The sequence below is a fragment of the Lactuca saligna genome, chromosome 6 (assembly GCF_052625555.1).
Source record: "Lactuca saligna cultivar CGN05327 chromosome 6, ASM5262555v1, whole genome shotgun sequence".
NCBI classification, from domain to species: Eukaryota; Viridiplantae; Streptophyta; class Magnoliopsida; order Asterales; family Asteraceae; genus Lactuca; species Lactuca saligna.
The window spans coordinates 106017318-106089406 of NC_136422.1; the positions used below are offsets into that span (position 1 = coordinate 106017318).

General features: G+C 35.9%; 1 protein-coding gene and 1 long non-coding RNA gene across 7 annotated transcripts; both read right to left on the minus strand.

The window, feature by feature from the left end:
* Window positions 1–36971: 36971 nt before the first annotated feature.
* On the minus strand, window positions 36972–38176 carry LOC145002811 (uncharacterized). The gene is made up of 4 exons (XM_078962001.1): window positions 37934–38176; window positions 37491–37883; window positions 37172–37334; window positions 36972–37087 (listed from the first exon to the last, which is right to left on the minus strand). The coding sequence occupies exons 1-4, from the start codon at window positions 38174–38176 to the stop codon at window positions 36972–36974; spliced, it is 915 nt and encodes a 304-aa protein (XP_078818127.1).
* Window positions 38177–54102: 15926 nt separating this feature from the next.
* Window positions 54103–57449, minus strand: LOC145001216 (uncharacterized). 6 transcript variants are annotated; one of them, XR_013661526.1, is made up of 6 exons: window positions 57090–57449; window positions 56678–56999; window positions 56482–56608; window positions 56118–56383; window positions 54376–55916; window positions 54103–54244 (listed from the first exon to the last, which is right to left on the minus strand). It is a non-coding gene; the product is annotated as an uncharacterized LOC145001216 (long non-coding RNA). The 6 variants fall into 6 exon arrangements; XR_013661525.1 differs by having other exon boundaries at window positions 56678–57021; XR_013661527.1 differs by having other exon boundaries at window positions 56732–57449.
* Between the last annotated feature and the right edge of the window lie 14640 nt (window positions 57450–72089).

Here is a 72089-nt window from a genome sequence, read left to right on the forward strand (position 1 = left end):
TGGTCCCTATGTTTTCCTAGAATCTGAAGTTTAGTCCTCGCGGTTTAAAAATCTCATAAATGGTCCCTGTGCTTTCAAAACTTTTGACAGATGGTCCTTATTGCTAACTCCGTTAAGTTTTATCGGTTAACCGAATGACATTTTCATCATTTCACACCACAGGGGCCATTTATGAATTTTTTCTCTTATTTATAAAGGGGTCTCTCTCTCTCTCTCTCTCTCTCTTTCTCTCTCTTTCTCTCTCTCTCTCTCTCTCTCTCTCTCTCTCTCTCTCTATGACGCCCGCTTCCCCTCCTTTGTTTCCCTCACTTGAGGAAATAGTCAACCAAGCCACCTTCCTCTCCTATGGAAAATCCCAAATGGAGTTCTACGTCGACGTCTTGGTTCCATGGCTAGAAAATCAGACCTCGAACCTTGCCACCGGATCCGACAGCGCGTCAGTAACCATGGCCATGGACGCATTGGTGCTAAGCTCCAACACCCATCTGCAAACGCTGCGGTCAGCTGCTAATCGCTCCATCGTTCACCCAAATAAAAACTAGAAACCAAATTATGATACATAGTGACACTTACAGTTGGATTTTTTGGACATTTAATTTGACGCTCCCATTTAGGGTATTTTATGGTGTCATGGTGGAGAAGAAGTTTGACCGATCTCCTCCATCGATGTCATCAGGAAGCACTTACAATTTCTAGGGCTATTCGAATTCATCCGATTAGGATCTGCCTTCGATTTCATTATGAACAAGCACTCATTTGATTCTTGGATGAGAACATCTTCAGATTCGGGTACTTATAACTCCACTTCCTCCCATCTCGGTTTTTCGGTCACAACCAGAACATTCTGGTTCTTCTTCCTCAATATAAACTCAATGGAAATCATTTGTGATCTTTATTCTCAATGGTAACTTAAGAATCAGAATCCTAAATTCGAATAAAAAACTAAAATCATGTTTGTTTTTGTTTCCGTAAATCAATTTGAGTTAGTGTGTGGGTGTTCATCCTACCATAAATTGATTTGTACGTGGATGTTTATCTCTCATTGTTCATTTATTTGTCATTATATGTTGGGGGTCTTGGGATTCTGGTGCTCCGATGACTCCGCATATGAGTTTCGACTCTCCATGGGAGGTCAAATGAGGAAAAAGAAGTTGCAGAAGGTGTTTGGACTCAAATTTTGGTGTAAATTTGGTGTTTTTCAAGTTTAATTGTATTTATGTATGTGTAGTGTAAGTTGTAGGTCAAATAAGGAAAAAGAAGTTGCAAAAAGTGTGGAGGATGGTTGGGCTGTCGCAAAACAAGAGGAGCAGTCTCTCTTTTCCGACGACCCTTTGTGGGTCTTGTTCTAGTTGTTGGTAGATAAAGTGAAAGGAAGAAGAGCAGCAGTGGGTCGCAACAAGGAAATAGGGCTTAGGCTGCGTATTGCCGGAGGTATAAGGTGGGCAAATGGGTGTTGCCAGTGGTGTTTCGTGGTAGTTTACTGTGGTTGAGAGTGATTCTTCTGTAACGCCCTTAGATTCGGGCTAGTCAATTTAGAGGCAATAGGGGTTGAAAACGACTTTTCGACAAAATATTGTTTAGAATAAAAAATCTTAACCAATTTTTAGAATATGTCACAAGGTTTCCATACATATAAAGAATGTCGTAATCCGAGTTATAACGAAGAAGTTATGGCCCGTCGAAGTTTCGCGACGGAACCGACACGACACCGGGAAGCGTAAACAGTGAATTTATGATGAAGGACTTTTTAGCCTTAGTGATCTAAATGAAAGTCGTAGAATATGTTAAACCGAGAAAATCCATAAAAAGAACGCCCAAATCTGACTTCGTATGAAGAAGTTATGATTTTTCTAAGATTCGGCTTAATACTGCACGGCCTGAAACTCAAATTTTAGTTCGAGCGGTTTTTGGCTTACGCGACCTAAGTGATAGTTGAAGATCTCATTAATAGGAACTCAACGGTAAAAAGTTAGACAAAAACGGAGTCCGTATGAAGGAGTTACGAATTCTTCGCGGTCATTTAACAGTCTAAACGCCTCCTACTGTTAAATTTGAGATCGGTCGAGAATTAGCTGATGGAGTCTAAATGAAAGTTGTAGATTTTGATTTTACCTACGCGTTGAAAAAAAGAACGTCAAAAAGGGAACTCGTATGCGAAAGTTATGATTTTTCTAAGTTTGAAGGTTGATACGCGATAGAGGGTGACGTGGCAACACCAGAATTGGACACGTGGCACCACCAGAAGGCCACCACATGCACCAACTCAGCGAGTAGGTCCCCCTACTCGGTGATCCCATCAGATATTTTCACTATAAATAGTGGTGTCGGGCATTCAGTTCTCTTCACACCTCCCAAACTCACTTTCTCTCTCTAGTTTCTCTCTCTAGCCTCCCAACCCCCCCCCCCCCCCTAAAGCCTAGGTAAACCCCTTAGCACCCGAAGGAAGCCCCAAGGCTCCCGGAGTCCCGAGAAAAGAGCCTTTCAGCTCAGGAACGCTGCTCCAGCGAAGCCCTGTTTTCGAGAAAACCCGCTGTAAGTGAGCTACGCCTACCCTATCTTTAGCATAGCTTATGTTTCGATATAGTAATGTTATTAGGACCTTAAAATAATTATTTGGGCTATTATTATGATTTATATTGAGTGTTATTTAACGCTTATATAATAATAATATTAATAGCTAGACTATTAATTTGTTGCGGTTGTCATTAGACGAAACTCTAGTGGTAATGATACTAGGTTTTTTCCGAGGGAAATTGTTTTAACAGTAAAGAAGGGCTGTCCGAGTACCAAGTCATCACCTTATCAGGTGAGTGCATGGTCCCTTTCATCGTACACATAGATATGAAGTATTTTTATTATAAATTACGTGTTATGTGTGCATATTGTTTGAATACTTGCTGTCTGTGCTGGTGAAAGATTTTTATACATGTTTTAAATGATGTAAACTGTATAAAGTATTATATATATACAAAATATGTTGGGAAAAACATCGGTAGATGAATGATGAGGGATAAAAGCTGAAATGGAGGAACATTAGTAGCATAGACCTAGTGCCCTATAGGTATACACTGGCAGTAGTGGACCTAGTACCCTATAGAGGAGCACTGGCAGCTGCGCCACAACCCGTAGATGTTTTAGATCTACGGTAAACGACCTAGCAACTGCGCTCTAAGGACATTATCAGCAGCTGTGTCTAATAGGGAGCCTTATGACCATGATAGTAGCGTTTAAAGGTCAATACCGGCAGAAGCGCCTCATAGAAAATGTCCCAATTCTGGTAGCTGCACCTAAGTGACAAGATTAGCAGCTGCGCTTGACCAATGTGTCATTGGCAACAATGGACTTAATGTTGTTTCCTTAGGATGATCCTTAGGAATGAATGAATGAGAAATAGCTGACTCTTAGGGTAGATCCTTAAGAATAAAGAAGATAATAGGGATGGGTAATTGGGTTGATTGTTTAATTGTTTAAACATAATAATTATATTATTGTGGGCTGAAAACCCTATGTACTCACCAGGTTTCCCAACCTGACCCACTCAGTTTATGTATATCACAGGTGTTGATATGAAGTCACATTACACTAAGAGATTTAAAAGAGATGTGGATCACTAGAGTAAATGAATGTAAGTTCTGTTTATGCTTATGTTTCTGTATTGATGATGACATCCCAAATGTTTTCAAAGTGAATAAAAATATATTTCTTTAGAAATGCTTTGATAACGCGATTATCATGTTTTTCTGGGAACAAATTCCGAAACATTTTTATTAAAAGAGATACTATGATTTTTATAAAGCATAAACAAAATCGGTCTTTTCTGGCCGTAAAAATGGGAATGTCACAGTTGGTATCAGAGCATTAGTTTAAGCGAACTAGGAATGTGGATTTATTTCTAGACTTAAACTTAGAATGCTAAGCGATGATTGTGAGGTGTGAGCACTAGATTATTTTAGGGATTGTGCCTAAATTGCTTTTATGTGCTAAATGCTTGTGCCTGATATGCTGTTTTTTGTTCGGATCTATAGTCTATTGCCGACCGGATCTGGAAACCTTATGTGTTTAGGATTCTAAGCGTTTAACTACGATATTAGAACTAGCATATAAACGTTTTGTGGTATAACGCCTGGGTTTCAGGGCTAAGCATTTTTGTCAATGTAATAGTCTAGGTCAACTCTTGTAACTCTATTTGATGTAATAAAGATGAAATATTTTAATTCTATGTGAATTATGTGTATTTGTGTGATCATTACTTTATTATAAATATATATTTAATAAAGAATAAAAATAAGCATCAAAATTAAAGTGTGAGATAAGTCCAATATGTCTACATAAAGTCGTAGTGGTCGAAACAAGAATTCCGGGGATATAAAGAACACCAAAATCCGAGATATAACGAAGAAGTTATGGCCCGCCGAAGTTTTACGGCAAAACCTACACGGCACCGGGAGACGTAAATAGTGAATTTACGGTAGAAGACTTTTTAGACTTAGCAATCTAAACGAAAGTTGTAGCATATGTTAAACTGAGAAAATCCATAAAAAGAACGCCCAAATTTGACTTCGTATGAAGAAGTTATGATTTTTCTAAGATTCGGCTTAGCAGTGCACGACCCGAAACTCGAATTTTAGTTCGAGCGGTTTTTGGCTTACACGACCTAAATGAGAGTTAAAGATCTCATTGATAGGAACTCAACGGTAAAAACACAGACGAAAACGGAGTCCATATGAAGGAGTTATGAATTCTTCGCGGTCATTTAACATTCTAAATGCCTCCTACTGTTAAATTTGAGATCGGTCGAGAACTAGCCAGCGGAGTCTAAATGAAAGTTGTAGATCTTGATTTTACCTACGCGTGGATATAAAGAACGTCGAAAACAGAGCTCGTATGCAAAAGTTATGATTTTTCTAAGTTTGAAAGCTGATACGCAATAGGGGGTGATGTGGCATCACCAGAATTGGACACGTGGCACCACCAAAAGGTTGCCACATGCACCAACTCGGCGAGTCATGACTCAGACTCGGCGAGTTCATCAAATTTCTCCACTATAAATAGAGGTGCCGGGTCTAGCCTCTTCCTCACCCCTCAACCCTCTTCTTTCTCTCTCTAAACTCTCCCTCTCTAAGCTCCCTAACCCCACTAAAAGCCTAGGTAAACCCCCTAGCACCCGAAGGAAGCCCCGAGGCTCCCGGAGTCTGGAGAAAAGTGCCTTTCGGCTCGGGAACGCTGCTCCAGCGAAGCCCGGTTTTCGAGAAAAACCCGCTGTAAGTGAGTTGTACCTATCCTATCTTTAGTTTAGCTTATGTTTTAATATAGGAATGTTATTAGGTCCTTCAAATAATTATTTGGGCTATTATTATGAGTTATATTGAGTGTTATTAATGCTTATATAATAATAATAATAGTCAGACAATTAATTTGTCGCGGTTATCATTAGACTAAACCCTAGTGGTATCAATACTAGACTTTATCGAAGGAAAATCGTTGTGAGAGTATCGAAGCGCTGTCCGAGTGCTGAGTCACGACCTTTCAGGTGAGTGCATAGTTACTTTCAGCTTACACATAGATATGAAGTATTTTATATAAATTACGTGCTATGTGTGCATATTATCTGAATACTTGCTATCTATGCTGGATGAACGTTTTATACATGTTTTCAATGATTTAAACTGTATATGTATTTTATATCTACGAAATGTGTTGGGTAAAACATGGGTAGATGTAATAGTTGTTGTGTGACAAAATAAAATAATGAGAGGCCTCGTTATAGATGTTATTGATGATCCAGTCATCTAGCGGAGTATAGATGACAACCACGGACTATTCTAGACAGTCCAGTGGAACACTAGCAGTCTCGTAACCTGTAGGTGTTTATTCGAACTGTGTGTTTATTTGATCTGTGTGCTCACCAGATGTACTCCATCCCCTACATGGTTGCCTTAAGGACATTTGTAGCTGCGGAATCCCCTTAGCAGTAGTGTCCATCCCGATGATAATCCTTAGGATGGGTCCCTTATGATAGATGCTTAGGGACGTAATGTGAGGATAACGGGAACGGGTAATCGGGATTGTTTAATTTAATGAAGTTAATAAACATATTTATTGTGGGTTGAAAACCCTATGTGCTCACCAGGCTCCAAAGCCTGACCCACTCAGTTTTATGTATTACAGGTAGTGGAGCTTGAGCATAGATATGATGTTTGGACGACGGATTACGGATATAGGCCTGTAGATATGAAATAATGTAGTAAGACTTATATTGTACTGTTTATGCTTTTGATCTGTACAAACATGATATCCCGAGTCTTTTAATGAAATACATTTCTATGGAAATGCTTTTGATAAATCTTTATCATATTTTGTTTTGGGACAAATTCCGCAACACTTTTATTTAAAATGTTACTCTGATTTTTAAACAAAGCATAAACAAACCGGTCTTTTCTGGCCGTGATTTTGGGGATGTCACACGTGGTGATAAGGATGATTTAAACGTCAATCCTAAATAAAGATGTAGATTCACCTTATTCGGTGTATAGATCAAGATGGCAAGGACCCGTAGCGGAAACATGAATGCAAATGGGAACCGAGATCATCCCCCAGTGATTGAGCAAATACCGGTTGTGGTGCCCACTGTTGAGCTAATAACGATGGTCGAAGTGCAAGCAGTGATCCAGGAAATGTGGGATCGTCAAATGGAGGAAACCAGACGTTTGCTCCAACAAAATCGAGAGGAAGCGTCCATACAGATCGAATAGCCAAGTTGAACGAAGGGCAGACTGGAGGGAAACAACAGTGGAACCGTTGGTAAAGTCAACCCACCAATAGTTCGACAAAACAACCAAGGTGACGGAGTTGAGAGGAATGGATGCAAGTACAAGGATTTTCTGAATTGCAAGCCATCTACTTTCACTGGAAAGGAAGATCCGATTGGGGTTATGGATTGGATCTCCGAGATGGAGTTAGCTTTCATGACATGTGGTTGCAAAGGCAAACTACAAACCACATTTGCAGTACGCTAGTTCAGAGGAGGCTCGGTTCATTGGTGGAACAATCTGGGGAAGACTCTAAGCCCCAATGAGCCACTACAAATGACATGGGCAGAGTTTTTGGTGCAGTTCAAACGTAGGTACTGCTCAGCACAAAATCTGCTCAAGCTAGAAAACCAATTCCTTACCTTGAAGAAAGGAAGCATGTCTATTGATGAATACACCAACAACTTCACAGAGAAGATGGAGTTCGCCTTATGTCTTGTTCCGGATGAGCTGACAAAAATTGACAAGTATGCAAAAGGACTCCCATGGGAGTACGCGGTGCCAGTGCATCAAACACCTACTTTGGAGGCAGCTATCTGGGCTGCCAAGTCGGTTGAGAAGATAATCAAGGGAAGAGCCGCCAACAAGACCGAGGTTGGTGAAAAGAGGAAGTTTGAGGGGTCTTCGAAGTACGATGAGAGAAGCAAGTCCAGTAAAAGGAAGTTTAGAGGACGAGGGAGTGAAGAAAGATGGTGCGAGAAGTGCAAAAAGAAACACTCTGGAAAATGCGGTGATGAGGTGACTTATTTCAAGTGTGGGAAGCATGGGCATTATGCCAATAAGTGTAAATTCAACAAAAGGGTGTGTTACGAATGTAATGAGGAAGGGCACTTCAAGCAAGATTGCCCAAAGAGAGAAGGGGCAACAAAACCAAATGTGCCGCCAAAACCAAAGGCGAGAGCATTTCAAATGATCATTAACGAAGCAGATGACAATGCGAGGATTCAGGAGTGAAGGCTTGACATCCAAAGGTCGAGTTATGAAATAGCCATAGAATCATATGATGTAGCCTATTAGAGGCATAGTCTAGGGTGAACTTGAACATCTATGTAATTGTTTCAAGAAATAATAAAGCCTTCGTTTTGTTATCTGATGTGTTAAACTGTTATGTGAGTTTATTGAATGGTGACTTGGAAAACTGCGAGACAATACTTGGGACGAGTATGAGTAGGTGTGAATGGTAGTAGATGCATATACTATAGGAAGCACATGACTCACCCTTGGATTAGGGAAAGTCACAAGGTTACCAAGAAGCTAGTAAATGATTTCGTTTTATTCAAGCATGTAACAGCCCGAATCCAGGTATTCTTCTATTTTGGGTTATGTTGTTAATTTAGGGTTTCATGTTAGGCGAGTACGCTGGGCGTACAAGGCGTACGCCGCGCGTACTCGCGCGCCTCATTTGGATGTGTTCCCCTCAGGTACCCTGGGCGTACCCAAGGTTACGCATGGCGTAACTTGCCCAGATCTAAAAACCCTAATCTCTTTGGAGGGCTATAAAAGGAATGTGTAGCTGGACTTCTCAGCCACCATCCCTCAGAGTAAAACCCTAAATAGTGTGTGCCTTCGTTCTTAAGCCTTTGTGTGTGTATTCTAAGCTTGGTGGTGCCATTCCAAGGTTGCAAAGGAGAAGAAGAGCTCATTGGAAAGGCTAGAAGTGGTGCTCAAGTGTAGATCTGAGCTTTGCAAGGGTTAAAGCTTCATTATCAGGTAAAAAGTTTGGATCTTGTCACTTGGTTTATGTTGCATGCTTAAAGTATCATTTCTAGGGTTTAAGTCCCAAAGGTGGAGACTTTTTGTGCAAATGGCCTCCATAAGCTTAGATACTTCATATTTCTGATCTATTGGAGTTGTAGACTCATAAAAATTGCATCTTGGACGTGGGTATTGCACCATGCATGAGATCTAGGTCCTTGAGTTGGAAAATAATGTTGTTATGTGATGTTGGAGCCTTTACAGCCATGCCAAGGCTTAAAGGTCTCGACTTTATGGGTTTAGATACACTAAAAGAGTCGGATCTAGAAGTTCGAGTAATGTCTTAACCGATTAAGACCAGAAATGAAGAGTGGTTGATTCTGATGGTTACGCTGGGCGTAACTTCCAGTACGCGCAGCGTACTAGGTGGAGACCCCGATCCATGGGATTGGCGATGTACACCCCGTGTACATCTAGCAGTACGCCCCGCGTACTCTCAGGGTTGACTTTTGTTGACTTTTAGGGTTTTGGTCAACATGAGGACTTTAGGTCAAGGAAGGGTAAAATGGTCTTTTACCCTCTGAGGAATGATGATAAGGGGTAAAGTTTAGTGGTGGAAGTCTTTGTGTAATAAATGATATTTTTATGTTTAGGCGAGGTAGAGTCGTCGTTGGGATTCGGTGATAGCGAGGATGCGGGATCTTAGACTTTCCACGAGGTGAGTGTTCTCACTATACTGTACCCGGAAGGGTTTTACTATGTGACCGGAAGGTCGGATATGTTATCAGATATATGTATTATGTGTGATAAGTTATTCGTTATATGTGCCATGTATGATATGCTTGATATGGGCCGGAAGGCATTATATTATGGGTCGGAAGGCGAATATGTTATGGGCCGGAAGGCGTTGTGATGTGGACCGTAAGGTTGACGTGGGTAGGACCGGAAGGTTTACCTAGTCGGGACGGAAGTCCCCTGAGACACATGGACCGGAAGGTCAGGGCCTGGAAAGGCGTGTGTGCGTAAGTTGTATTTTGGGGAACTCACTAAGCATTTATGCTTACAGTTGTTATGTTATGTGTTTCAGGTACTAGCGAGGACCGTGGGAAGGCGCCGACGTGATCGTACAAATTGTTGGGGAAAACTATTTTATGATCTTTGGGATGTATTTTGTTGTGACAATATTGTTTACGTTTGAATTTGAAATGTTAATCGATGTTTTTGATGTTTACAAAAATGAAAAATTGGTTTTAAAATTTACGTCGTTACAAGTTGGTATTAGAGCCTTGGTTTGAGGGATTCGGATACACCTTCGGGCGTAACTGAACTCAAACCGGGGATTTGAGAAATTTTTAATTAATAAAATCAATAAAAAAAATTTGATAAGAGATTTTGAAACAACCAAAGAAGAAGAAGTGTGTACGGTCAGCCAGCGCTCGAACGGTAAACTCCCCAAAATACTCTTACAATATGTGTTATGAGATATGATATGATATGATACGCATGCTAGTAGACTAGGTATTCATATTAGGACTAGAGTGGTCTGATTTGTGATGCCTTAGTCTAGGGAAATCTGCTGCTATGAGGTGCTTTGAGAGCGAGTGGATAGCTAGTGCATGGCAAGAATAGAGTACTCATGATCCGGGGTTTAGGGAGGAGGACTTGGGGTGAATGCTGATGCGGTGTAGTTGGTAGTATTGGGCCCGTACTACTGAAGACACCGGGTCAGTGGGCAACCCAAGTAAGAATCCCTGGGTATCGGAGACTGAGTAGGGTTGCGTTATCGAGTGCGATTATGCTCGATAGAGTCTCTGATATTTCTATGTTGTATTTCAGAGGCATCATGGTTGGACCACGCCATAGACCTGGTACGAGCAGTGTGAGTGATGAGGAGCTTCGTCAGATGATTCATGAGGAGGTGGCTGCAGCGATCCGGGCTGAGATTCCGGAGATGTTTGGGTCTATTAAGACCACACTGATGGAGACTTTTGATGAGCGGTACGCCGCAGTGACTGAGGCCGCAGCCGCTGTAGCTACCGCAGCTGTGGCCGCTGCCAGACCATAGGGAGGTGACTCGTTGCTGTTCCGGGAGTTCAGCAACACGAAGCCACCCGAGTTTGACGGGACGCAGGATCCGATTGCTGCGATAAGATGGATTGCTGATATCGAGGGATGCTTCTACACTTGTTCATGTCCGGAGCATCTGAGGGTACGGTTCGCTTTGAACCAACTCCGCCTGGGAACAAAGGATTGGTGGAAGTTTGTGATGGCGAAGTTCACTCTGGCGGAGGTTTCAGTCGTGACTTGGGAGAGGTTTACTGCTATCTTCAGAGACGAGTATGTTCCCGCGTTGGAGAGGGAACGGTTGGTTCAAGAGTTCTTGACCCTCAAGCAGGGTAATGATTCTATCACGGTGATCACTCGGAAGTTTCAGGAGAGGGCGATGTTTTGCCCTGAGGAGGTATCCATGGAGTAGGATCGGATGAGCCGATATTTGGGTGTGTTGAGGAGGGATATCCAGGAGTTCGTATCGAACTCGTCATACTAGACTTTTGCTGAGCTCTAGGCAAATACCAGGAAGCGTGAGATCGAGTTGGAGACCCAGGCCAGGGAGGAGGCCAAGTCTCAACGGGTGGATCGGAGGCTGGCTCAGTCTCAGCCGGCAGCCAAGCGGACCAAGTCCGCCGATTCGAGGTCGAGAGGTCAGAAGGGCCGTACTTGCGGAACGTGCGGCAAGGGTCACGAGGGAGCGTGTTGATTGGGTGCTTGCTACAAGTGTGGCAAGTAGGGGTACATTGCTAGGGATTGCCCCAAGGGATTCATGCTTTGCTTTCATTGCAACCAGATCGGCCATCGGAAGGCTGAGTGCCCCCAGCTTCGCCAGGGATCTACGCCTGCTGCCAGGGTTACCGAGACTCGGCCGGTGAAAGCCGAGGCTTCGAAGGCTCGTGGGAGAGCTTTTCAGTTAACTGCGGAGGAAGTCCGCGCGGCGCCTGATGTCGTAGCTGGTATCTATTCTTTCGTGTATTTACTTTTTTGATAAGGTATTGTGCTTATATTATGATATGCGTAGGTACGTTTCTTGTGAATTCTGTAGTTGCCTTGGTATTATTTGACTCGGGTGCGAGTCTGTCTTTTGTATCGTTGACTTTTAGCCAGCACATCGGTATTGAGCGGGAAGTGATGAGTCGACCCCTGCGAGTTTCTATAGCGGATGAGAAAGCGGTATACGCCACTGATGTGATTCGAGGATGCGTGCTCGAGATCTTTGGGCTCAACTTCCCTATAGACTTGGTTCCTATAGCGATGGGGGATGTCTGCATCATCGTGGGCATGGATTGGTTGAGTAAAATTGGGGTAGTCATTGACTGCGAGAGACAGCTGGTGACAATTCGAGACCCTAGTGGGGGAGTACTTACTGTGTATGGCGAGGGGACCCGGTGTGGGTCGGCGTTTTGTTCAGCTGCCAGGGCGAAGCAGAGTTTGCAACAGGGTTGCAATGGATTCCTAGCCTACCTGATGGATACTCGAGTGGTCGCGGGGAGGCCCAATTCGGTTGACGACGTTCCTGTAGTATGCGACTTTCGGATGTGTTCCCCAAAGAGTTACCAGGTGTGCCTCCGGAAAGGAAAGTGGAGTTCCGTATCGATTTGGTTCCGGGAGCGGCACCCATCGCCAAGGCGCCTTATCACCTCGCTCCACCGGAAATGCAGGATTTATCCTCACAGCTTCAGGAGCTGTTGGGGAAGGGGTTTATTGGACCGAGTAGCTCACCTTGGGGAGCGCCGATTTTGTTTGTCAAGAAAAAGGACGGTTCACACCAAATGTGTATCGATTACCGGGAGTTGAACAAGTTGACGGTTAAGAACCGGTATCCGTTACCTAGGATCGACGATTTGTTCGATCAGTTGCAGGGGGCATCTTGGTTCTCCAAGATAGACTTGAGGTCGGGTTATCATCAGATGAGAGTTCGGGATAAAGATATTCAGAAGACTGCATTCAGAACTCGTTATGGACATTATGAGTTTGTGGTGATGCCTTTTGGGCCCATCAATGCCCCGCCCGCGTTCATGGATCTTATGAACCGGGTGTGCAGGCCGATGCTAGATCGGTCGGTGATCGTATTCATTGATGATATTTTGGTATATTCAAGGTCTGGGGAGCAGCATGAGGAGCATTTGAGGGAAACTCTTTGGGTATTGAGATCGGAGAGGCTGTATGCCAAATTCTCCAAGTGTGATTTCTGGTTACGAGAGGTCCAGTTCCTTGGGCACCTTGTTAACCAGAAAGGGATATTGTCGACCCTACCAAGATTGAGGCGGTGTTGAGATGGGAGGTGCCGAGATCGCCCACTGAGATCAGGAGTTTTCTGGGATTGGCCGGTTATTATCGAAGGTTTATCAAGGATTTCTCCAAGATCGTCATGCCACTTACTAGGATGACCCGGAAGGGTGTTGCATTTTCGTGGGGACCGGAGTAGCAGTCCTCATTCGAGACCCTTCGTCAGAAATTGTGCGAGGCCCTGGTGACTGCACTTCCGGAAGGGATGGAGGATTTTGTGGTGTACTGTGATGCATCTATATCGGGTTTAGGGGCGGTGCTTATGCAGAAGGGGCATGTAATAGCGTATACTTCGAGGCAGTTGAAGCCTCATGAGTCGAGATATCCCACCCACGACTTGGAATTGAGGGCTATGGTGTTTTCCCTCAAGATCTGGCGGCATTATCTTTATGGGGTTCGATGTACCATCTACACGGACCACAAGAGTCTGAAGTACTTGATGGATCAGCGAAATCTGAATATACGACAGAGGAGATGGTCGTACGTGGTGAAGGATTACGATTGTGAGATCCTGTACCACTCGGGCAAGTCTAATGTGGTGGCCGATGCGTTGAGCCGTAGGGCGAAAAGCGCCCCGATCCGAGATATTTGTATGTGGTTGACAGTGATGACCCCGATTTTGGATACCATTCGAGGAGCTCAGGCTGAGGCTGCGAAACCAGAAAACCAGAAGAGGGAGCGGTTTGTAGGTCAGGTATCAAGATTCGTTACGGATGGTCAAGGGCTTATGACTTTTCAGGGTCGAATTTGGGTACCGTTTGTGGGCGGTACATGTACTATTTTGATTGAGGAAGCGCATCGATCGAAATTCTCGATTCATCCCGGGGCTACGCAAATGTATTTGGACCTAAGGAAGGAGTATTGGTGGCCCTGTATGAAAAGGGATGTTGCATGGTTTGTTGAGAGATGCCTGACTTGTCGACAGGTTAAGGCCGAGCACCAGCGTTCGCACGGTAAATTACAGCCGCTAGAGATTCCCGGATGGAAGTGGGAACAGATTACCATGGATTTTATCACCAAATTTCCACGGATTGCGAGGGGAGTCGATGCGATTTGGGTGATCGTGGATAGATTGACGAAGAGCGCTCATTTTCTAGCCATCAGCAAGAGCTCTTCTGTGGAGAAGTTGGCAGAATTATACGTGAGGGAGGTGGTATCGCGGCATGGGGTTCCGATGTTGATTGTTTTAGATCAGGATGTGCGTTTTACTTCCAGGTTTTTGAAGAAGTTTCATGAGGAGTTGGGTACGAGACTGCATTTCAATACCGCATACCACCCGCAGACAGATGGACAGAGCGAGCGGACGATTCAGACGCTTGAGGATATGCTCCGAGCATGTGTTTTGGATTTTGGAGGGAGCTGGGACACCTATCTACCTTTAGCATAGTTTTCGTACAACAATATCCATCATTCGAGCATTGGTATGCCACCCTTTGAGTTGTTGTATGGTCGGAGGTGTTGCACCCCCATCTACTAGTGAGAGGTGGGGCAGCGGGTGATGGGTAGCACGGAGATTGTACTCCAGACGACCGAGCAGATTCAGCAGGTCAGGCAGAGGTTGTTGACTGCGCGGAGTCGCCAGAAGAGTTATGCGGACAGGCGGCGGTCCGAGCTCGAGTTTCAGGTTGGTGACCTTGTGCTCCTAAAGGTCTCTCCTTGGAAAGGAGTGATACGATTCAGGAAGAGGGGCAAGTTAGGACCCCAGTATATTGGACCCTTCAGGGTAATTGCTAGGGTAGGCCGGGTAGCCTACCGGTTGGATCTACCTGTTGAGTTGGGGTAGATCCATGATACCTTTCATGTCTCACAGTTGAGGAAATGTATTGCCGACGAGTCAGCAGTGGTGCCATTAGATGATATTCAGGTGGATGTAGGCCTGAACTATGTGGAGAGACCAGTAGCGATCAGGGATCGGAAAGTTAAGGTTATGAGGAACAAGGAAGTACCCATGGTACAAGTGCAGTGGCAACATCGGAAGCGGTCCGAGCTGACATGGGAGTCTGAGTCTGAGATCCGGGATCAGTATCCAAAGTTGTTTTCAGTATGAGACTTCGGGGGCGAAGTCTGGTTCTAGTGGGGGAGAATTGTAACAGCCCAAATCCAGGTATTCATCTATTTTGGGTTATGTTGTTAATTTAGGGTTTCATGTTAGGCGAGTACGCTGGGCGTATGTCGCGCGTACTCGCACGCCTCATTTGGACGCGTGCCCCCTCAGGTACGCTGGGCGTACCCAAGGTTACGCATGGCATAACTTGCCCAGATCTAAAAACCCTAATCTCTTTGGAGGGCTATAAAAGGAATGTGTGGCTGGACTTCTTAGCCACCATCCCTCAGAGTAAAACCATAAATAGTGTGTGCCTTAGTTCTTAAGCCTTTGTGTGTGTATTCTAAGCTTCGTGGTGCCATTCCAAGGTTGCAAAGGAGAAGAAGAGCTCATTGGAAAGGCTAGAAGTGGTGCTCAAGTGTAGATCTGAGCTTTGCAAGGGTTAAAGCTTCATTATCAGGTAAAAAGTTCGGATCTTGTCACTTGGTTTGTGTTGCATGCTTAAAGTATCATTTCTAGGGTTTAAGTCCCAAAGGTGGAGACTTTTTGTGCAAATGGCCTCCATAAGCTTAGATACTTCATATTTCTGATCTATTGGAGTTGTAGACTCATAAAAATGGCATCTTGGACGTGGGTATTGCACCATGCATGAGATCTAGGTCCTTGAGTTGGAAAAGAATGTTGTTATGTGATGTTGGAGCCTTTACAGCCATGCCAACGCTTAAAGGTCTCGACTTTATGGGTTTAGACACACTAAAAGAGTCAGATCTAGAAGTTGGAGTAATGGCTTAACCGATTACGACCATAAATGAAGAGTGGTTGATTTTGATGGTTATGTTGGGCGTAACTTCCAGTACACGCAGCGTATTGGGTGGAGACCCCGATCCAGGGGATTGGCAATGTACGCCCCGCTCACATCTAGCAGTACGCCCCGCGTACTCTCAGGGTTGACTTTTTTTGACTTTTAGGGTTTTGGTCAACATGAGGACTTTAGGTCAAGGAAGGGTAAAATGGTCTTTTACCCTCTGAGGAATGATGATAAGGGGTAAAGTTTAGTGGTGGGAGTCTTTGTGTATTAAATGATATTTTTATGTTTACGGCGAGGTAGAGTCGTCGTTGGGATTCGGTGGTAGCGAGGACGCGTGATCTTAGACTTTCCACAAGGTGAGTTTTCTCACTATACTGTACCCGGAAGGGTTTGACTGTGTGACCGAAAGGTCGGATATGTTATGAGATATATGTATTATGTGTGATAAGTTATTCGTTATATGCGCCATGTATGATATGCTTGATATGGGCCGGAAGGCATTATATTGTGCGCCGGAAGGCGAATATGTTATGGGCCAGAAGGCGTTGTGATGTGGACCGTAAGGTTGACGTGGGTAGGACCGGAAGGTTTACCTGGTCGGGACGGAAGTCCCCTGAGACACGTGGACCGGAAGGTCAGAGCCTGGAAAGGTGTGTGTGCGTAAGTTGTATTTTGGGAAACTCACTAAGCATTTATGCTTACAGTTGTTGTGTTATGCGTTTCAGGTACTAGCGAGGACTGTGGGAAGGCGCCGGCGTGATCGTACACATTGTTGGGGAAAACTATTTTATGATCTTTGGGATGTATTTCGTTGTGACAATATTGTTTACGTTTGAATTTGAAATGTTAATCGATGTTTTTGATGTTTACAAAAATGAAAAATTGGTTTTAAAATTTACATCGTTACAAAGCATGTCGTTACCATCGCTTCAGTAATGACTAAGAGGATGATTGTTATTCCAAACCTAGTGGTCATATCGAATTGAGTCCGACTACGATAAGTATGTTACGCGGTTCGGAGAACCAAGTTTGATGTAGTGTCTGACTTAAACCAAACGATTGAAATCAAAGCGATCAATAGAAGTGTCACACTCATTGTTAAAAGAAGTTGGTAGCTAGAAATGCTACATGTTAAAATGTGATTATATCACATTAGACCGTGAAGGAAGGCATATTCCATTCCGGAATTTGACTCTAAGAGACCTGAGTCTAAGAGATAGACTTGAAGGAATATAGAAGTTATAATTATTACCTAGGATGAAGAGATGACGTATGGACTCATTATACGAGAGATGTTTTGTTGATGATTCCAGGACGTAATCATCCTAAGGGGGAGATAATTGTAACGCCCACAGATCCGGGCTAGTCAATTTAGAGGCAATAAGGGTCGAAAACGACTTTTCGACAAAATATTGTTTATAATAAATAATCTTAACCAATTTTTAGAATATGTCACAAGGTTTCCGTACATATAAAGAACGCTGAAATCCGAGTTAAGACGAAGAAGTTATGGCGCGTCGAAGTTTCGCGACGAAACCAGCACGGCACCGGGAAGCGTAAATAGTGCATTTACAATGAAGGACTTTTTAGCCTTAGTGATCTAAACGAAAGTCGTAGAATATGTTAAACCGAGAAAATCCATAAAAAGATCACCCAAATCTGACTTCGTATGAAGAAGTTATGATTTTTCTAAGATTCGGCTTAGTTGTGCACGACCCGAAACTTGAATTTTAGTTCGAGCGGTTTTTGGCTTACGCGACCTAAATGAGAGTTGAATATATCATTAATAGGAACTCAATGGTAAAATGATAGATGAAAACGGAGTGCGTATGAAGGAGTTACGAATTCTTCGCGGTCATTTAACAGTCTAAACGCCTCCTACTGTTAAATTTGATATCGGTCGAGAATTAGCCAACATAATCTAAATGAAAGTTGTAGATCTTGATTTTACCTACGTGTTGAAAAAAAGAACGTCAAAAACGGAGCTCGTATGCGAATGTTATGATTTTTATAAGTTTGAAGGCTGATACGCGATAGGGGGTGACGTAGCACCACCACAATTGGACACGTGGCACCACCAGAAGGCCACCACATGCACCAACTCAGTGAGTAGGTCCCCCTACTCGGCAAGTCCATCAGATATTTTCACTATAAATAGAAGTGTTAGGCATTCACTTCTCTTCACACCTCCCAAACTCACTTTCTCTCTCTAGTTTCTCTCTCTAGCCTCCCAAACCTAGGTAAACCCCCTAGCACCCGAAGGAATTCCCGAGGCTCCTGGAGTCCCGATAAAAGAGCCTTTCGGCTCGGGAACGCTGCTCCAGCGAAGCCCAGTTTTCGAGAAAACCCGTTGTAAGTGAGCTACGTCTACCCTATCTTTAGCATAGCTTATGTTTCGATATAGTAATGTTATTAGGACCTTAAAATAATTATTTGGGCTGTTATTATGAGTTATATTGAGTGTTATTTAACGCTTATATAATAATGATAATAGCTAGACTATTAATTTGTCGTGGTTGTCGTTAGACTAAACTCCAGTGGTAATGATACTAGGTTTTGTCCGAGGGAAATTGTTTTAACAGTAATGAAGTGTTGTCCGAGTACAAGTCATCACCTTATCAGGTGAGTGCTATAGAGTTTATGCATTGTAAAAGTCACAGTGGTTGTTTCTTTTAATTTTTGCATATTAGTTATTTTACTGAGTCACAATTTTATGCGAAGCGTATTGTAATAGACTTAGTATATTTTTTTGTACACTCAGGTCTCCTATAAATAGGGACTGAGGATAGAAGTAGAAAGAACTTTTGAACTCGATTATTCTTTCTGCTTAAAGCTTTGTAATCAGTCTTCATCAATATAAGATCTGATTAATATTTACTCGTTGTGTTCTTACTTTTCAATCATTCAATCATAATTGTTTTCATAATCTCGATAACAATTCTCTTTAATTGGTATCAGAGCAGGATTCAAACTGCATCGATTTGATTTTCGTGTTAGAATCATTTGGTTTTTGAGTAGTAACTTCACTCAAAAATTTTCGTGCATTTTGGTTTTGAAAATCACTTTTGATCTTCAGATTTGAATCGATTCTGCCTTTGGACTGTTTAGTCGAGTGATCGATTAGCAATTTGTGATCATTTTAGTTGATCAATTATCAAATTCATCAAGTTTTTCAAGCTTTCTGAAATTTTCGTGTTCATCAATGGTGAACTTCAACATGAATACGATGACTTCTTTCTCTCATTTGCTTGGTTCTTCAACCAAAATTCCGATGTTAATCCCTGAATACTATGATCAATGGGCTGACAGAATGGAGGATTACTTAAATGGAATTGATGAAGAACTTTGGAATTGTATCAATGGAATAGTTCAAGCTCCTGCTAATGTCCAATCAATTGGACCGTCTACTACTTCTGCTGAAGTTGTTGAACAACAAAACCGTATGAAAAAGAATGAAAAGAGGTTCATGAGGGAACTAAGAGGTGCTCTACCTCATGTGGTTTACAATTACATTCGTAGTTGTAAAACAGCCAAGGAGATCTGGAACACTCTGAAAGAGAAGTATCAAGGTAGCGAAAAGATGAAGATCAACTCTGTGAAGCAATGTCTTGTTGAACTAAAGGAATTCAGACAAAAGGATGCTGAAACTCTTGAAAGTTACTGTGATCGTCTGAATAAGCTTGTGTATCGCTGCAATAGGTATGGAATCACTAGGTCTCTCATGGAGTTCAATTTAACATTCATCATGGGCCTTCGCAAGGAATGGCGAAGTGTGAGTATGATGATAAAGAATCAACAAAGTTTTGATACAACCAGCCTGAATGATCTCTACAATCAGCTGAAAACACACGAAAGTGAAGTCTCATAAATGTATGAAGAATCAAAACAAAGTATAGGAGGTCCTTTGGCTCTTGTTTCAAAGGTATTTGAAGTTGATACTAATGAAACAGATGGTTCAAACAATGAAGGTTTCTTAATGAACTCTGATGATGAAGCTGTAGCATTCTACTCAAACGACAGAGTTAAGAAATTTTTCAAAAAGCCTTTTAATTCAAAAGGAAAGGAAAATGATGCAAAGAGTGGAGTTGCTAAAGCTGGAGGTGAGGAGAAGAAGAAAATGGAAAAAGTTGATGAAAAGCAAAAAGATGCAAAAGATGTGAAGAAACTAAAAGGTGATTCTGGAATCAATTGTCACTACTGCAATGGTGCGAATCACTTCACAACAGATTGCATGTTACGAAAGAAAGAGGAGAAAAAGAACAAAGTGAAAGATGAAGCTTACTATTCCGAAAAGCTCGAAGAAGTGTGTGCGCAGGTGAAAGGAATGTCACTAGTTGCAAAGGGTGAGTCTGTTGAGGAAGAGAGTGGAACATATCAGATCTGGTCTTCATGATCTGATGATGAAGAAATGAGGCATCCAACTCATGGAGCAATGTTCGCAAGCTTTGAAGATGATTGCGAAGAGAATGTTTCCGGTCAGTGCTTCGTATCCAAATCCACGGACAAATCACCAATGACTACCAAGGTACGTGCTATTCTTGAATCTTTTAATATTACTTTATCTGCTTATGATGCTGAAATTACTTCTTTTGATGATATTGTTGCTTATTTTGATTCTATTATTGTGTCTGCTAGTACTGAAGCTCAAAATTTAAATATGCAACTAGTTGATACACGAAGAGAGTTAGAAATAAAACGAAGCAGAATAGACAAACTTGAAATGCAAATCAAAAATGTAAATTGTGATAGGGACAATCTTGGAAATGAAGTTAGGTTCTTATTAGCACAAAGAAACATATACTGTAACTCTGCTAAGCGTTTGCATGCAAAATTAACTGCTTTACATCATTCATCTGACATTAGCAAAGAACAGCATAGGAAACTTTTACCTTTTCTTGAATATGATCGTGAAAAAGTTGATGTTGTGTCTTATGATTGCGAAAACACAATTGCTCAATTTCACAAAATACCTAATGATACATTTGCATATGGTATTGTCAAAATTGATGAATACTTGAATGCTAATGAGTTGGTTAGTATTGTCAATGAAAGTTTGACAAAGAATGAACAACTGAAAATCTTAAAGATAACTGAAACCTCAACTCTTGATTCTCAACTTAATTATGCTGATGTCGATGACAATTCAGATAATGTAAGTGAAATCAGTGAGATTGAAGAGGAAGAAGAGGTTGATTGTTCTCAATTGTCAATCATTAATATCACATCTAAGATCAAAGGTAAAGAAATTTTAGTTGATTCGATAGTCAAAGATGACATTGAAAACCCCTTTACTTCGCAACATTGTAATTTTGATAATGTGGAAGTTGAAAGCTGGAAATTTGATGACACTGATGAAAACAAAGAAGATGTGAAGGAATCACATGAAATACCTCCACGAGTTGTAGTTGATCAAGTGTTTGGTGATACAGAAGAATTCAACAAAATTCTAAGTGACAAAGGTGCACATTATTTGGAAACTAACACTGTGGTTTATCCAAATTTTATATGCACAGATAACACCATTTTTCCAAATCAAGTATTTGTCACTACTGGGAATGCTGAGAAAATTAAACCTGAATTCAACAAAATGGTTGAAAATGATAATGAAAGGTCAACTACAGAAGGTTTCTTCTCAAATCAAAATACAGTAGAAAAAAATTGACTCAAAATTCTTATATTTATCGAAATCAAAAATCATCACAAAAATGGGTGGTTAAAAAGGAAAAAGCAAACAAAGTTTTTGAGAATGTTGCAAAACCAAAGATTGAAGTGAAATTAAATTCTCATGAGTTTAAATTGATGGTTGGAAATTATTCAACAGAAAATAATATTTCAAAAAGAAAAGCAAGAAAAGAAATTTTTTGGCAAGTTGTGTCCAATGACAAATCAAAAGTTGAAAAAGAACAGATTTCAAAGTCAAAATCATCAAAATTTCAGAGAATAAATAAACAAAAAGATACAAGTTTTCACAAACCAATATATTCTATTGACAAAATTCCAATGACAAATAATGATAAATTTGTTCGCAAATATGACAACAATCGAAAATTTGAGACTTCGCAAAAATTTGTGAATAATCAAAAGTTTCGTAATGTTGACAAATTCACGAATAATTCATCAACTTTGAATGTTACAAATCAAACCAAAATGAAATTTACACCTAAACAACCAAATTTTCCAAAATCCTTCAATTTCAAAACCTACCAAAGTATCGTATACAAAAGTAAAATCTAACATTTGAATGATACTTCCTTCTTGATTAGTGTTTTCCTACCAAAGTATCATTCAAATGCGAAAACAAATGAAGTACTTCTCAAATCCAAAAGATATGGTGATATGTTTACACTAGACATCAAACCAATCGTGGGCAAAACATAATGATGATTCAGAAATAAATGATTTTGATTATGACTTAATTTTTGGAACTCCTGACAGGGCAATTGATGCAGAAACTAATGCTCCTAATAATCAAACATCAGAATCCTCAAAACATAATGATGATTCAACAATCACTACAACGTCGATAACTTGCAAAAGTGTGCCTGGAGTTGATGTCATGGAAGAGCAAACTTTTTAGGGGGGAAAGAAAATATGAATCATCAAGTTGAGGGGGAGCATTCGCAAAATTATCAGAAATGTCATTTAGAGGGGGAACATCAAGATGAACATCATGTTGAGGGGGAGCATGATGAAACAGAGACAATTAATCTTGATGAAAATGATGAATTTCATGAATTAAATGATAATTTCTCTTGCGGGATCTGAAAATAAAGATATGTATGAAGATGCACCATTGGAATTTAATCCTGATTTTCCACCACTTGAGAAATGGACAAGAAATCATCCCAAAGAACAGGTAATTGGGAATCCACAAGATGGTGTGTTGACAAGAGCTCAGATTCGTGTGAAAAATGAGGTACTAAATGTGAACCAAGAATTGTGTATGTTTAATGTTTTTATTTCGAAAATAGAGCCAAAGACAGTAGAGAATGCTATGGAACACTCAGATTAGGTTATTGCTATGCAATCTGAACTGGCTGAATTTGAACGAAACAAGGTTTGGAGATTAATTCCTAAACCTTCTGATATTTCAATTGTCGGATTAAAATGGATCTTTAAAAATAAAACCGACAAAGATGGAAATATTATTCAAAATAAATCTAGACTACTGGTTAAAGGATATTCTCAACAAGAAGGAATAAACTATGAAGAAACATTTGCTCCTGTCGCAAGACTCAAAGCAGTTCGCATATTTTTAGCCTATGCAGCTCACAAAGACTTTGACGTTTTTCAAATGGATGTTAAATGCGCATTCTTAATTAGAGAACTTGAAGAAACAATGTATGTTGAACAACCACTGGGATTTATAAATGAGAAACATCCTAATCATGTCTACATTCTTGACAAAGCAGTTTATGGGTTAAAACAAGCACCAAGAGCCTCGTATGCAACACTTACAAATTTCTTGAAACAATCTAAATTTAAACAAGGATCAGTTGACCCCACATTATTTCGCAAGAAAGTTGGGAATCATCTCATGCTTGTTCAAATTTATGTTGATGATATTATTTTTGGCTCAACTGACCCAACATTGTCAATTGAATTTGAAAATCTAATGAAAAGTCAATTTGAAATGAGTATGATGGGAAAAATCAATAATTTTCTTGGTTAGAATATAAGATAGAATTGGGATGGAATTTTAATCAATCAAGAAAAATACAAAAAGAACTTGCTTGAAAAGTTTGGAATGACCAACAACACGAAGTTGAGAGTACCTATGGCAGTGGGAACAAGACTAACTCCTTCATTAGATACTCCTGTTGTTGATTTAACTCTTTATCGAAGCATGACATGGTCCTTATTGTACTTAACTGCAAGTAGACCTGATATTATGTTTTCGGTATGTAATTGTGCTATATATCAAGCTAATCCCAGGGAACCTCATTTAACTGCAGTGAAAAATATTTTTTGCTATCTTAAAGGAACAATTTCTTTAGGACTTTGGTATCCTACGAAATCGGGATTTTTTATTCAATCTTTTTTAGACTCAGATCTAGGAGGATGTACTTTGGATAGAAAAAGTACAAGTGCTGGATGTCAATTGTTGGATGGAAAGTTGGTGAGTTGGCAATCAAAGAAGCAAACTTGTGTTGCTATATCAAATGCTGAGGCTGAATACATTGCAGCTGTTGCTTGCACATCGCAAATCATTTGGATTCAGAGTCAACTTCGTGATTATGCTATCAATATGAAAAAGATTCCTTTGTATTGTGATTATCAAAGTGCAATTCACATTTTTCATAATCCAGTACAACACTTAAAGACAAAACATATAGCTCTTCGATATTATTTTATCAAAGATCGTGTGGAAGATGGGAATATTGAAATTCATTTTGTTAAAACCACTGAACAACTTGTTGATACTTTTACTAAACCACTTGATGAAAAATCATTTGTAAGAGTTTTAGCAGGTTTGGGAATGATTGATGTGAATTCAGTTTCAAAATCAATAATTCAAGGATGAAAGGTCCGGTCAGAAGCTCTAAGTCGGAATTGTTCAGAAGTTATTGTTCATTCAGAGGCTTCGCATGGCTTCGCATCCACATTTCTTCGCATTCGCACATATAACAACTAAGGTTAGGTTTACTTTTTATACATTTTCATTTTAGAAAAATAAATAAATAAATAAATATAATATATAAAAATATATATATAAAAAATCACAAAATATTTGTTATGTTAACCTTGTTCTTTAAGGATTGTGTGTTTTTAGCTTAGTCCAGTGCTTATTGCGAAGAGGTCATGCTTGTATGTTTCTATGGGAAGGTACTATTTTTTCCAACTTTGTACTAGTTAAGATGTCCCTAGAAGCATGTTGCAACATGTTGTCTTAAGCCTCATATGACTCTATGTGTACGAAAGGAAAGCCTTGATGAAATTATCACATGAAAATTTCTTCCCAATAAGGCTTATATTCGCATTAGTCAAAAGAGCTACCTTACTCTTCTCAAATGAGTTAAGAGTTTTCTGTTTGGTGCACACATAACAGAGGTAGATTCGGTCTTATAACCAATATTTTTCATCATAAAATTCTTAACACAAATCACACATAAAGACGTATGTTCGAGAGGACTCTGATCAAACCCATCGAGACTTAGATATACAAACATTTTATGTTAAGGATCTGACATCATGAGTCCGTGATGAAAGTGAAACCCAAAACTCTAAACTTTGAGGAATTGACGGGGAAATTTTTTCCAGATATTAATGAAACTTTTGTTTTAGTACCAAACTTTCGAAACTCCAAATCATATTCAATTCGCATGCGTGGTCTTGATCAAAAATTCACAACCCACGATGTTTGTTACCCAACAAGATCAAGTACAACAATTTTTATGAATATGATTTCTGTGTGAGTTTCATTCGCAAATCCTAGTCATGATAAATATTTTCAAAAGTCAACTTATAACTGATTACATTGGTCATACAAGTAATTTCAGTTGCAATTTCTCACCTTATGTTAAGGTTGATATGTAATGAAATTTGTGTTGGAATAGTGTCTAAGGCTGCAACTATATTAAGCAAGTATTTGACCCGATTGAGCATGGTCCTTTTAGGTTGCCTTCACCATAGCAACTTGATAGGATGATTTACAATGAGAGTTGAAATATTATGTTGAATAACATTATTGTTTCATTTGATTAATATAAGTCATAAATTAATTAGGAATTAATTTGGTGACTTAAAGAGATTAATTAAATAGAAGGACTTAAACTATCAAATGTGTGATAGTTATACTTTAGGTTGTAATCCCTTATGGATAATATGGTAGATGATTTTAGGGCTTAGGATAATCTTAAAATCCGTCCAAAAGGTTATCATAAAGGGATTAGGATTGCTTTGGGCTTAAGTTATCCAATTAGGGTTTAAGGGTGAAACCCTAGGAGCCTTACAAGTATAAATAGACCCTTGGGGTCATGGAAATCGACACCTCTTGTTCCTAGTGAAACCCTGGACAATTTCTAAGTCCTTTATCTCTCTCTCTCAAATCATCCTCTTGCTAGTTGGTATTTGTAAGCCATTATAGGAGTGACAATTGTGACTCTAAAGCTCCAAGAACAAGAAGATCAAACAAGTGATTCAATGTAAACTTATAACTCTGATTTATCCTTGTTATTATGCTAGAATAACCATTATAAGTCTTGGATTCATGCATGTTCAATTAGAGAAACCTAGATCCAAGCATTAGGGTTTTGTATGTGCACATAGGAATGTTCATATGGCTAAAACCCATCAATTTGAAACCAACCCAAAAATATCTTTCAAAAGAAGCCCTTTGATACTTATCAAAAAGTATTCGATTGTAATTCACGGGAACATACACAAGCTGTTGATCATCTCTCTTGATGATTAACGAAGCAACCTTTGCCTCGGGTTTAACTGCCTTTGTGTCAAATTGGATTTTTGACATCACAGAATTCCAAAAAAAATTTGTTTCTTATCTTATTTCTTTGGAACACTGCACTCACGAAATCCTTGAGGTTCTGAGTAATACTAACTCAGGCTGATGATTTCGCAAAATCTGGCATATGACTTCACTTTATATCCCAAAAGTGAAAGAGCCTTGCCTCCATGCAAAGGGTTCTAACAGTTACAATTCAACAACGGGAATATTGACAGGCTGTGTATACGTGCCAAATGGTATTCGGTCCGGGTTTCTAGGAGATGTGACAGTTGCTTTTTCACACATGGCTAACTTTTGCAGTCATGGTCCGATTATCAAGGTGCCACATCGGATGACATTAAATGCATCCCGCTTTAATTTCAAATCGATTCGGGTTACCTATAAAAGGGGATTCAAGACGGTGTTATACGGTTACGCGATCAAAACAAGAATTCATAAATTCTCTGATTCTTTATCTTCTTCAAACCCTAACAATGGCTTTTACTCAATCCAACACTGATGAAGTTCTCTCACAATCACTCATGAAGATCCAAAGCACCAACTACCTTGTTGATCCTCGAGTTTCATCTTACCCAGAAGAAATAAAGATGTTGATTGTTGCCTTGAAAAGATCTCCTTTAGCAACTGCCATGTTTAGTTCTTTCTCCGTTCCGATGACATGGTTGTCATTGGCAGCATCAACATCATCCCACAACTATGCCACTGATATCATAACCTTTCAATTGGTGAACAACAAGAGGGTTCGTTTGAACAAGAAGATGTTCATTGAGTTCTTGAACATTCCCAATAATCCTCCATTTTTCAAACCCATCAATTCCCAAGTCATCTTTATGTTCAATGAGATGGGACATCAACCAGCACTTGAGAAGATCAGTGATTTCCGAAAATCTGGATTACCATGTATGTGGAATTTTTCTATTTGGCATTTTTCTCAGATGTTTGACAGGAAGAACAGTAGGTCTTGACAGGGGGCGTATGGAAGTTTATGCGATGGTGATGGGCTTATACTATGATATTAGTGTGGATTACGAAACTCAGTTGTGGAAGGAGTTCGTAAAGAGTCTTGAAAATATGAATTCTGAAAAAGGAATCTCTTGTGCAAGATATTGGAGCCTTATTCTTGAAAAGATATATGAAAAAGCAGGAATCCAAGTCCCAGACGGTGCCGAGGTTGCAGAATTCTCGTTGTATCAATTTACAAATGTGGTGGAAGACGATGAAAATATCTTTACACATGTTGCTCGCATTCCGGATGCGATGCTTAGTAAGGTATCATTCACTCACAAAGTGTTGGTAAAATACATGAAGACGGTGGATCCCGCTGTGCAGATTGGGATCCTATTGGAAGTCACTGCCAAAACATCAAAGACGAAGAAGACCACTAAGAAGGGTGAAACATGTCAATCTTCAAAACAAACTCAAGCGGAAGAGGTTCAGATAGAGGAAACGTCTTCAAAATCGAAGAAGGAAACTATACCATCAAAATCTGGGGTACTGAAGACGATTCGCAAATCCTCTCCTATTCGCATGGCAGAAGGCAGCAGTAAGGGGGTAACGGTTAGAAGTGTTCCAGCTCCTATTTCTCCAGGATCAAAGAGGAAAAGAGCTCAGGATGTTGCGAAACATATGCAACAAACATTTTCCAAGAAACGTAAGTTGGTTGTTTGCAACGAGTCGTCTGATGAAGAGGTGGTTCCAGAGACTCCACCTGTTTCTTCACCGGTAACTGTTTCTATTCCACCTGTTTCAATTACACCAACTTCGCAAATCTCTACAACAACCTCTATTCCACTTGAAGTAGTCCCTACCAAATCAGTTTCTGAGGAGGTACCTACTTCTGATATGGTTGTCAACGTATCTGATACGGGGGCACCTATCACAAGTGTCGAAACCACACTACCTATCAGCTTATTTGCTTCTTTACCCATCTCTTCTGAGAATATATCTACTTCATTACCACCATTTTCTCTTCCAACAACTACACTCACTACATTATCAATTTTTGATCATCCTCTACAACATCCATTCACAACCTTATTTCCATCACAATCACCCGAAACTCCGAAACCTTCGCAACCCATGTCCGATGATGAAACCGCAGGAGGAGGTTTTGGAGGAATATTTGAAGATTTACATTTTGATTCAGAGGAGGAGAAGATAGCTGATCATATGCTTATGACAGGAAAGCAAGTCAAAATCCTGAATCAAAAGTTGAATGCCATTATTCAGTCAGAAGCTGATTCTAGTAAAACGTCATCTATGTCAGGATTGGAGGTTGAAGCTACGATCAAGTCTGCTGAAAAGAGAATACTTGATAAAGTTGCTCAATCAAATAAGAATAATGAGCTTCGCATTCAAGCTCAAGCGAATTCGTTTAATGAGGTTCTTAAGGAATTGAAGACTGTTGCAAAAGAACGTCACGTTCTTTTTGTGCAGGATGTAAAGAAGGTTAGGGAGGATGTCAATTTTAAAGTTGAGGAATTAAAGAAAGAACTTTCCAAGGAGCTTCAAGATATTACTTCTCAAAATTTGGAAGTACAGAAGAGGGTTGATGTCATTACAACAGACCTGAACAAAGTTTTCAATGATTTTCAATCTCCTGCTCCAGTTCTTGCAGCTAATCAGAAAGAAAACAAAGAGAAATTTGATCAGTTGATTCAGTTGCTGACTGAGTTGAAAACTTTGGTTTCACAATCTTCATATCAGACCATTTTCACTCCTGAATTCTTGTCTCTCAAAGTCAATACTTTGGAACAAGCAATTCAGAAGGCACTTGCTCCTATTGCAAACTTTACCTCTTTACTACCGAAGAATGCCCCACCTACTTTCATAGGGGTGCAAGGGGGAGAGAAGAATACAAGTAAAGAGGATGATGCAAAGACTGTGGGGAAAGTGATATCCACTCAGCTCAAAACTACTCTTCCAATATTCACAATGCCAATTTCTTCAACAACAGTAACAACAAGGCCAATTCTCAAGGGGATTATAATTGGGTCAAAAGAAGGAGGAAGTTCGAGTGCGAAACCTCCAACTGATGATGTGCGAAAAGGAAAATGGATTTTGTATGAAAAGTCGAAGGAGGAGAAGAAAGTTGAAGTTGAGGCTGAAATGGAAAGGATGAGACACGTTCAGAGCATAATGAGGCAAAGGGCAAGTGATCCTCCCACAATGAATAAAGGTGATCCTGCGAAGCTTTATTCTTATGAAACTATAGAGTCAAATGTGGCAGGGAAGGAGATGTACGAATTTGATAAAAATCCGAAGAGGAGCTACAATATTGCGAATTCAGACAAATGCCAGTTGGATTTTCCGATTAATGAAATGCTATTCATAACAGCTCAGTACAAGATAAGTGAGAAGTTTAATAATGCTGAAGACTACATACATATGAAAATCAGATTTCATGCTGTATTTAGAAAGAATCTAGATGAAATATGGTCCTTGATGAAGATTAAAAAGGTGTTGAAGATTAAGAAATATTTGTTGTTTGAAGACATGCTTCAGAACATTCGATATTTTGTCACTAGAGCTGATAACAAACAATATGACTTCACAATAGCTGACTTCCCTCATATGAACTGCAATGATCTTATCCAAGTAGCTCTTATTTTAAAACACATGCAAGATCAAAAGCTCAAAGAATCTGAAACTGAAGTGTTTAGATTCGGTTTTACACATGTCAAGATTTTTACTGATAACTACTTTAAATGTTTGACATTAACTGATGAAGAACTCGCAACGACCTTGGGAAAGGAAGTAAATGTCCCCCGGGAAGATACCTTAACCCAATGAGCATTATCTAAATATGATGATGGTGAAATATGCTTGAAACCTTTTGGCATGGTATTTTCAGGGAAGGATACAAAAGGAAAGCCCAAGAAATTTTTGTTCAAGGTCTCGGAAATTGAAAGATATACTTCTTCGCAATATACGAATTTTATTGTTCGTATGAATAACTGCAAGAAGAATAACGAAGGAGACAAGAGGGAGCTTAAAATGGTGATTTCTTGGTATAGTGAAGTGCGAAAGACAATTTACTCAGCTGTTCAGAAACTTATGGACTGAATAGCTTCGATTATTTACAAAGGGGGAGATTGTAGAGTCTATGTATTGTAAAAACCGAAGTGGTTGTTTCTTTTGAGTTTCGCATATTAGTTATATTACTGAGTCACAATTTTATGCGAAGCGTATTGTAATAGACTTAGTATATTTTTTGTACACTCAGGTCTCCTATAAATAGGGACTGAGGATAGAAGTAGAAAGAACTTTTGAACTCGAGTATTCTTTCTGCATAAAGCTTTGTAATCAGTCTTCATCAATATAAGATCTGATTAATATTTACTCATTGTGTTCTTACTTTTCAATCATTCAATCATAATTGCTTTCATAATCTCGATAACAATTCTCTTCAAGTGCATGGTCCCTTTCATCTTACACATAGATATGAAGTATTTAATTATAAATTACGTGCTATGTGTGCATATTGTCTGAATACTTGTTATCTATGCTGGTGAAAGATTTTTATACATGTTTTAAATGATGTAAACTGTATAAAGTATTTTATATCTACAAAATATGTTGGGTAAATCCTGGGTAGATGAATGATGAGGGATAAAAGATGAAATAGAGGAACATTAGTAGCATGGACCTAGTGCCCTATAGTTATACATTGGCAGTAGTGGACCTGGTACCCTATAGATGAGAACTGACAGCTGCGCGACAACCCGTAGATGGTTTAGATCTACGGTAAACGTCCTAGCAGATGCGCTCTAATGACAGTATCGACAGCTACGCCTAATAAGGAGCCCTATAACCATGACAGTAGCGTTTAAAGGTCAATACCGGCAGAAGCGCCTCATAGAAAATGTCCGAATTCTGGCAGTTGCGCCTAAGTGACAAGATTAGTAGTTGCGATTGACCAATGTGTCATTCGTAACAATGGACTTCATGTTGTTTCCTTAGGATGATCCTTAGGAATGAATGAATAAGAAATAGCTGATTCTTAGGGTAGATCCTTAAGAATAAAGAAGATAATGGGGATGCGTAATTAGGTTAATTGTTTGATTGTTTAAACATAATAATTATATTATTATGGGTTGAAAACCCTATGTACTCACCAGGTTTCCCAACCTGACCCACTCAGTTTATGTATATTACACGTGTTGATATAAAGTCACATTACACTGAGAGATTTAAAAGAGATGTAGATCACTAGAGTAAATGAATGTAAGTTATGTTTATGCTTATGTTTCTGTATTGACGATGACATCCCAAATGTTTTAAAAGTGAATAAAAATATATTTATTTAGAAATGCTTTGATAACGCGATTATCATGTTTTTTTTGGAATAAATTCCGCAATATTTTTATTAAAAGAGATACTCTGATTTTTATAAAGCATAAATAAAATCGATCTTTTCTTGCCTTAAAAATGGGGATGTCACATCTTCACCAGTGGCAGTTTGGACGATTTTTTTCTTGTCGGACATGAGCTAAGAAAGAGAGAAAGGAGGTGGCTTGGAGAGAGAGAGAGAGAGAGATTATATATTAAATAATTATATATAGTTTTTTCTTTTTTTAAAAAAATAACTGAAAATATCATAAATGGTCCCTGTGGTGTGAAATGACTAAAATGCCCTTCAGTTAACGGATAAAACTTAACGGAGTTAGCAATAAGGATCATCTGTCAAAAGTTTTGAAAGCACAGAGACCATTTATGAGATTTTTAAACCACGGGGACTAAACTTCAGAATCTGGGAAATCACAGGGACCATTTATGATGTTTTTTTCTATTTTGAATTTTATAATTAAAACAATGTTGAAGAATACTTTTTAGAATACACCGAAAAACTAAGAATATTCTTTAAAGGAGATTTTCCTTTGCAATTAAGATAAGTTGGACGTTTCATGAATTGAATAAAAAAAATAATGAATAATATCCAAATATATGATCTGCTATTTACCTTGATAAATGTTAGAAAAAATACAATATCCTATATTAAAAGGAAAGATATAGATATAATGATGGATAGTTTTTTACACATTTAATGAAAACATGAATATTAGTTTTAGAATCTACCCACATATCTCTAAAAAATGATGGATAGTTTTTTCTGTATCAAATCATAGGTATTTCATACCAAAACAAAAAAAAATGTTGCTAGAAATATAGAGAAAAAGAATTATGATCCGCATGTTCCTAAAAATAATCATCTTCTAGACGCCATAGAGAATTAAGAATAATCATTTCTTTTAAGTCGAATTTAAAGAATAATATTGGTGTGGATAGAAACACATTAGTTTGGAATGAGAACAAGATAAAACAACGAGTCAATTTTTGGATGAAAATCATGATTTTAACATAAAACAAAATGAATTAATTAATATCAAGTTCTTTTTTGACCTTCTTATCGATTAGTGCAATAATAAGGAAATGGCTTAGGGAAAATTCGTATCAATTGAAGCTAGAAATTAATCAACAAAATTTTGTAGTAAACTATTTGGTATTGTCTTTTCAGTATACAACTGAACTCCAAAATAGGATTTATTAATTGAAAAATTAGGGATCTATAAAAAAATTGTGATTATTGTGCATACTACATTAAAATTTCTAACATTATTGTTCCTGCTTAATAAAATCAATATTTATAAAAAAGGGAGTGTGAAATTATTTTATGGTAAAAAATTCATTTATTTCAATTGTTTTTCAAAAACAAAAAGAAAACAAAGAAAACAGAGGATCTGTTGAATTTCAAGTAATAAGCTTCAGCAATAAGATACATAAACTTACTACACATTTGGAATTTCCTAAAAACTCAGAGAGGTCTGCCGAAAATTCTAGGAAAAGCTTCAGTGGTTGTCAACGCTATAAAATTCGTCCACCAGGGTTTATTAATTTGCATATTTTTCATCAGTTAGTTAAAAGAATTAAATCTGATGATATTATGATTATACTAGGTAGTATAAATATCATTATTTGAAAAGTTGATCGTTAAAATAATAATTGCTACAACATAAGTACAAGCTATCAATTTTTTTTCTAGATTGAATCCTTAAAAGATCTCAACAGGATCATATGGATGTTTATTCCTATTTTTACTCTTATATTAGAGATCACAATATGTGTACTAGTAATTGTTTGGTTAGAGAAATATATACGAGTATACAACAACGTATTGGTCCTGAATATGCAATACCTTTGTGAATTTTCCAAACTCTAGAAGATGGTACCAAATTACTTTTAAAAGAGAATATTCTTCCATCCAGAGGAGATATTTGTTTATTCAATATTGAAAAGTCAAGATATTGAAATCAATGTCAAATAGCATAAACATTATTATTTCTCTTTCAAACACATTTTTTGTAAACTTATAAAAGTATGTAAAACATCATTTTATTAGTTTTTTGGTCACAGATTTTTATTAAAATTATTTTTTGGTAAAAAGGTAAAAAAAATCATGAAAAGATACATAATTTAATATTAAACACAAGAAAAACAACATATTATAATTATTATTATTATTATTATTATTATTATTATTATTATTTGAAAAAAAAAATAGACCATCCCAAGTTCAATATGTAGGATTCCTACATAAGTATCTACATAAGTATTTACATATGGCAAACTTCTTTTAAGAAATGAGGGATTGAAATTGAATTTCTTATTTAGGCTAATTGTTGATGAATCCAACAAACCAAACTCTTTAGGCCAAGTATATTCACCAACTAATTTTTGATCTTTTTGTGAATTTATAAATAATTAATATATTTACATATTAAAAATTTTATTACATAAATGATTTTTGTGGTATGGCATAACATGTTAAGGTGGTTTTGTCCAACAATTTTAACTCTCATCCCTAAAACATTTAAAAAAACCGTTTGTTTTCCCCTTCCATAGTCACTCTCACCCCAGGCCGGTCCATTGTTTTTTGCTATCCTGGGTGAGATAAAAAAAAATTGTATGTCTTTATATATAAAAAAATTAGAAAATCAAAAATATAGTAAATTTTATAATCAAACAAAAAATACAAACAAAAACCTACGAAAATCACCTAAAACGATGTCTTCGTGCATTTTTCGAAGCAAAAACATCTCTTATTTTACAATAATCAATATTTTGTAAAAACTCACTTTCAATACTTAAAATTGATAATTCATTCAATCTTTCTTGAGTCATAGTGTTGTGGAGATATGATTTCAAAAGCTTCAATTTTGAAAAACTTCTTTCCGTGGAAGCAACTGTAACTGGTACTGTCAACAAGATCCTATATGCAACCAAAACGTTAGGGAAATGTCCAAGGACTTTCACATTTGTATGCTTCAATCAATAATATTTTTTGCAAAATTTGCAACTCAATAAATAAACGAATTCCATCAATATCACAATCTTCACCACTTGTCAAGTTGGACTCAAGATTTAAACAACATTTTTTTAATTCATCATCATCTAAAGAAACTAATTTGGAACCATCAAATAAGAAACCAAATATAGATTGAAAATATTGCATTTGTTCAAATCTACTTTTTCAATTGAACAAGAGTTATATCTACTATAACAATAAAATAATATCTTTTAAATGCTTCTTGATAGAATTGGTGTTCTCTTTCGGTATTTGGAATTTCATCAAATTGTTTTTTTCTTTGATAATCACGTTTTTAAAAAAAAAATAAAATCAGGTTTAACATTAACAGTATTTGCTATTTCTTTAGCTTCACTAATAGCAAAGTCAAACTTATTTTCCCTATATCCTTCAAAATAATTAATTAAGCCCTCCAAATATTTTACGGCAACATCAATAAGCATTTCTTTGGATTGTAATTTTTTAATAACCAAATTAATTTTGTACAAAACTTCATACCATATAACTAAACTTAAAATAAACTCAAAACTAGAAAATTCACCATTTACTAGTGAATCAGCATCTCTACACACTTGTCAATTATCACTTTCTTTAGATAATTTTTTTTAGAACAAATTACATGAATGGTCCTTTAGGTTTTGGATTTTTTTTTTCCTAATGTAGTCCCTACGGTACTTTTTTCCCTCAAATAGTACCTATGGACCATAAGTTGCACGTGTTTTGTCCCCGAGTTGGATGTCCGTCCATTCCAACGTTAAGTTGCCCCCATGTGACTTGCACATGAGGGTATTTATGTCATTTTAGCCTAAAGGACCTTTTCTGAACATATAAATTAACGCTTATATTACTTCTTCTTGTTATTCCTCCTAATTCAATCGATCACTACTACTATTAGAGAAAGAAAGTTGTGGAAAATGCTGATATGTGCTTGTGGAAATCGTGATCTAGCCATCGTCACTTCATGGTCAGATCGCAACCTTGGAAGGCAATTTTGGTCTTGTCTTCGTAATGAGAGAAGGTGTGGTTGGAGTGGGTGGTTTGATGAGCCGATGTGCCATAGATCGGTGGAAGTGATACCTAGGTTAATTAGGTCTATGAACAAGCTCCAAGAATCTCTTCAACAAGCTACACTGCAAGCTAGGATGTATAAGTTAATCATTCTCTTCAGTTGGGCTCTTTTTTCAACTCATTACTTGAAGCATGGTCGAAGTCGCCTCTGAATGTGGTGTCTAAATGCAAGAAGTAGTGTCGTAGTCATAGGGTTAATGTACTGGTGGTCTTATTTTGAGTCTGAAGACAGGAAATTGTAGCATGGTTTATGTATTGTTTGTGTCTTTTTTGAGTTTGACTGCAGTAAATTATGTTATGGTTAATGTTGTCTTAATGTTATAGTCTTTTTGTAATCAAATGGTTTAATTTCAGAACAGGTTATTGTGTTATGGCTTTGTGCAATCAAATATTATTGACAAGAACACCAATTCAACATGCATGACCATACACTTTAAATATCACAAATACTAGTTAACAAGAAAAAGAATATAACAAAAATGCTATTGTATATCACAACAACAGTTGACATTGTTTCATAGTTTACCTATGTGTACAATGATTCAAGGTCAACATGCATGACCATACAAAATAAGGAGCCCAAAGTAAGTATTGTTTGGTACATAAACATAGGTGTTAACATAACCATAAAAGTAAAGTGCAAATTACATCAAAAGACCTAATGGTTCTCAACAACACCCCCTTCCTCACTTCTATCCTCCTGTTTCTTCAGTTCTTTTGTCATTAGGGCCACCTTGAACTTTACAAGTTCTTGAATTATGCCCTTTGTTGTTGCACTTTCTACATGTGAAGTGGTCCACCTCTTGGACAGTTTATGCCCCTGTGTAGCAGGTTCATCATATGTCGTCTTCCTTTTCTTCTTGGGCCTACCCACCTACAAATGTACAAAAGATTAAATTGTTGTTCTTAAAAAAACTGCAGTTATATTGATATATGAAGACATACCTGAACAACATGTTTAGGTGGAAGCAACTTGGTTGGGCATTGTGATTTGGGCCACATCAATCTACTATTTACAGGTTCAATTTTGTGTTTGTACACTTTTGCCCATGTAACTAGCCAGTAGCATGGGTGGACCCAATGCTCCAACTCGGGAACATTCTTTACTCCATGTTTAATCTTGTCCCATATTGCACTTATTGCATGTGAGCATAACATGCTTGTAATTTCCCAATGTCTACATGTACATGCTTTTTCATCCAAATTCATAATAAACTGATCACCCCAATGAGTAGTGACTTGAGTTTTAACCCCATTGAAAATACACATGTGCTTTTGTGCTTGTCTTTTCATTTGATCAAGAAGACTAGTGGCCATTGGTGTGTGAGCACCATGGCATCTATCAATCTCTCTTTGGACATTTCAAATTCTCTTCATCAAATATTCTCTAATATACTCCAAACAATAAATGATAGGTTTTCCCTACCACCTTCTATTTTTCCATTCAGAACCTCACATAGGTTATTCAACAAGATGTTAGTATGTGCCCTCCCTGTTTAGTCATATAATACAAAATGAGAACAAATCTTAACAATGACAAGTAAATGTTAACATAAAGGAAAGATAAAGCACTAACTTGAAAAATGAGATCTTGCCCAATGAGCTGGAGGAATCTGTATCAACCAATCATGAGCTTCAGCTTTGAATTTATTTAGCTCTTCTAATGTTTTCTCATAATGCCTTACAATAGTAGCAGTTGCACATGCCCACACCAAATCTTTGAGCTCTTTATCCTTCCACTGCCTTTTCATATTTTTATAAATATGCGTCAGACATAACCTATGCTCAGCTTGAGGTAAAAGTTTGGCAATTGCAGGAATGATACCCGATTTAAATATTTCAATACTTAGTTGACTAAATAACAACAATATCAAATTAAATTGAAGTATATGTACCTTCTGCCTATCTGAGATGAAAGTGAAGTTTGAATTAGCATAAAGTTCCAAATCATCACCAAGTTGTTCCAAAAACCATGTCCATGAATTGGTGGTTTCATTCTCAACAAGAGCATATTCAAGAGGATATATCCCATTATTGGAATCTACCACTACGACAGTCAAAATTTGACCAAGATAGGGACCTTTCATGAAAGTACCATCCAACCCTATGAAATCCCTTAGATTAGCCTTAAATCCTTCCTTTAATGCTCCTAAACAAATGTAAATTCTCCTAAATGTCCTTGTATCAAAATTTAAATTTGGCTCATTGTAACAATCGATCTTCACATTAGTACCTGGGTTTCTTTCCATCAACTCTAGTCTATAGTCCCTCAAAATAGCATATTGTTTCTGAAAATCCCCAAAAACATGCTTCTGAGCCAATTCCTTTACCAATGTACCTGCATTCTTGACATGTTCATCTCGAATTTTTGGATGAGATCTTCTTGAAGCGCATTGACTGGAATGGTTGGATTACTCTCAATTTGCTTAACAATGTTTTCTGAAATGAATTTGTAGTTGCAAGCTTTAATGGTTCTTGATTTCACACACCGATGTTCACTAACTAGGGTGTTCACTACCCAATCATCTCTCTCTTTAGGTCTAGACACTAGTACAACCCAAGGACATTTACCCTCTTTCATATTTACTCTTTTGTCCTTGAATCAAGTCCTTGACTTTGTCTATGGCCCACCACTCATATCTGGGACCACTCCTCTACACTTAGCCCTAATCCTTTTTTTGTTATTTTTTTGTCAAAATGTAAATCCCTTTTGGTTTCTACTGCATGTTTGTTTATATATTCTTTCACATCTTTCTTTGTTTTGAACTTCTGTCCTAATTTGAAAGCCTTTTGATGAAATACACCCTTAGAACAACTTTTTCCTTTCTTATGTCTCTTAACATCCTCTCTCTGTTGTTATCTTCATCTACAATAGGTGACTCAAACAATTCTGGGTCTATGACCTCCAAATATTCACCTTGAGTAAAGTCAACACCACTACCACTTGCTTCTTTGGTGGTTTTTTGAACCCACTCAACATCTTCATCAACATGTATATGAAATTCTTTCAAATCAACATCCACATCATCTACAATATTTTCTGAATCCATAAAGAAGTTTTCGTCCTCACTCTCATCATTTGTCATATTAACCCCACTCCAAGGACCCTCACTAACACTTTCCTTACTTCCAGATTATTCATCCTCAAAAAACTAAACATCATGTAGATTTTTCCCCCACCATATTCTGCGTCCACATCCCCCATTACCTCATAATCATCCCCTATGTCAACATTTTTTTTACCATGGTTATCCTCAAACTGTACCCCCCTAAAGGGATCACTCTCTCGATCAACTAAGTTTTTTTGTTGATTACAGGTTCATAGGGTACAATTAACTTTGACAAATCAGTGGACTCATTCAAATCCAACTTTTTACTACATGAACCAATTGATTTCCTTTTCATTCTAGCCATATTCATTTAAGGAGAATCATTCCCTTCAACTTCCTCAATACGAACCTTCAATAGGGACTTAAAGTAAGGGACTACTCTAGTATTTTCCATGCTCGATGTACAAATTAATTTCCTTATGATTAAGGGCATACCTTGCCAGCTGAATGACTTCTTGATCGGTGCCAAGGGGTAACAATCCACTATGCAAGTCTGTCTTTGGGATCATGAAATGGTAAAACATTATACCTCCGTCATTGTACCCTAAAACTGCCATCATATCATCTAACTCGTGTAGTGAAAACACATCCATGTCCACAAAATCAAAGTGATCAACAAGCCCATCTATGTATGACCTTCCAGATACCGTATTTGTGAAAGAACCTCCATGATTTATCTTGAATGTGCAAAAGCTTGAAATAGAACCTATGAACATTCAAGAACAATAAAATGTTAATGATGGAGGAAAGAAAAATTACATTTCGTCAAAACCTAACATTACAAGGTCCGTGCTACAATATTCTTTACCTAGGTAAGGTGGTTGGGTGTAGCGTGGATGTAAAGACCACAATGTGAGTACCATTTTCCTCGATACACCCTTCAATCAGTTAAACTGCAACGGCCAATGACGATAAGAACTCACGATTGAAGAAGATGGGATGATCAAAAGGTTTTCTTGGGGAAAGAGATATAGTTTAAAGTCAATGTCTGAAACTAAACCCCACCACCTTAATGGATATAGCTATTAATTAATATGTTCAGAAAAGGTCCTTTAGGCTAAAATGACATAAATACCCTCATATGCAAGTCAAATGGAGTAGCTTAACGTTGGAATGGATGGACATCCAACTTGGGGACCAAACGCGTGCAACTTATGGTCCATAGGTACTATTTGAGGGAAAAAGTATCGTAGGGACTACATTAGGGAAAAATCCAAAACCTAAAGGACCATTCGCGTAATTTGTTCTTTTTTTTTAAGCTTTGCTTATTTGGGAAAATTGTGTTTTTATTGTTTTAACACTTTCAATATGACTTTCCTAACGAGTAGATGATAATGATTTAAGTGTTAGATCATCTATAAATTGAAGTAAAACACTCCATCTTTTTGTTGAATTAGAAAAAACATTATAAATCGTTTGACATGTATCAAAAAAAAAGTTTTTGCCTTATGAAAAGAATTTGCCATATCACACAAAACCAAATTAAACTATGACATCCACAAGGCATATAAAAAGCTCTACTATTTATATCAAGCAATCGTTTTTTAACACTTTGGTGTTTTCCTTTCATATTTGCCCCATTATCATACCCTTGACAACGAATATAATTAATATCCAAATCAAGAGATTTTAGAGCATCTTGTAAATCATTAGAAAGACCAAGACCGGATGTATCTTCTACATTTAAAAACTCTAAAAAAACTCTTCTAGTTTTAATGGAACACTTTCCAAATGTACACATCTTATAATCAAAGTCATTTGTTCTTGATGACTAGCATCCGAAGTGCAATCAAGAATTACAGAAAAATATTTTGCATTTTTTATTTTTTTTAATAATTGCACTTTTTACCTCGGATGCCAACATTTCAATTAATTCATTTTGAATTTTATGACTAAGATAATGATTATGTGTTTCTTTGTCTTTAATCATTCGAAAATGTTCGTTCATTATCGAATCCCACTCAGCAATTGATTCAATTACACATAAAAAATTACCATTTGAGTTCTCATAAAAATTTTCATTTGTACAACGAAAAGCTAAGTTATTTTTTTTTAAACATTTGACAATAGAAAAAATTCTAACCATAACTTCTTTCCAATGTTCGGTATCTTTTTTAATCATTTCTTGTAGCTCTATATCAATTGTTTCATTTTTATTTAACCTAATACACGTTTCAGTCCAAGTTCTTAAACAAATCATATGATCAGAACTATTTTCATGTTGTTTTAATGTTTCACTAAGATGCTTCCAATCTTTAATTCCTTCGGTTGCCAAATTACTTTTAGTTCGAACGGTTTTAAAAAGATTACAACAAAAACAAAAAATTTTATCAAGTTCTTTTGAATACACTAACCATTTTCTATCAAAACAATCACCATTTTTAATTTTCGTATAAAAAAATCACAAGAAAAATGTCTACCAAGTGCATCTTTTGGAAAAATTGTGTTTTTATCAATTTCTCTATTTTTCCCTTTTTCTATTAGTAAATCTTTCATTTCTGAATCTAAATCATCCCATACTCTAGGATCAAAAATATTAAAATCACTTGGTTTGCGTTCTCAACAAAGTCATTTTTTTCAGAATCATTAGAAATATCAACCGAATCATTGGAAGTACTTTGTGGAATATTAAAATTATCATTTTTTTCAAAATCACTATCATTTTGATTTCTAACCAAAAATTTATTCAAAGACCCTCTTAATTCATTAGCGTCTTATTGTTCCTTTTTTTCGTTTTCTATTTTGTGAACCAGATGGTTGTTTTCGGGGAATCATTTTAAAAACACAACAAATCTAGTTATAAGCAATAAACAAGGAAAGATACAACCTGAAGAACACACAGCAGCAAAATTTGAACAACCTTCACAGAATCACAGTTGTCATATATCAGAACAAAGAAACCTCCTGATTCCTGATTCACATCACAAAAACAAGAAACAAAAACACAAAAAGTTTACAAAATTGAAATTACATAAATTAAAATGAAACAGTAAAATTAAAATCAGAAGAAGAGTAGTAAAGAACTCACCCAAATCAGAAAAAAAAAAAATCACAATCACAGTGCTTTTTCGTTTTCCAGATTTCACCTTTCAGAATTTTGATTCAATGGCTTCTGATTTCAACCTTAAACAGGGGAGAAATCCAATCTTAAATCGAAATCACTCAAATCAGATAGAATGAAACACATAATCAGATAGAATGAAACACATAATCAGAAGACAAGTAGAGAACTCACCAAAATTATAAAAAAAAAAAAAAAAAAAAAAAAAAAACGAAATCATATCATTGTTTTTCGATTTCCAGCCTTCAATATGCCTTCAAGCCTCCTAATTATGTATTCACATCACAAAATCAATCACTTAATCAAATACTGAGATACAATGAAGATATGATGATTGATGTCGGGAATTTTAGAAAGAAATAAGAAACAGACAAAAGAAAAAAAAAACTGAAGTATACTTCCGTTTTCCTCTTGCTTCAGGCAGAAAATATCGAACCCAAATCAAGCACAATAACTATGAATCCTTGATACAACTCGGAATGAAGGAAAAAAATTGAATGGTACTAGCATACTGCAGCAGTATTCGATTTGCACAAATTGGGAATAATATAGAGAGAGATATAGAATAAGAAACAGAGAAAGAGGAATAGAAATTGGACCACACTTCAGGGATTATGAGTTATGTGTCTCGATCTCCACGATTTTCAAGGGTTCCCGTTACAAATTTGACGATTGAAGTTCTCAAGAGTTATCTTGGCGCTCCACGGTTACTTCCCGCTTCCACCTTCAGCTCCTCGTTTAGAATCCACGGTTCTTCTTGGACTGGTGGTGTTAGACTTAACTTTTGGGCAAAATGTTTTGAAATATATATATATATATATATATATATATATATATATATATATATATATATATATATATATATATATATATATAGGGTAAGGATCAAATAAAAACATTTAAAAGGTTGAGAATGCGAGAATTATTCTGGACCAATCAATTAATAAGGACATATTAGTAATTTTATATTTTAATTAAATTAAAACAAAATAAAATTCAATCAAATTTCCTAAATTTCCTTAAATTTAGGATCAGTTACCAAAAAATAAAAATAAAATATTTGATTTTTTATTTTTCTTATTAATGGAACATAAAATACATTTTACCAAAAATTATTTTGAAACAGAAAAAAAAAAGAATCTTAAAAAATCAAAATTTTCTCCAATTTCATTTAAATTATGCGTCAATCAGAAATGGATAAAAAACCAAACTATCAGTCATAAATGATTATATTAGAATTTGACATTTATTTTAACACAACTGTAATTAGTGATTAAAATCTCTTCTAGACCATGTATTCATATATGAATGCACATTTTCATTTATAAATATAAAATACTATTGTCTTTAATGAATACAAATATAATCGTAAATGAATAAAGCAAAATATAAAAATAAAAAAATCAAACATCAACTTTGGAATAAATAAATAAACAAAACACATTCACAATCATATATGAATACAATTATAATCACAAATGAAAATTTACAATGTCTTAATATAAATAAATTTTGGCTCCTTCCCAAGTTGTTGTCCATGTGCATTCTTCATCTTTCATCATTATAATCCTTTAGGTTATCTATATTAACTCTGTTAATCTACAAGAAATCAAAGAATTTTTTTTTCTATTATTTGTCAACAAAGTGCTTAACTTATTAACCAAATGCACATTTAATATGAAATTAATAAAGAACGACTGTAATCATCCACAAGAACTAAATATGTATTAAAAATCAAACAAAAAAACAAATATGCATAAATGAATAAAGCACAATCCTAAAACCTCTTATAGATTCAATAAGTAAACCTTCTTAATGATTAAACTTGAAGAATATTGCTTCTTTTAGTCACTAATGATTATAATTTAATCAAGAAAAAAAATCGGTTTTTGCTCTTGTTCTCACAAGAAAAAGTACAAATGTCACATTCAGATGATATAGAACCTTAAAGAACTTACAGAAAACTACAATTAAAAGAAAAATGAATTCAAATACAAAGGAGCAAAAAGTAAAGTTCAAAAATAAGTAAACTGGGCTAAAATTCTCGTTCATTAAGAATCAAATTAGCAAAAAATAGCAATATTCAGATTGGTTTTCAGAATCAGAAATCAAACTTCATTCTTCACATTTTAGAAATTGGAACTTGAAATTTTCATAATTAGAAATCCGCTAAGTATAAAGTAGGGAACCAAAGACTCTCGTATTGAAAATCAGAAATCGAATAATCAAATAGCCAATAAGGTTGATTACCTGATGGATCTTAAAGAGTAATCATTTTGCCAATAATTGACTTGTTGGTCTTGGACTAGAAAAGAAGAAAGAAGAACACGAAGAGAAGAGGTGTTTCTTTTCATTTTTGCTCTTGTGTATTTGTGTATTTGTAGCCCTAGAATCGAGTGAAAGGTGACATAAGGAGGCGCCTCATCTGGTATCATCGCGCCACTTCTGGTGTCACCGGTGATAGGTACAACAATGGTGGTCGTGATGTGATGTGATGATGCTGAACAGATCATCGTGATAGTATGTTTATGATGGAGGCGGATTTATTATAAAACCCTAGAGAGAGATAAGATAGACGGAGGGAATATAGATACGAGAAAGATGAAAGGAAAGAGGTGAGAGGGTGAGAAATTATAGGTAATAGGTAAAGCTGCAATTTCTATTATGCCCTTCTGATCATTTACAAGTTACATTTTTCATATATATATATATATATATATATATATATATATATATATATATATATATATATATATATATATATATATATATATATATATATATATATATATATATATATATATATATATATATAGTATAACTTGTTGGAGAAATATTATGCCCCCTTATTTTTGATGCCTTGGACCTAGGCCCAACTCGCCCACGTATTGGGCCGGACCTGCTCTCACCTCACCGCCCTCTACATGTCCAGTTTATTATTATATGATCCAATTTTCATAACATGTTGACTGATCCTAGTCATTTCAGGTGAAACCTAGGGGTGTTCAAAAATATTTGTACCTGAATTTCTGATCCAAAAATACGATCCGAAATTTAGGATTTTTGGATTTGGATACGGGTAGTTATTTTCTAAATTTCTGCATATCCAATATTTGAAAATATGATTTTTGTAAAAAAAATCTATTTTATTTATTATTAAAAATCAAATTCTTAGACATTTCTTTTACTCACTCCTCTTCAATTGTCTCCAAACTATCAACTCTACTACATTGTGTGAATGAACTGTTTCACTAATTGTATTTAAAGGTGATGGATTGACTTGTTGATGCGAATCAATCTTGATGAATATTAAACAAGTTAGGAATGTACGGAATGCATACTTGTTTAAGTTTATTCAAGATCCAAAGTAGATTGTTATTTAGGGGAAAAACCCATGAACGAATAGGGGTTCCGGGGGCAGCGTTCCTGGCAGCAGGGTCCAATGGGTGATAGCCCCTGGCGGGGTCCAATGGATAGAGCCGCTAGCTGGGGTTGAGCTCGGTTATGGGTAGAGTAAGGGTTTTTGATTTTTTATTTTTAATGACTAAATTTAATTTAAGAAAAAAAATAACATAAATTAATAAAGGGTAAATACATGGGTAGATGTATGCTTTTACTATGGTATGCAATTAGATACCCTTAGGTTCTACCTGGTTTTATTACTTTTTTTATGGAATATATATATATATATATATATATATATATATATATATATATATATATATATATATATATATATATATATATATATATATATATGTGGTTAAGTTCAAATGAGAACACTATTTAATGTGAGAACGTGAGAACACTATTTTATGTTACTATTCTATTATGAATTTTGTATATACAACGATATAACATTATTCATCAACAAATATACGAATAATCACACATTAATATTCACATTGAAATTTTATATGTACAACTTTATGACATTATTCATCACCAAATATATAAACAATCACATATTTAACATTCACATTAGAATTTACTAAATTACTACACACACACACACATACACACACACACACATATATATATATATATATAGAGAGTAGAATAACAATATAAAATTGAATATATTCATATTATAATTACTACAATACTATACATATTAAATTCATAGTAGAATATTAACATAAAGTAGTATTCTCATGTTCTCACATTAAATAGTGTTCTCATTTGAACTTAACCCTATATATATATATATATATATATATATATATATATATATATATATATATATATTTACATATATATATATATATATATATATATATATATATATTGTAACATCCCAAAAATACGACCCAAAATTTTTTGTTTAAATAGTAATAGAAATCATATACTGTTTGTCATATTATAAAGACCATGTGTCAAATATCTCAACTCATAATAAAATGCCGTGAACAACTGTATCAAATCAAACTACAAATCAAAACAAACTCCCAGGATAAAGACTGAAGTTGTGGTGTGTGCGATGCCATCAACCCGAGCTCTTCCCCTTACTTGCGGAAGTACCTGAAACCAAAACTAAAACTGTAAGCACAAAGCTTAGTGAGCTCCCCCAAACTACCACGTACCATACGATAACATATAAACACGTACTGGGCATTGCCCACTGCATCGGACCGTAGTCCGGAACTGACTGGGACCTCATCCCCTGCATCAGACCGATGTCCGGAACTAGCTGCATCGGACCGAAGTCCGGAACTGACTCCATCGGACCGAAGTCCGGAACTGACTGCATCGGACCAAAGTCCGGAACTAACTGATCATAGTATAACATAAACACATATCAACTAGCATAACACACATGATCATAAACTCATATATTGCATACTACGTCAGGCCGTAGCACTTAACACATAACACATAAATCCTATCTGAGCCACGAAGGCATCAAACACACTAACAACTGCATCGGACCGAAGTCCGGAAACTACTACTAACTAAACGGGCCAACATTGTAGCCTTAAACCCGCTCCTACTGGAAGGAAACTCACCTCGTAGCCTAGCTGCTGAAAGGACTGCTCCGGAAGCTGTCTACTGCGTCTCCGGTTTCACCCCGGCTACAATATCCATGAGCACCATCAATCAAATACTGATAATAATAATACTGAGGGTAAAATGACTCTCCTACCCCTTGTCCAAGTCAACCTAACTATCAAAGTCAACATTCAGTTGACCTAACTCATCGAGTTGGGCCGCCAACTCGTCAAGTCCTTACTCTTACTTCCTTGATTCCACTTGCTACTACTCGTCGAGTTTTGGCGCAAACTCGGCGAGTTCCTCTTTGCTACTAACACTCTAACAACCTGTATCCGACTCGCCGAGTTGTATGAACAACTCATCGAGTTCTCCTTCCTCAGATGATCAATCTAGCTGTGACTCGCCGAGTTGTACGAACAACTCGCCGAGTCTGTTCTTGCAGTATGAAGATGGCCTTGGACTCGCCGAGTCAAGGCATTGACTCGCCGAGTTCTTCCATGAATGAGTCTAACCCTCTAGCTCACCGAGTCCACTTCTCACTCACTGGTTCCACATGGCATAACTCGAAAAAGGAAACACAGGGGACTCGCGACTCGACTCGCCGAGTCAGAAGAACGACTCGCCGAGTCGTATGCATGCAAATACTATACACTCGATTCTGCTTGAAACTAATCCATGCCATTAATAGATCTGGGTTCCTGGGACTTGATTTACACGTAAAGTTTCCAACTTTACGTGTAAATAACATCAAATGAAGGTTTTAAGGTTAAAAGCACACTATAATACTAGATCTAGAGCTTTCATGCAAAATGGATCCATAAAGGTGCTAGATCTAAGCTCCTAGAAATCAAATCTAGCTAGATCTGAAGGTTAATCAACTCCATGAGTCCTCTATGCTACTACTAAGCTAAGAAATGGTTCAAGAATGGCTTTAATGACTTCACAAAGGATATTTAAGCATAGAAACAGAAAAGGGCCAAGATATACATTACTTTCTTCTGAAATTCCTCAAGGATCTAGGATCTCCTTCTCCTCTTGATCTACCTTCCTTTATCTCTTAAAATCTTCAAAGAACACACCAAAATCACACAAAATGCAAAAAGGACTCTAGGGTTTCGAGAATGAAGCTATGAGGGGTGATGGGGGCTGACTTGAGGCCCTCAAAAGTTGTTTATATAGGGTGCAAACCCTTGAAATTAGGGTTTCATCCAGACTGGCAGACTCGCCGAGTCGCCAACTTAAACGTGCTCGAAATCGCGACCCAACTCGACGAGTTCGGCTACTGACTCGTCGAGTTCCCCTTAACACTTGAAGAAATGTAACAATAAATAACAATATAAATATCATACCAGAATTGGGGTGTATATATATATATATATATATATATATATATATATATATATATATATATATATATATATATATATATTCATTTAGATCACCTAATCGGGAGTAGTGATGGTGTTGTAATTATTAATCTCTTCACCAAGGCAATGGATGGAATAGTACAAGTATCGTCTACAAGAATTAATTTGAATTTCTTGATCTACGAAGCAAGACTTCACAAAAGGGCACTATTTTTTATTTTTTCTTGATCTGCTCCTCCTTTTGTATTTATGATTTTATATTCGGATCTATATCATTTGTAACTGGGATTTTGAATATTGTTGCATTATTTTGAAAATCAAGATGTTAACATTTGCTGATTTTTTTTTACAGGACTCTGGATGTATTTTTCTCTTTCTTCTTCTTTTAGGTTGTTCTAATTTTTAGCTTTCTATCTTCACATGTGTTTTGCTTTGTGGTAGGATAAAATTCTTTTTGAAGTTTGACATGGCAGGAAGAGCATCAACACAGAGCTATAGAGAAAAGTAGAATATGAAGTAAAGTAGAAGATTTAGTGAAGTGTTTATAATATTTGTCTCTTTTGTATTTTAATATATAGTTCAAATGCTTTAAAAAAACTATATTGTTTAAGAATGAAAAGTAAAGAACATGATGCCAAGACAAAAATGTACATGATGGCATAGATAGTTTGATGAAAACAACAACCGAAATAGTTTATATTTGTTATCATCTCTCCGTAGAGATTTAAATGGTCTTATAACTAAAAATAAAGATTAGAAAATACAAAAAATTATAATTTGAACTTTTATATTATGTTACTGTTGAACTGCAATCTTGTTTTTGTATACTTAAACTCCATCAAAAGTTTGAAATATAAAGAGAACGATACAAATAAATGAAGTTATAAAAATTTTGGTATAAAATATTAAAACTTATGAATCTCAATTATCATTCTTTTGATCATATGGATTGAAGTTTTAATGAGGTATTTGTTTTTTAGTTTATTGAAGTTTTAATGAGGTATTTGTTTTTTAGTTTTATTATCTTTCATTTACACGTAAATTTCATATTTCAATATTTATTTTATTAATTTTCATTTATATCCTCTTATATATGTGTATAAAATTAAATTTGTAAAAAACTAAGTTACTTTTTATTAGTTTTAATGGATTACGTTTTTAGCAATAAATTTAGGGTAATTCTAACCGCACGACTTGAATTCCAAATGCACGAATTTTTGATTGACTCGATATACATCACTGAAAGTTTTGACACTTTTTAATATATTAAACTAAATAAACGTTTACTTTTCAATTTTCATTAAATGCCCTTATATTTATAGTTGATTTTCATATCATACCTTATACTTTTTGAAACTTTAGCTTTTATATATATATATATATATATATATATATATATATATATATATATATATATATATATATATAGAGAGAGAGAGAGAGAGAGGTAAGAGTTATATGGAAAATGAATACAAGAAAGATAGTAGAGAGATTTGATTGTATTTTATTAAAACTATATTGTTTTTAATGGATCTATACCTAATATTAGGTACATAACAGCCACATATTCCCTAAGCCTTATATATATATATATATATATATATATATATATATATATATATATATATATATATATATATATATATATATATATATAATTTTAAACTATTAAATACTTATTGTGTCCATTTGATTTTCATCTGCTTCGTTTGTGTCCGTTGGATGAATATCCGTTTCGAATGGCGATGTGTCGTTGAAACAATAGTTACTTTCATTGAAACAATAGCCATTTAATATAATCTATATTTATAACAAATATCGTATGTTTGCTTTTAACGAAAATCACTTTCAAAATGACATTGTTAATTGCTTTCGGTCTAACATATAAGAAATATCAATGGTCTATATATTGAAAGAAATTGAAACCAAGTTTTTATTTTTATCCATTCTATTTTTGTTAATGTTTCATATAACTTATAATTTTATCTATAAATATAAATGTTTTCTGCTATATATATATATATATATATATATATATATATATATATATATATATATATATATATATATATATATATATATATATATATATATATATATAAGGCTTGACATTTGACGTAAGGATGGTTAAATAGATGTTACTAGAAACAAGTTAAAATTTTTTAAATAAATCGATCGTTAAAATTATAAATTTAAAATGATAAAATATATCGTAGTAAAAAATAAACTTAAAATGGATTTAAATTCCTAATGATAAACGTTAACATTTTAATATATATATATATATATATATATATATATATATATATATATATATATATATATATATATATATATATATAATAAAAGTAGAAGCCTAATATATAAAACTTTACAAAGTAGAAAGGGAAAATTATAAATTTGATGTATATTAGAGGACCCTAATTGAAAGTTTGACAAAAAGAATTAAAAACACCGATTAATTTACATAGATACGGAATTCAATGCCAATACACCAATAATTCGTGTATATAATTGGTGTATATAGGAGGACCCTAAATTTAAAGGGCAAATGCTATATGAAATTACATGTCATAGCCTCATAGGTGTTAGTATGTGGTAATGGTTTGTGCAAAAGCTATTTGGAGTTTTTGACCATAATAGGGTGGGTGGAAAAAATATTTACCATTTTAGTGTTCTTTTAAAACTATTTACCATTTTAGTGTTTTTCTCCTTTTTCTTTTACTTTTTAGTTTTCTTTTCAGTTTTTTTTGATAAAACTGCACAAATGGTCCCTGTGGTTTGCTCAAAATTGCCACTTTGGTCCAAAAAAACTTGGACTAGCACCACAGGTCCAAAGTTTTCATTTTGTTGCGTCTTTGGTCCAAAGCATTTTAAAAATTCTTCAAATGACGGATTTGCCCCTCTTTATTTGTTTTTTTCTTTTCTTTTTTTTCCTTTACTATTTTTTTTTATTTAACTACATAGGGTCCCTCTCTCTCTCTCTTTCTCTCTCTCTCTCTCTCTCTCTCTCTCTCTCTCTCTCTCTCTCTCTCTCTCTCTCTCTCTCTCTCAAGAACATATACAATAAAAAACATACTCCCCTTCCCGTTGTTCTTCCTCCCTACAACCCAAACCCATTAATAACCTTCCTCTGTCTTTCTCCAGTGACTATCGTCTTCCAAAATCGATTTTTGTGTTCAAAATATTTGTTGTGAATCATTTTTTGGGGAGAATCAATTTCTGGTTTCATCTTCTCCAACCCAATTTTTTGGGTTTCATCTTCCATCATCGGCAGATAAGGTATCCTTCGTCGTCAAAGGCGTTGTCGAAGGCATCATCGTTGAAGAGAAAGATGTCACTTTTCAGAGCCTTCATCGGATTAACTAGTCGATATGCTAACGGTAGTCCTAGAAAAATCGAAGAAGGCTAGATTCGATTGGGGCTCCGTCGTCGCTGCTATGAAGATCCAATTAGGGTTTCGCCTCCGCTTCAGATTCATTTCTCTCACCGTCAATCTGAAATCCCTCACCGTCGTTGCTATGAAGATCCACTGTAAAAACCCTCGTTGTTGTGAAGATCCACAACAAACCCTGCTCTGATTCATTCTAAATGTTATCAGCGAAAACATCTTTTTCTCCATCATAATCTTTCTTTCATTCGAACCCAGAAGCTACAAATTGATTTGGTGATGGACTAGACAGTTTCAATGGACATGATAATGCTTCAAATTGTAGCACTAGCAAGAGGAGAGAGAAGCAAATGAACGGTGTTCTTTAAGTACCAATTTTTATTTGTTTTATAGGACTTCTTTTGGCTATAAAGGTTTGAAAATTATGGATTTTTGAGGTTGTAAGCATCGTATTGTTTGTGTTTGCAGTGGTATTAATTCATGGAAGCGTGGTACACACACACACAGAGAGAGAGAGAGAGAAAGAGGGTGGGACCCTACGTAATTAAATAATAAAAAAATAGTAAAGGAAAAAGAAAAGGAGAAAAACAAAAAGAGAGGGGTAAATCCGTCATTTGAAGAATTTTTAAAATGCTTTGGACCAAAGACGCAACAAAATGAAAACTTTGGACCTGTGGTGCTAGTCCAAACTTTTTTGAACCAAAGTGGCAATTTCAAGCAAACCACAAGGACCATTTGTGCAGTTTTGTCTTTTTTTTTAATTTAAATATCTTATTTTTCTTTTTTCCTTTTTTATTCCTCCTTTTTATTGTTTTTCTCATTTTCTTTACTTTTTAGTTTCTTTTCAGTGTTTTTTTAATTTAAATATCTTATTTTTTTTCTTTTTTATTCCACATTTTTATTATATATATATATATATATATATATATATATATATATATATATATATATATATATATATATATATATATATATATATATATATATATATAATGACAACTTTCATTTTAGTTTTTTTTATCCTTTTTTTACTGTTTTTTTAAATATATGTTTTTTTATTTGTTTTTTTCTGTACTATTTAAATATTTGGTTTTCTTATACAACCTTTTTACCATCAAATTTTAGCCTCAACATTAAAAAATCATCAAAAACCATCACTATAATCAAATTTTAAGGTGCAAAAATTCCAACATTCATATACAATGTTTTTAAAGTGAAAAAAATCTCAACATTGTTTCTTACAAAAAAAAACATCACAAAAAAAACCCAATATTGTTTATTACAAAAAAAAACATCACAATTAGCTTCATCTTGAATCGGTAAAAAATTATTACTTGTAAAAAAAATAATAACAAGAGAATAACTATAACAAATACCATAAAAATATTATTTTTTTAAATTACCTTGGTATAGACGGACATCGTTTTCGATTATGTCCCGTTAAATCCACGTGCTCGAGAATGGTTGGAGAGTCATCCACTTAATAGATGTTCGTCTATGCCAAGGTAATTTAAAAAATAATATATATATTTTTTACAGGTAATGATTTTTTACCGGTTCAATATGAAGCTAATTGTGATGTTTTTCTTTTTGTAATAAACAATGTTGGATTTTTTTTGTGGTGACATTCACCTACAATGTTTTTTGTAAGAAACAATGTTGAGATTTTTTTTTCACTTTAAAAACATTGTATGTGAATGTTGGAATTTTTGCACCTTAAAATTTGATTATAGTGGTGGTTTTTGATGATTTTTTAATGTTGAGGCTAAAATTTGATGGTAAAAAGGTTGTATAAGAAAATCGGATATTTAAATAAAACAGAAAAAATTAAATAAAAAAAACATATATTTAAAAAACAGTAAAAAATGATAAAAAAAACTAAAATGAAAGTTGTCATTTATATATATATATATATATATATATATATATATATATATATATATATATATATATATATAAAGGTGGAATAAAAAAGAAAAGGAAATAAGATATTTAAATTTAAAAAAAAAAAAAAAAAAAAACTGAAAAGAAACTAAAAAGTAAAGAAAAATAAAAAAAAACAATAAAAAGTGGAATAAAAAAGAAAAACAGAAAAATAAGATATTTAAATTAAAAAAAAAACTGAAAAGGAAACTAAAAAATAAAGAAAAAGAAGAAAAACACTAAAATGGTAAATAGTTTTGAAAGAACATTAAAATGGTAAATATTTTTTCCATCCACCCTATTATGGTCAAAAACTCAAACTATTTGAAGCCAATTACACAAACCAATGTAGTGTGTAGTCATTCAAAAATTGTCAGTACAATATACAATATGGTGTCGATATTAAAAAAAAAAAGTACAAATAAAAAAGTAAAGAAAATATACGTTTGAAGTAGGGTACTTACCAAAAGAAGTCGAGCGTTTGCAGCTTTAATATTAAAGCACTATTTTATAATTGTTTTTTTCTCTAAATTTATTTAAACTAGTAAAGAGGCCCGTGCGTTGCACGAGTCAGATATTTTTTGTTGATTGCAAGATTGCGACGGGAGCAGTTCCATTTCTTGACACATCAATGCTAGAAAATAGTTGACATCCAACAGACAATGAAAAATAACAACTTACTTTGTGATAAACATTTTAATGAAGATTTTTTTTACATGTCAAATTACTATAAACATCTTGAAGTCAACTGGAACAACCCCTCCCCTGACAGCGTCACTTGTAGGTATGGAAACCGGGGCAAATTCTGTTGGATAAAAAGTTAATAGATAAATAACATGATATAATTGGAATGAAATAAAAAAGGAGTGGAATGGAATGACCATGGAAGCTTATAGTAATCATCTATCTAAAATGACAACAATAAGAGTAGCATACCTGAAAAAATGGAAGGAAGCAAGTCATTCTCCCTTGCAATAATAATTGATGTAGTGCATATTACAGAAACAACCATCAAGGTTTAGATCAGATGTTACCATTCCGCCAAAAATCGATTTTTGTTCCCTAAAATGCTGTTGTAAAAACCTAAAAATAATAATAGTGCGTCTTTCCACCAAAGTCAAATAACAAAATCTATAATATGACTTTTTTTATTAAATACCACCTCCAGTTTTAAAAATCAAAAGCATAATTGATTTAAGAATACAACTAATTCATTTTTTGAAAATAAATGGAATAAAAGGAAGAGAATTAATGAAAGTTGAACTAATCCATAATCTAAACAACAACCATTGTAATGGGCGACAAGAAGAAGTTTGAATAGAATTACACAAACTAAAATTATCGGGAATAAGGTAAACACCTCAATTTTTTTTTTTTTTTTTTTGTCTCAAACTCTACTTGTCCTTCTCACTTTTACCATGCTTAAGTATAAATTTCATTGCAACAATCTTCTCCTATTTCAGAAATGGCCCTGTGACTTGAACCAATTATGACTAACTTGGCAGCCTTTGAAGCATATACCCAGTCAGGTACCTCTGTTTTAAGGGTTTCAATCATCACAAAAAGTCATTCTTGTCTGTTAGTAAGGTGTAGGGGTAGCCAGTGTGTTTGAATACAATCACACCCATTCACTCCCATTGCACCCTCCTCTTATCATTGTTTATATGCCCTTCCTGTGTTATAAAATGAAAAAAAAAAACACTATTTTAGCCAATATTGCAAGTCCAGAATTTATACAAATCAACCTTGAAACCTGTAAAAATATATATAAATAAGAATTATTGTAAAGACATGAAAAAGCCAAACATAAGTGACAGTTTTCCCTAAAAAACTCATATCCATTTCATCATCGTGGCAGCCCCCAAGACCAATTGTGATTGGGTTTGACCCGAAAATGTGGTCATCTAGAATCGATGTCATTTTCAACTTTTGACTTGGTTCGGAGTTCGGACCCGCGAACAATAACCACACACTACTCTTATATCACAATCCACGTTACATTGTGTAATCGTGGTGGTAATGGTGGAAGCCACCTCCAGCTGCCACCATGCCATTAAACCCTTGAGAAGCTTCTTGAATGAATCCATATCTGCTAAATTAATGAATTTACCCTTGTGTAAATATTGAATCTTGGGTTCGGGTTAGGATGAGATGCAGCCTAAGTGGTCCTTAACGGTCAAATCTTCATTTTCTTTAACCTGAGTATCTGAATCTTTTTTTGGTCCAAGAACCAATTTGGTTCGAACCGGGATCCGTGGTGGCTCTAACCGTGGTTCTAGTCGTTGTTGGTTGGTTGGTTGGGTTTTTCTTAGAAGCATGTTCCGTTTTTATGATATGACCCAATCAAAGATACAACCATTGGTACAAATCGATCTATTCTTGGAGATAGATTAAAATTTGGATGAAGTCGCAAACATGTATCACTTCATTTCTTCTATTAATTCACGATGTTTTAAAACCAGTTGTTGATCCTTGATCTATAAAATCAGACAAAAAAATCAAGAAATTTGGTGCTGAAATGATAAATACAATGATTCAATAACATAAATACTTTTGAACCTATTTTGATTCTGTCATCATGTTAAATCAGATATTTTTTTGTTCTTTTTAGATTAACAGTAGAAAAAAATTTAACACAGTTTTTGAAGTTTCTTTATTGTATGAAAACAATTGATTACCAAATATTGATCTTTGGTTTTGGCATTTTTAGCCATTGAGGTAGATTGCTCTTATCTGATGAAGATTTTCCCGATTCCTTGTTTAATTTTGCTAGCTCTTGTACATAATCGCTTCAACATGTGGGACAATAGGGTGGCTTACAGCTTGCATCCAAATTCTCTGATAGACGTTTTTGCATCGATATGGTGTGTTCATCCTGGTTGATAAGTTCGTCAATGAATTTAATGACTCGATTGAAGTATCCATCATCCCATGTATTCCCATCCTATAATAAACCGGAAAAAAAATCATAAATTCAAATACCCGTTTCCTAAATATTGAGAAATTGAATCAAATTTTTTGACATTGGATTGAAAATTTTACCTCTGGGAACATGTCTGGGAGAAGCGATCTTGATGTAATTGTTTCACTCATTCACTCCCATTGCACCCTCCTTCATCCGACTTTGACAACATCCGCTGAAGTCAGTGGCTCCTCACATCAACATGCCCTAAAACGATATCAAAAAATCAAATTTTACAAAACAAAAAACCAAACATAACATAAGTGACGATTTTACCCTTCCATGGCGGCCCTTGAATAAAAATTATTGGACACAAAAAAGAAAACCCACCAAACAGAAGCCAAAATCTTCTCTGGTGTGAATCCAACAATCAACACCCACCAGCTCCATTGTGGCCTTTTATCTCTTCCAAACGCTTCCTATTTTCAGAAAAATCCTCAAAGTCCTACAATTTAAGCCTTGTGAAAATGCTTCGATCACGGTACATACAAGAATTACTTTTTTACATCTGGAATCCTTCATAACGGAACAGACAAACATCCTAAGAATTAAAGGCCAACGACAATTTGAACCAACAACAATTCGATTTCTTTCACTTCTGATGAACATTGAACACAAACCTGTAACAAATCTAACAAAAAATAAAAAAGAACAGGGTGAGAGAGGGTTTTATAGAAAGGGAGCTTACATCGCATGAATGTCTTCATCTTCTGAAAAAATATGAAGTTTTTTAGAGAACTTCAGTCCGTCAAAATCGACAACCTCGCAGATGATTGAAAGTATTTGAGTCGGTGAAACACGAACAGAAGGCAAGCTAAAAAAAAGATGAACAAAAGGTCAAATACAACGACGAATCGACCCGCAGTGGAGGTCGATCGGTCGTTGGTGGCTGAGATGACGACTACGAGTAACAGGGCACCAAAATTTGTCTTCAACCTCCAATGGAGCAGACGATAAGCAAAGGAGCGGGGACTTTTTTTTCGGGTGCAGAGAGAGAACTGCATAATCAAAGAAAGATTAATAGAAAGGATTTGAGGCGGTGGAAGGTGATCGGGTAAGGTCGATAAGGGTTAATAGAAGAACTAAACTAATCAAAGATAAACTAACCTGATGAACAGTACTTGGGTTAGGTACTGTTCATAAGGATGTTGTGTTTTAATTATATATATAATGATGTAACTTTAATATTTAAAATAATAATTTTATTTCTTTTCTTCTAAATGTGTTTTTTTATGTCGGTAAGGTTAATATTCTATAAAACTGAATTTTTTGTTTTGAAATCATGAGATTTTCATAATTCATACTTTAAATTCGATAACTATGTTATTTGTTTTAAGATATACAACTATATAATTCATGAGGCTTTTAGTCAGGTGTGACAATAGCAATAACGGTGTTCGTTGTCATTTTAATTCGTAACATTTGTAATCTTTTGTATTTTAAAACCAATATTAAAAACTGATTTCCTTATTAGATACAATAAAAGTTTAGCGATCTAAAAAACAAACTTGGGTTTATCGATTGCCATTTTAAGGCATTTTTCTAAAATAAACGGATAATTATGATTCTCCCTTATTGTTTTTAATGTTTGAGTACAATAAATGCTTTTTTGGTAGTTATTTAATTTGTTTAATGGAGAAGGCAATAGGTTGTGAAATAACATAAACAAATCCACTATTTGACTCAAAACTTTATCAATTTTTAAATATTACTTTTCTTGAAATCTAATAAATTAAAAAATGTTTTAAAACTAAAAAATAAAAAATGAAATTTAGATTTTCTTTTAAGAGAAATTAAATTACCTCCTACATTTTATGCCTACAATTATTCCTACTCACTAAAATTAAGACAAATCATCATTCAATTTAATTTTATTTGATATATTCCAAATATATATTTAATGAGTTAGTTAAAAAAATATTAAAAGATGACACTTATCATAATTTGATTGGGTAGGAACATTTATAGACATAAAAAGTAAGAATCAATTTAATCTCTCTTTTTTGAAACACTTTATATGGAACATGTACCAAAATGTTATAAAAAAATCACTCCACACATATAAATTTTTATGGTAATTATTAAAACACAGAAACTTTGGTTTGTAGATAGCAATTTGTGTTGCTAATAAAAATGACCACAATTAGCGAGTCCTTTGTTAACCGTGTTTCAAAGAATACTACTCGTCGAATGGAAATTATATGCCGCCTGTTGAAACACACTATTCTTTGGCCATCAAAAAGAAACTAATCATCGGATGCCGTATTGTCATCTCGTACTTATATTTTTATCTGAAAATAGATGTCGAAAAAACACTAAGCGTCGTTGAAAACTAATCACCCAACGGACCTATTCGCGTCGCAGCATCGCGCGGGTATCCTACTAGTATATATATATATATATATATATATATATATATATATATATATATATATATATATATATATATATATATATAGTTAAACTAACTAACCCAATAAAGATACTATTCATAAGGAAACAATATATATATATATATATATATATATATATATATATATATATATATATATATATATATATATATATATATATTCTATATAAAAACATTAGTTTTCTCCGGCCTCCAAACTCAATTGCGTCCACTTAATTTGACGCCACGTAGCCCTCCTTTTTAACGACGCCATCGATATCAACATCGCCTCATAACAATTTGTGTCGTTCCACGGTATTGGACATGTGATGGTTCAAAGAAAGATCATATGGAATCAAGTTGAAGAGAATCGTCTTCCACACTGCTTCGTAATCGTCAAGTGTCGCCTACTATTATTCTAGTGTCGCCTTAGAACGACGCAACTTACCACTACGTCTTATTGTTTCTCCTTCAACTCCCCCCTTCTTTATAAACTCTTCTTCTCTGATTCCGTCTATAACGCCTTTAAAATTTTCAAACATGGCACCTAGCTCAAACGCCCCATCAAATTGGATCAGCACACCCGTTTTAGGATGCCGGTTTTTCAGGTATGTGTTTTCTAAATTGCTTTTGTTCTAATCTTGCTATTCTCGCTTCCGAAGTTCAAGAAATCACACAAATTTTACCCTAATTCAAGAAATTCATTTGATTTTTAGATTACCATATAGGGTTTTAATTCTTCTATTTGATTCATTTTTTATCCGCTCTTCTCTCTTTTTATCTTCTTCCATCGCCCAATGTTTTTTCTTGAGAAATTATTTTAAGACTTCCTGTTTATAGTGAAAGTGGCTTTGTCTTGGAAAATTCTAGGATTATTACAGTGGTAAAGTTTTTTATTTTATGTATGTTTTAGGTAGATTATGTCTTTCATCTTCAGGTCGTGGGAGAACTGCTATCTTGATGTATGTTCATAATTTGGTTCGTTCTCTGTACAATATTTAGGCCATGATGGTTTCTCATATATTTAGGCCTGTGAAACATCCCCGTACTTGATTTGATTATAATCAATGATTTTCATTTATTGTCTTTTTTATAATCATTTGGTGGTTGTAATTTGTTGATTACGTCTATTTACAGATGGGATGGTTGCACAATCTGGTAGTTAAATGTTTGATAAAAGTCTCAAACCATTGTCATGTATTCACATAGACAAAAATGAAACAGGTGAGGCATGTTATTATTGTATTCTTGATTTTGGTTTTCTGTTGCTACCAATAATCATTAAAATTAAAATAAAATAACACCAGGTAGGTAGTTTCAGGCAGGTAGTTTCATATTTATTTAAATAAAAGTTAGTTACTTTATTGAATTCGTATTATCTACTAGCCTTTTGCAATCAAAACTTTTACATTTTTTCATAAAAAAAACACACAAAAAATGACCCGCGGCAAAATTCGGGTTTTTCCACTAAAAGATTCAACAACCAGTTAGGAATAGTGAAACTCATGCTTTTTTTACTGTTTTCATCCTTGCATTTTCTGTTTCTGTCATTTTCTTTTGTTATATTTTTTCTATATTGGTCTTCATATTTAACTTTTTTTCCTGCCCTCTATCTATCCGTTTCCAACTGGTTATCCGTACGAAAATAATTCAAAGTTAACTAAAAGAGTCAACAACGACGCCTATTAATCTATAAACAAAAACAACACCCAAATCAGACGCACACGACCCTTGCGAAGCATGGGCAACATATCTAGTTAAAACTTAAAATTTCAGCTATCTAGAATATTCAAATTTAATCCAAGAAAAAAAAAGTTAGAATACTTCGAAAATCGAAAACCTAAATCATATTGTTAATTATGTATCAGATGTCATCCCAATAAAAAGAACAAAGATTCATAAATCTTTAAAGGCTCAAAACATCAAACATCGGTCATTTATCAGCTCTATCCCCTCCAAACCAATCATGAACCATAGGAGATGCAACTTTCTTCTCCATCACAAGTCTCATCCTTTTCTCTCCGTGTAAACCATCATCGACACAAGAATCCTTGATTCCATGTTTGTAAATCGTTCAATCTTAAAGTATGTCTCTCATTTTCTCAGTATTTTTAGTCCTTCACCTTTTTAGTCCTTCACCTCATGGGTATTAACTTTTAAAATATAAGATCTAGGTTTTGATGAGTATTATTAGTGGTTTATGACAGTTTGAAATTGTCTTGTGATAGTTTTCAGCCAGATAAATTATTTTTTTTCGTAACATTTCTAGTACTTACAAAATAAGTTCTCAAGTTTTTGTTCTGGTTTTCTCTCTTCTAAGTCGTATCCAACTGAAGATTATGGATTACCACTTAAATACTTTAATTTGAAAGTATACACGATTCTTAGAATTCCAACTGTTATTACATCCCAAAAATATAATACATCGTTCCTCTTTAATAATAATTTATTATGATTTTTGCTTGTGCATGCTTGATACATCGACGTTGCTTGTCCATGACACCCATTGATGTTGCATTTTATTTGTGAACTTGGTTGATGCCTTATATTCATAGACAACCACTATATATATATATATATATATATATATATATATATATATATATATATATATATATATATATATATATATATATATATATATATATATATATATATATATATATTAATAGACATTACAAAGTGCCTCTATACACCAATCCTTGTATATGCTTTCTTTGTTATATTTAATTCAGTTAGACTTTAGGACGGGTGACAATTGATGATAAGACACGACAAAAATACACAATACGAAACGAAATTGGGACGAAACTGAAATTTTAATTTATGCTCGTGTTGTGTTTGTGTCAAGCGTAAAAAACACAATATCGTGTCATGTTTGTGTTCAAAATTCGCCATGAAATTGATACGATTTAAGATTGGTTTGTCGTTTTTTTCGTGCTTGTCATGTTATGTATGATTAAATATTAATTAAATAAACTAATTGTTAAATTATGTTATCTTTTTTGTGTCGTGTCGTGTCATGTTTGTCATTTTTTTAATTGGTTCATTTTAGTGTTGGTAAAAAAACACAACATTGTATCGTGTCGTATTCGTATTACATAAAACATTGTCATGTCTGACAAAAATACGACATGGTGGCCCAATTTGCCACCCCTACTTAACGACCAAATCAAAATATTCATTTACGTATTGCTTGTGTTAATTGTCGAAATTATGGTGTGTGTGTGTTTTTTAATTTAAGTGTAACACTCTAAAATTTTAAAATAAAATTTTCATTTTTTTTAAACCACACAAAACACAATTTCACATTTCTCAAACTCAAGTTTATAAGTTGTTCAAAGCACAAGACAATAAAATGTTTGACAATATCCCAGAATCCTTAAAACAAAATCTCTAGCTGGTGTGTACAATCATGTCGGTGCCTTCCCGTGATCCTGAGAGATACCTGAAACACATTTCACACAACACTGTAAGCACGAAGCTTAGTGAGTTCCCCAAAAAACCACATACAAATAATCAGCCTCTCATGGCTATATCTCGATAAGGACCCTCCGGTCATGTGTCTCAGTAAAGACCCTTCGGTCTCACAACTCGGGTTGGACCCTCCAGTCCGGTATCTCAGTGAGGACCCTCCGGTCTCACAAATCGGTTTGGACCCTCTGGTCCTAACTCAATAAGGCACAAAATAATATACAACAGAAATCACAAAGGCAAAATGCATGATATCACATAACTCTGCATAAGCACATAAGACCATCCGATCAATAACTCAAATACGACCCTCCGATCACATAGTATTACCACTCAGGTAAGTATAGTGAGAAGACTCACCTTGTAAGCAAGAAAATATGTCTTGTACTCAACAGTAGGTCTAGGCTCCACCTACATATATCATAATCATTTTTAATTAACAATTTATAGTAATAAATCCCAAGGATGTTAAACTACTCCTTTACTAACTCTCGGAAAGGGTGAAAGTCCATTTTACCCCTCCATGCTCTCCTAAGTCCATAACTTGATCAACCCTAAAAGTCAACGGAAGTTAACCCTCTAGTCAACAGTCTATGTTGACCCAACTCGTCGATTGCATCTATGCGACTCGTCGAGTTCCTACGTCTCTCTAATAAGTCGGGAAAATTCAACTCAACTCGTCGATTTGTCTAACTACCTCATCGAGTTTGTAACGCGTCCAGACTATTGGGGAAAACCCTAACCAACTCGTCGAGTTGGCTCACCAACTCATTGAGTTCCTTCAATCTATTCTCTCATTCAAATGTTTTTAAGCAAGACTAAGGTCCCAAACTCTAGATCTAGCCTTCTAAGACTGAAATACCACGTAAAGCTGCAAGATTTACGTCCATGCATGGCATCTAGGGCTAAGTTTGCCAAAACAAAGCTCAACAAATGTTTTAAGGCATGGAAGTTGGCCAAAGCTTGATAAAGCTTGAATCTTTAGGCCTAAGGGACCTAGTATTGTCCAGATCTGAAGTCCCGTCTAATGCTCAACGACTAAATGAATCAAAAAGGAAGGTAGAATGGCTATAAACTCTCTCTAATGAAGAGATCTAACAAACAAGGGATCAAGATAGTGCCTTTTACCTCCAAATGGCTATAAACATTGAGTGAATGTCGGATCTAAGGACTCATTATCGTTCCAAGCCTTTTTCTCCTCAAGCTCCTTCAAAGAATGCACCAAAACATACACTCTTAACCTCTCTCTCTCTCTCTCTATCACAGATGATAACAGCTCATTTAAGGTTTCTCTCAGGGTGTTAAGGTGATGAGGGAGGCGAAATATAGGGCTTAATGTCCTTTAAATAGGGTATAAACCCTGAAAATTATGGTTTTCTCACTGAGCTCCAACTCGTCGAGTTGGGTCCTCCAAGTCGTCGAGTTGTCTCTAAAATCCACGCGGCTATCTAAGTCTCTACTCGAAGAGTTTGAGCCTCCAACTAATCGAGTTTCCATGTTAAAAAGAATAAAACAATTTAAATTTATACCCGGGAGTCGAGATGTTACAATTCTCCCCCACTAGAATCAGATTTTGCCCTCACAGTCATTTTCTGGAAATAGCTCTGGGTACTGCTCACGCATCTCGGACTCCGGCTCCCAAGTTGTGACATCCCCAAAATCTCGGCCAGAAAAGACCGGTTTCATTTATGCTTTTTAAACATTTTCAGAGTAAATCTTTTTTATTTTTAAAAGAGATGCGGAATTTGTTCCCAAAAACAAAACATGATAAAATAATATTTATCAAAGCATTTCATAAAGAAATGTATTTTCATTATATAATCAAAACTCGGGATGTCATGTTCCGATACAGACCATAAAGCATAAACGATAACATTACAAGTCGTTCAACAAATATATACATATACAGATGTAAACAAAACAACTTGATGATTATCCATCTTATGCCCTTGCGCCACTTCCTGTAATACAAAGAAACTGAGTCGGTCAGTTTGGGAGCCTGGTGAGCATATAAGGTTTTCAACCCACAATAAATAATTAAATTAATTTTCATCAACCAACAATAACCCAATTACCCAATCCCGTTATTCTCACTTTATGTCCCTAAAATAACTAACACAAGGGACCTAGTCTAAGAATATTTCATTGGGGCGACAACACATGCTTTCGGGCGTTTCCCAGCAATATATGTCAAATAAGGCAACCATGGAGGGGATGGAGTACAATGAATGAACACACAAGTCCATTAACACCTACAGGTGGCGAGCCTGCTAGTGTTCCACGAGACTGTCTAGAAAAGTCCGTGGTCGTCATCTAAACTCCGCTAGATGACTAAATCGAAACAACAACGAGGCCTCTCATCTGTTTATTACACACAGACTATCTACTCATGTTCTACCCAACATATTAGTAGATAAAAATATACATTTTTATACATAGTTTAAAAACCTGCATAACATGCTTTAATCAATACATATTCCGCATAACAGATGAGGTACACACACATAACACGTATTTCACAGTGAATAAATCAGACCTATGAGATAGAAGAGAGTGAATATACATTCACACATATAACAACAAAATAAATACACATAGCACGTATTTTATATAAAATACTTCATAATATTGTGTTGGAATAAAGTAACTACACACTCACTTGACCAAAAGATGATCGGACAGCACTACGGCTTGCAGAAGTAGTGTTTCTCCGTAGATCTAGAAGATTTTCACAAAAATCGGGCTCCTCGCGAGCAGGGCTTCGGCTCGGGAATAACACTCTTCGGGATCCTCGGGACTTCGGATCTTGCTTCGGGGCTCGGGAATGATATCGGGGCTTCGGGATATAATTGGCATGCAAATCGAGGCAAAAACAAGAGAGAAGAAAGAGTTTGAACAAGATAAAATGGATGATCTCAGTTTCTATTTATAGGCTGGGAGTATGGGATTACGCTGGGCGTAATCTCAATTTACGTTGGGCGTAACTTGGTTATGTTGGGCGTACTTTAACGTCACTGCATGCGTCAATTGGTGGAACTCGAGTATTGGTCAGGAAACTTGCACCCTTCTGAGTACGCTGGGCGCACTCAAATTACGCTCGGCGTAATTTGACTGTCAAACTTTTAAATTGCGTAACTTTTGCATACGAGCTCCGTTTTCGACGTTCTTTATATCCACGTGTAGGTGAGACTACGCTCTACAACTTTCGTTTAGACTCCGTCGGCTAATTTTGAATTTATTTTTTTATTATTTATTTTTAGTAGGCCCGGACATGAAAACTCCGTTATAAATTCATAACTTCTTCGTCCGACTTCCGTTCTCGCCTAACTTTTCATCGTTTCGTTACTAACAACGAGATCTTCTATTCTCGTTTAGATTGCTTCAGCTAAAAACCGCTCGATCTCAAATCGAGTATTCGGGCTGCATACCGCTTAAGTCGAAACTTCAGAAAATCATAACTTACTCATACGAAGTTAGATTTGGGCGTTCTTTTTATGCACACTCTCGGTTTAACGAACTCTATGACTTTCGTTTAGATAGCTAAGGCTAAATATTGCTCTAACGTAAATTTCACTTTTTACATCACTCAACGTTGTCGGTTCTGTCGCGAAATTTCGACATGTCATAACTTCTTCGTTATAACTCGGATTTCGGCATTCTTTATATCTTCGGAATCCTTGTTTCGACCACTACGACTTTATGAAAAGATATTGAGTTTATTTTACACTTAAATTTTGATGCTTATCTTATTCTTAATTAATCAAATAACATAATTAAGCAATTAAGCACGGAACACATAATTCACAAATAATACGCTCTTATTATTTCAAAACGGGTTACAAAGGTTAACCTAGACTATTACATCAACGAAAATGTATAGCCTGGAAACGCGGGCGTTACACAAGTGCACTCGGATCCCTTCCGATGCTGCCACTGGATTTCCTATAACGGGACCACCGTCGTCTCGTCGGCTACACACTTCCTCACCTGGCATACACGGAAGGTGTTATGAATCTGGCTCAACTCTACAGGCAGCTCTAACTGGTAAGCTACCTTAAATCACTCTGAAAGAACCAATGCATTTAGAGCCCAGCTTGCTCATCTTCCTAAATCGAATCACCACTTTCCATGGGGACACTTTCAGGAGGACAAAATCACTGACTTGAAACTCTAGCTCGGAATGTCTCCGGTCTGTGTAACTCTTCTGACAACTTTGGGTTGTCAGCAACCTCTATCTGACCTGTTGGATTTGATCTGTGGTCTTGAGCACTATCTTAATGCTCCCCATCACTCTCTGCCCTACCTCCCCATAATAGATGGGAGTCCGACACCTCCTCTCGTACAAAAGCTCAAAGGGAGGCATACCGATACTGGAGTGGTGATTGTTGTTGTATGAAAACTCAGCCAAGGTAAAGTAAGTATCCTAACTCCTACCGAAATCCATAACATATGCACATAGCATGTCGTTGAACATCTGAATCGGTTGCTCGCTCTGCGCGTCTATTTGTGCGTTGTATGTGGTGCTGAAATGCAGTTGGGTACCCAACTCCTCATGAAATTTCTTCCAGAACCTGGAAGTAAAATGCACATCCTAATCTGATACTATAGATGTTGGCACCCCATTCTATCCACCTCGCGAATGTAGATATCGGCTAATTTCTCCACAGAAGAGCTCTCACTTATAGCCGCGAAGTGAACACTCTTCGTCTACTGATCTAAAATCACCCATATTACATCAACACCTCACACAGTCCTCGGTAACTTGGTAATAAAATCCATGGAGATCTATTCCCACTTCGACAGGAGAATCTCCAAAGGCTGCAACTGGCCATGGGGACGCTGGTGCTCTACCTTGACCTGACAACATGTCAAGCATCTCTCGACTACCCATGCTACATCTCTTTTTATACAGGGCCACCAATAATCATTTTTCAAGTCAAAATACATCTTGGTGGCCCTAGGATGGATCGATAATCTTGACCTATGGGCCTCCTCCATCAAAATACGTCGAGATCCACCCATATATGGCACCCATATTTGCCCATGGAAGGTCATAAGCCCCCGACTATCAGTCTCAAACTCAGAAATCTGGCCGATCACCCACTTTCTCTTACGGTTCTCTGGTCTCATGGTCATCGCATAGGCTTCTCGGATGGTATCTAATACTGGAGTCATCACCTTCATCCTCATACACACATCTCGGATCGGAGCACTCACTGCTCTACGACTCAGGGAATCGGCTACCACATTAGCATGCCAGGATGATACAAGATTTCACAGTCATAGTCTTTCACTACATCTAGCCATCTTCTCTGTCTCATATTCAGGTTGGGTTGATCCATAAGGTATTTTAGGATCTTATGGTCCGTATATATGGTACATCGGACACCATAAATATAGTGGCACCAAATCTTTAGGGCGAATACCACTACTCCCACATCTAAATCATGGGTGGCATACCTCGTCTCATGAGGCTTCCGCTGCCTCAACGCATATGCTATCACGTGAACTCTGTGCATCAACACAATACCCATTCTCGATATGGATGCATCACATTAGACTACGAAGTCCTCTACACCCTCTGGTAGGGATAGCACTGGTGTCTCGCACAATCTCTGGCAAAGAGTCTCGAATGAAGCCTGCTTCTCAGGCCCCCAAACAAAAGTAACACCATTCCTGGTCAATCTGGTGAGAGGAACAACAATTTTAGGGAAATCTCCGATCGTAACCCACAAAACCCAGAAAACTCCTAATCTCATATGGGGATCTTGCCACCTCCCATCACATAATTGTATCAATCTTGGCCGGGTTGACCAAAATCCCATTCTAGTTAATGAGGTGTCCTAAAAACTGGAACTCCCGTAACCAGATATCACACTTGGAGAATTTCGCATACAGTCTCTCCATCCTTAACATCCCAAGAATATCTCGAAGATGTTGTGACATCCCTAAACTCACAGTCATTTTAAAAATTTTATTTATGCTTATTTCAAAATCAAAGTATTCATTTTAAAAAATAATACTACCGAATTTGTTCCTAGAAAAATACACGATAATAATATTATCAAAGCATTTCCGAAGAAATGTATTTTGTTTATATTAAAATTTTGGGATGTCATCATCAATACAGAAACATAAGCATAAACAGACCTTACATCTATTTACACTAGTGATTTACATCTCCTTTAATCTTTCAGTGTAATGTAGCTTCATATCGACACATGTGATACAAATAAACTGAGTGGGTCGGGTTGGGAAACCTGGTGAGTACATAGGGATTTTAATCCCACAATGTTATACCATATATATATATATATATATATATATATATATATATATATATATATATATATATTAGAACTCACGATATATACAATTTCACATCATATAAGCAATTTCATCCCACCCCGACGATCCTCACAATGATACGATCTATACTCTTGGATCTAGAAATTACTGCATTTCCTAATCCATACTCCTGGATTTGAAATTAACCTCTTTACCTAATCCATACTCCTAGATCTAAAATTAACCTCTTTACCTAATCCATACTCTTGGATCTAAAATTAAGGGTAAATTACACCATTCGTCCCTCGTGCATGTGCCAAAAAGCACGTTTAGTCCCTATTTTTAAAAATTAACTCGGATGGTCCCTTGTTTGTTTTAAACTTACACAGTTCATCCCTATTGACATGAAATGACTATTTTGCCCTTAATAACTTCTTTTTATATTTTTTTTATTTCTTTATTAGTTTAAATTTAAAATAATAATAATGAAACAAATATCCTCACCCCTCCCCCTCCCCTTCCATTTCCCCAGCTTCTGCAACAAGATTCGAAAGCAGCACCACATGTCACCGTCAGCTCCACCGGCACCACCGCCTATCAATATCAACACCTATGCCACCACATCCTATCACCGCAAACACCTTCCCCTTCTTTTCCCCAGTTTTCTTCTACCTTCGTCTCCCTCTTCTCACCCATTCCTAACAACCATCCAAAACCCCAAATCGGTGAACCAAAATCGGACCCCAAACCACCATCCCTTATCTTCGTTCTCCCCATCTGCCTTAAGAACACTAGAGACCATCACCAGTTTCAACCTGTCTGCCTTCTTGGTGAAACCCAATACCATCCTAATGATCATATTGATCCATCCACTGCTCCTATAGAAAGTTATTTCTATGAATCATATCCATCACCATCGAAACAACAATTCAATATTTGAAACCTTAAAATACCAATTAGATTCAATCAACACAGATGAAACCCATAAGCAATCAAAAGCACGAGTTCACGACATCTCATTGCAATCAAAGTCTCAACGTATCTTCATCTTCAAAATCGAAACAAGTAACCGATCGAAATTAAGTCCAAGGTGAATCCATCAAAATAAAATCAATCCTAACATGACCTAAAACTCAAAATCAATATCAAAATCGGAATCAGATTCAATTTCTAGATTTGATGCCGATAAAGGAGGAAACACAAAATCAAAATTGAAATCAAGTATTTCTCTCTATATTGTGGTACATCTCTATCTCACCTGTTTCCTCTGGTATCCTTTTTCCCTTTCATCAATTCTGTCTCCCATCTCTCTATACCGTGTTACATCTCTATCTCACTTAGATTCTATCTCGATATCGCATCTAAACACATGTGGGTGTGGGTGTTGTGGGTTACTCTGTTATCTTCGATCAATAACAATAGCGTAAGGGTTTCGAAGTGAATGGGGCAGATGGGTTGGGGAAACTAAGAGTAGGTGTTGACCATGAATGCAGAGAGAGAGAGAGAGAGAGAGAGAGAGATCGGAAGTGGAGCATAACTGAGAAAGATAAAGAAAGAGAGGGTTGTTTTTTTTTTTTAATTTCTTTTCTGTAAGTTATAAATAATAATAATAAATAATATTATATTAGTTAAAAAAATAAATATCCAGGGCATTATGGTCATTTTAAATGTGTCACGGACTACATTTGCAACAAAAAAGCATATTAGGGACGCAATGTGCAAGTTTTAAGCAAACGAGGGATGGTCCGAGTTAATTTTAAAAAATAGGGACTAAACATGCTTTTTGGCACCTACCCGAGGGACGAATGGTGTAATTTACCCTAAAATTAACCTTTTACCTGATCCATACTCCCGGATCTAAAATTAACCTTTTTACCTGATCCATACTCCTGGATCCAAAATTATACTTTTTACCTGATCCATATTCTCGGATCTTAAATTAACCTCCTTACCTAATCAATACTCCCGGATCGGGTATGTTTGATCCATACTCCCGGATCAATACTTATGCCCATTCCGTACTCTCGGACTAGGTATAATTGACTATGTCAAATCAATGCTCTTGGATTAGTGAGAAATTAAAAGTTCGACTCTCTATGTATCTCACTCAGTCTTAGAAAGAGATATTACCCAATATTCCTCTTAATTAATTTAGGTTTACTCTCTATCCTAAATTATCGTATATTATCATATATGCTCTTAACGCGTATTTCAGGCAATATCAAATATTTTACACACCAACAAACATTTAATACATTATTCAATACTTGTATTAAAATTATGTTTATGAAAGAGACTATGCACTCACTTGTCAAAGTGATATTTCCAAACTCGGGTAGCGCTTCGCTTCTAACGATTGTATTCTCCTTCGACGAAACCTAGCATTATTATCGCTAAGATTTAGTCTAATCTTTATTGCGACTAATTATTAGTCTAGATTCATCATTAAATCAAAGTCTACTTTCATGACCTATCAAGTAAGGAATAAACCAGGTAGGATCATAACGGAGGTAGGGTCCGTTTGGTATATATAGTATACTATTTGGAAATCTCACTTTAAACACCTCACTAAATCACAGCCTATACATCATTCCCGTAAATAGATCAATCAGTATAATGACTTTGAATCACTGATAAATCTTATTTATAGGTTCATAATAACTGTATTATATTTAAATATAAGATATATTTAAAGTATGGTAGGCGTATTTCACTTACAAGGAGTTTTACTAAAAAATGGACTTCGTTGAAGAAGAATTCTGAGCCGAACGTTCTTATTCTCGGAGCCTTCGGGCGCTCCGGGGATTTCCTCTATTGCCTTGAGGCTACTAGGACTTTAGGAGGGTTTTGGGGGGTTTAGAGAGTGTATAGAGAGAGGGGGAAGTGGGTTTTGGTGTGAAGAATGAAGGCACGCTCGCGTGGTATTTATATGTTGAAATACAGCTGAACTTGTCGATTTGGGCCTCCAACTCTTCGATTTGGGTGCCACGTGTTACCATCTGGTGGCAAGACTTGGGGAGAAAGCAATGGCTCAGATAGCACCACTTCACCCCCTTCGCAGCAGCACACTCCTGACTTCAAAACTCTGTAACTTTCACATACAAGCTCTTTTTTCGACGTTCTTATATCCATAAGTAGGTATTGATAAGATCTACAACTCTCCTTTTGACTTCGTCGGCTAATTCTTGGCCGATTTTAAATTTAATAGTATAAGAAGATTACACTGTTAAATGACCGTGTAGAATTCATAACTTCTACATACGGACTCCGTTTTCATCTGTCTTTTTATCATTGAGCTCTTATTAATGAGATCTTCAATTCTCATTTAAGTTGTGTTGGCCAAAAATGAATCGACCTAAAATTTGAATTTCAGGATGTGCACTGCTATGCCAAATTTTAGAAAAATCATAACTTCCTCATATGAAGTCAGATTTGGGCGTTCTATTATGTATGTTCTTGGTTTAACGTATACTACAAATTGCATTTAGATCTATAAGGCTAAAAAGTATTTTTATCAAAAAATCACTTTTTACG

Bases quoted from the DNA above. Each gene is read 5' to 3' on its own strand.
- LOC145002811 (XM_078962001.1), bottom strand. From the start codon at position 38,176: ATGAAAGAGGGTAAATGTCCTTGGGTTGTACTAGTGTCTAGACCTAAA. The intron at 37,884-37,933 runs GTACATTGGTAA...GGGGATTTTCAG, and splicing joins TGAACATGTCAAGAATGCAG to AAACAATATGCTATTTTGAG. The intron at 37,335-37,490 runs GTACATATACTT...ATGAAAAGGCAG, and splicing joins TCATCTCAGATAGGCAGAAG to TGGAAGGATAAAGAGCTCAA.